The sequence below is a fragment of the Pelecanus crispus genome, chromosome 1, assembly GCF_030463565.1.
Source record: "Pelecanus crispus isolate bPelCri1 chromosome 1, bPelCri1.pri, whole genome shotgun sequence".
NCBI classification, from domain to species: domain Eukaryota; kingdom Metazoa; phylum Chordata; class Aves; order Pelecaniformes; family Pelecanidae; genus Pelecanus; species Pelecanus crispus.
Genome location: NC_134643.1, coordinates 174,851,788 through 174,923,876, shown reverse-complemented (window position 1 = coordinate 174,923,876; position 72,089 = coordinate 174,851,788).

Here is a 72,089-nt window from a genome sequence, read left to right as displayed (position 1 = left end):
TAATAGCAGTGTAGATGTTACATATATGTGACAGGGTCCTGAGGCCGGGCTATCCTTATCCAGCCCCTCCAGGGCTCCCCCAACCCTACCCAAAGCCCAGGACCCCATTTCAGCCCTGTGGGGCTGTCAGCCCCTGCCCTGACGAGCCATGGGCCCCATTGAGCCAGGCCCACCTGTGGGCCCAAGTCCCACTGCAGCCTCAGTCTGTCCCTGTCCTCAGGGAGATGCCCAATGCCTGGGGTTGCCCCGGTGTCCCCTGGCTGCCCTGCTGCTGGCTGGGTTGATGGGATGGGCCGTGGATACCGGGCTCTGCCCTGCCTGTTCCACTGGAACCCCTGCTGTTCCTCACTTCCCTGGGCCCCAGGGCACCTCCAGACTACAACGCGCCCTGACAGTCAGCTCCTGCCATGTTCAGCCCTGAGTGCAGACCACCATGGAGCGTGACCCACAGCTGTTTAGAGCCTTACCTCTCTAACACCTGCTGAGGAACCAGCCTGGTATTGGCCTCTGAGTACCTCCCTGTCCCCGGTGATGACTCCTTGCCCAAGCCCAGTGAACCCACCTGGACTCCTGAACTCATCAGGGGCAACCTGATAGCTCCACCTCTAATTCCTGTACTAAGTGCCCCCTGCCATTTCCCTTTCCCAGTTCATTCTCCCTGCCCCGGCTCCATGTCCCCTGGGAGACTCTTGTGACAACACACAACAATTAAATCTCCCTTCCAAGACAAATCTGTGTGCCCTGACAACATGCTCAGACCCTCACATGTCCCAGCTTTCAAATAGTGTAAGATGGAAATCATCAGACCTCTCTAGGACTCCCTGCATATATGTACACTAATAAATTTAACACTGGTGGTGACTGGCCTCATCCATATCATTACATTCCTTAAACTGCAGATAAGGTTGTTTAACGTACATACCATGTTGTTAGTGATATCTGACTCATGTTAACTCCCAAACCCTGTGTCAGGGACCAGTGAGGTTGGGCAGGGCAGAGTGCCAGAAGCTGAGTTTGAGGGAGGCTGGCAGGGCAACAACTCACTGAGGGGCACAGTCCCCATGGTACGCAACCAGGAGAGCAGGTCCAAGACAGGGATGGAAACAGGTGCCAGCCAGGAGCCTAGCTATGGCCAGACAAGTCCACAATCACCACACAGGCCCAAGTTCAAGCTGGCATCAACAAGGTGGGTGACCTTGCATAGCCCTCTGGCGTGCAGCTCAGGCAGAGACTGGGTAGGAGTGCTTGAGCTCCTGAGCAGAGAAGAAAGACCCTTCTCACCTCACTCTTTCTCAGTAGCCATATCCCAGATGACTCAACTGCACTTCATCAGCTCTGGGCTAGGGCATCAGCAGCTGAACCCCTGGACTGGGGAGATGGTGAGCTCAGGGCCATGGCACACTGCTTAGAAATTGCATTATAACGACTGAACTGCAGAGAGTGCTGTGTTCCAAAGTCAGGGCCGTGCCTTAGCATCATTCAATATGTTAGTACAGACAGACACCTTAACTCTATGGATCCCCTCATCTCAAGCTGTGTCACAGGAGAAAAATATTTAATGCTCCTACACTAGTGAAGAAAAATGAAATTCTCATATTTTCTTCCTATTTGCAGTAAAATCCATGTAGTCACAGTAGGTCTCCTACAATGTGGGTATAGAGGTAACTCCCTGGAAGTAACATAGAAACCACTTACTCAGCCAATAAAGATGGGCAATCAGCTTCATCTTTCTCTATATTTGTAGCTCTATTTGTAGATTTTCCTATATTTGTAGCAGCTTGGTTACATGATAATTCTAATTTTGCTCCAAAGATAGGTTCCTGCTTTTATGTGAAACCTGAATTATAAAATAGGACCATAACTGCGTTGGGTGATCCTGTTCATGGGTGAGTAGCTCCATTAATGGAAGTCAGTTAAGATACTGACTCAGACATAAATTGTCAATTTGTTGCGCCAAATTTTCCCCATAAATAATTTCTTCTAGTTTTCTCTTCCATGTTCTCAATGTTCTTGCCCATGCAAGTGTTCCTCACTCTCATCCATAAAGCTCTGAAAAGAAAGATATCTAAGGCTTTTATTGTGGAGATTATCTTTCAGCACAGTCCATAACATGTATTGTTCAGGAATCTTGTCCTTAAATCCAGGAGTTTTGTAATTCATAGAATCATAGAATCATTTAGGTTAGAAAAGACTTTTAGGATTATCAAGTCCAACTGTTAACCTAGAACTGCTGAGTCCACCACTAAATTATGTCCCTAATCATGTCTACAGGTCTTTTAAAAACCTCCAAGCATGGTGACTCAAACACCTCTCTGGGCAGCCTGTTCCAATGCTTGGCAACCCTTTCTGTGAGGAAATTTTTCCTAATTTCCAATCTAAACCTCCCCTGGCACAACGGCCATTTCTGGTCATCCTATCGCTTGTTACTTGGGAGAAAAGACCAGCACCCACCTCACTGCAACCTCCTTTCAGGGAGTTGTAGAGAGCAATAAGGTCTCCCCTCAGCCTCCTCTTCTTCAGACTAAACAACCCCAGTTCCCTCAGCCACTTCTCATAAGACTTGTTCTCTAGACCCTTCACCAGCTTTGTTGCCCTTTTTTGGACATGCTCCAGCAACTCAATGTCTTTCTTGTAATGAGGAGCCCAAAACAACACAGTATTCAAGGTGCAGCATCACCAGTGCCAAGTACAGGGGGACAATCACTTCCCTAGTCCTGCTGGCCATGCTATTTCCAATACAAGGCAGGATGCTGTTGTCCTTCTTGGCCACCTGGGCACACGGCTGACTCATGTTCAGCCGGCTGCCAGCCAACACCCCCAGGTCCTTTTCAGCCAGACATCTTTCCAGCCACTCTAATAGAATCATAGAATCATAGAATCATTTAGGTTAGAAAAGACCTTTAAGATCATCCAGTCCAACCATTAACCTAACATTACCAAGTCCACCACTAAACCAATTCAGGGGAGAGTAGCAACCCCACACCTCCTGGCTTGGTGGCTGGATCATTTATAATGAAAGTTAAAACTAGGAATCATTAAGATTGGAAAGGACCTCTAAGATCACCAGTCCAATCATCAACCCAACACCACCATGCCCACCAAACCATCTCCCAAAATGTCACATCTACCCGTTTTTTGAACACTTCCAGGGATGGGGACTCCACCACCTCTCTGGGCAGCCGGTTCCAATGCTTGACCACTCTTTCCATGAAGAAATTTTTCCTAATTTCCAACCTAAACCTCCCCTGGTGCAGCTTAAGCCCATTTCCTCTTGTCCTATTGCTTGTTACTTGGGAGAAGAGACCAACACCCACCTCACTACAACCTCCTTTCAGGGAGTTGTAGAGAGCGATAAGGTCTCCCCTCAGCCTCCTCTTCTCCAGGCTAAACAGTCCCAGTTCCCTCAGCCGTTCCTCATAAGGCCTGTGCTCCAGACCCTTCACCAGCCTTGTTGCCCTTCTCTGGACACGCTCCAGCACCTCAATGTCTTTCTTGTATTGAGGGGCCCAAAACTGGACACAGTATTTGAGGTGTGGCCTCACCAGCACCGAGTACAGAGGGACAATCACCTCCCTGCTCCTGCTGGCCACACTATTCCTGATACAAGCCAGGATGCTGTTGGCCTTCTTGGCCACCTGGGCACACTGCTGGCTCATGTCCAGCCGGCTGTCGACCAACACCCCCAGGTCCTTTTTAGCCAGGCGTCATTCCAGCCACTCTTCCCCAAGCCTGTAGCGTTGCATGGGGTTGTTGTGACCCAAGTGCAGGACCCGGCACTTGGCCTTGTTGAACCTCATACAGCTGGCCTCAGCCCATCAGTCCCGCCTGTCCAGGTCCCTCTGCAGGGCCATCCTACCCTCCAGCAGATCAACACTCCCACCCAGTTTGGTGTCATCTGCAAACTTACTGAGGGATCACTTGATCTACTTGTCCAGATCATTGAGAAAGATATTAAACAGAAGTGGCCCCAATATGAAGTCCTGGGGAACACCACTTGTGACTGGCCACCAATTGGATTTAACTCCATTCACCACAACTCTTTGGGCTCAGCCATCCAGCCAGTTTCTTACCCAGTGAAGTATATGCTTGTCCAAGCCATGAGCAGCCAGTTTCTACAGGAGAATGCTGAGGGAAACAGTGACAAATGTTTTACTAAAGTCTATGTTGACAGCATCCACAACCTTTCCCTCATCCACTAAACGGGTCACCTTGTCACAGAAGGAGATCAAGTTAGTCAAGCAGTACTTGCCTTTCATAAACCCATGCTTACTGGGCCTGATCACCTGCTTGTCCTGTATGTGCTGCATGATAGCCCTCAGATGATCTGCTCCATGACCGTCCCTGGTGCTGACGTCAGACTGACAGGTCTGTAGTTCCCTGGATCCTCCTTCTGGTCCTTCTTGTGGATAGGTGTCACATTTGCTAATTTCCAGTCAGCTGGGACCTCGCCGGTTAGCCAGGACTGCTGATAAATGATTGAAAGTGGCTTGGTGAACATTTCCCCCAGCTCCCTCAGTACTTTTTGGTGGATCCCATCTGGCCCCATAGACTTGTGTGTGTCTAAGTGGTGTAGCAGGTTGCTAACCATTTCCCTGTGGATTATGGGGGCTTCATTCTGCTCCCCATCCTTGTCTTCCAGCTCAGGGGGCCGGGTACCCGGAGAACAATTGGTCTTAGTATTAAAGACCAAGGCAAAGAAGGCATTAAGTACCTCAGCCTTTTCCTCATTCTTTGTCACAATGTTTCCCGCCACATTCAATAAAGGATGGAGATTCTCCTTAGCCCTCCTTTTGTTGCTAATGTATTTATAGAGATTATTTAGAACTAATTTCTTTAGGTCTAAAAGTAAAAATAAGTATTGTCATGACTGATCTGTCTTAATAGGGATTCACAAAGAACAAATGTTCACTACAAGATAGGTTTTAGAGTCATTCAAGCCAGGATAATGAATGAAGAGGCAGAATTTGTAGTTGCACATACGTGGAAAAGATGAACAATTGATCTGTGTTTGTATTGAACTCTCCTTAGATTTTATGAATACTTAACTCCAGGAACAAGTCATTTTTTTGCCTATGGTAAAGTCAGCTTTATGGAACAAAAGTACTTATAGTGCTATTTTGTAAATTCTCATATAACTGAGCAACTTGGGTCAGACTCTACATCACATAACATTTTGACTTAATAAAGATTAAAATATTATTATTATGCAATAAGTTTTCATAGCCAGCATTTATACAGTGCAGAGGAAATTATCCTTACCCCTCTTATGCATTGAGTATGAAGGCAAGATGTGCCAACAGGTTAGCATTCAGTGAAAGACAGGGACTGCTCTCTCTGAAATAGCTTTCACTCCAGCTAAAGGCTAGGGAGTTCAGTGTGACACTGTGAGGCCCATGCTTTATTATACTTGTCTGTATTTGAAAGAAGAAAAGCTTAGACTATATGGGTTTGTCTAGAAAAAAGAAAACTGAGGCATAGACAGGACAAAAAAACTTTTTTGAGAAAAAAAGATTGCCACAAAAGGGTAAGCTTTCCTCTTCACTCAGGACAGAAAAATAAGTAATTGAACTGAGGCATGGAACTGTTAGTGTAGATAGTAGTTGAGAAAAAAAACCAAAATTTTTAATGGACATATGATTAAATCACTAAACAAAATTTGTGATAGTTCTGGATGTTATGAATATAAATATTTTAAGAAATGGATAGAAAAATATCTGCAAGAAGTAGTTTTTTTACTTAAAAATACTTGATTCTGCCTTCAGCAAGAGATGGACTAGATGATATGTTAAGGTCCCTTCAAATTTTGTGTGTGTTTGTTTGGTTTTTAAAGCTGTCTTTACTCCTTGTTCTAGTTTAGTTAAGATTCTTTCTCCCCATCTCAGTATCAGAAATTTGACTCTATTGATCTAAGCATAATCTCTTCCAACTATTTCCATAGGATTGCATGAATAACAATTGGAGTCATAAAATGTTTGATGCGCCTGTGCACTTGGTTTCTTGGCGGAGACGCGTGTGGGATCAGCATTTTCAAGATCTTAAGTCAGTGTTCATCGTTTTCATTGCATAGAACGGTTTTAACTCTACAAAGTGCCTCTAAGCTAACATCTGCATCAATCCCCTGTCACATGTTTAACATCTTCTGCATGTTTAAATAGAAAAATCAATGGGAACATAAATTCTACCCTGTATGACTTAATAAGGACTCAGCTAAGGACAAAGTACTTCTTGTTCCTCTAGTCAGTGAGCGCGAAGGCAGACAGAGTCTCTACTCCTTATACTGTTTATGCATTTCTGCATTTGACAGTGCCTGGAAAAAAATAAAACTAATTCTGAAGTTGGGCACAGAAACATTGTACTTTTTTGCCTATGTAAGTAAAAGAATTTTTCTCCCCATAACTAGTTTTCTTCCTTCCAAGGAAAGACTGCTCACAGAGTTGCTGCTCAGTAGTGTCAAATAACACCATATTTATCAAAAGCAGTAATTTACTGTACACTTGGAGTTTATTCCTGACAGAGGGTGAACTGAGTATTGCCATTCCCATGGGCAAGGCCTAAATGCAGTATCCTACTCATCATCATTAATTTTTGCCCACTAACAAAATTCTGTAGTTATATTAACTTGAGTGTAAATTTCCATCCAAGGTTTTAACCTCACAAAAAGCTAATGTCAAAAACACACATTTCTTTATGTCTTTTTTACTACAGACATTTTCATTTTCCTTAATAGATAGAGCATAGGCCACAACCAGAGGCATTGAATCAGCTAAGAGTAGCTATAGCTCTATTCCAGCACAGCAACTCTCCTATTGGTGTGTCATCTATGTAAAAAAATTATAACCTCAACTGAAAATAAAATTCCCTGTTCCATGTAGAGGAAAATTAAATTAGTAGGAAAAGACAGTGCTAAAGGTAGAATGTTAGTTTTTCCTACCTTTTTTAGTCCAAAAGTGATATATCAGAATGTGACAGTATGATTTTGCTGAAGAAATAGATGATAAAGAGTTCTAATTTAAATGTCTGTGAGAGTTTCACCAGTGCAATTAGAAAAAAAAATGCAACCATAGCATTGGCAAGCTTATAATTTACTTTAAAAAACTTAAAATGGAACAGCTATTGCATTAAGTTTAACCTCAAATCTCTTGTGCACTAATTTAAAATCCTAAAGGAAAGCATATAGTCTGTAGAACCAAAAAACGTGCATTGTAGCTCGAATCTGCATTTTAAAGTAGATTTTTTTTTTTTTTGGTAACACAATCAAAGCTGTTTCACTTCACTGAAATAATTCAATATGCACCCAACAATAGAAATAGTATTTCCTAATACAAATAACCTTCCCAATGCAAATCTAGACAATCTCATAAAATATTAAATTGTATTCTGCAAAGCTGTGCAAGATAAGTGATATTGTTCAAATCTGAGTCTTGTTCTATACCATATTTCTTTATTAAAGCAAATTTGTCTAACTTTCTGAATCTGAAAGAGTTTTCTTGCATGATGCACTTGTTGATTTTTTGCTGGAGGCAGTCCACTTCATAACTTGCCTGTATCTCCTAAAAAAATCCAATGGTAGCTATACCAAAAAAAGCATGGTACCAAATGTCTGCTTTTTTCCCTGTTATACTGCTGTTATTGGTCTATATGGAACTGACTGAGAGGGTAACAATATTAGCAGGCCCTTATAAAAAAGAGTCTCTAGGATGATGTGGTAAAGAGTATGTATATGATCAGACAGACATACTGCAATCTCTTAAAAGTTTTGAAAGAAATCACTAGAGAGCACTTAGCAGGAGCTACAAACATCCTTAGTATTGAACAGATAAGGCTATCCAAACCCTTTAATGCCACCTCCGGAGACAAGCCTGAGAAAGCTTGATTTGAGTTCAGAATATTTTAACTTTTATGTTGACAAACTGATGCTACCAGAACTGTAAAAATGAAGCTTAGCTGACAGAGTTGGCAACAACAGTATTTTTCACAGCAAAGGAAACATTACCTGCTTGCTATAACTAAAAGAATAAGGAACAAATGGGATATAAAGTAAATCTCAAGCTGCCAAAAATTTAAAAGAACATTTAAATCACACAGTCTGTTCATTCTGAGCTGTTTTCAACAAGACTTTTTATATTAGTTGCACCTGACTTTCTGAGGTTTTTGTTTTGTTTGCATCAACCCCGGATGAAAACATGACAATACCAATACTGGAACAGAAAACAACATATGGAAATTGGCTTAAGACTCTCAAGCATTAGTTTTTATTTTATATTACCATAAGCTCTGCTAGGATGTATAAGGTTGTTTTTCATTTTTCTGCTGCCTGAGTCAATAACTAACTGTTCTCCCAAAGAGCACCCACCAGTGGCATAAAACCAAAACATTATTTTTGGTATACTATACAGCTCTCTCCTCCATAGTTGACATTTCAGTGTCTAAATCATTGCATCAATGAGCTGAAGGGAAAGTTTTTTAACACACAAACTCTCTCTAAGTCAGATACATGAAATATTTTATCATATATATAGTCTTTCTGGGGTAGAAAAATAATTTATTTTTTCCAGTAGTCCACTGCATCATGACAGGAAAATTTGATAACTGTTTTACAAAACTGGAGAAAATATCTTTCATAATTTTTTTCTATCAGTATATTTCTATATATATGTGCACAATATGCCTCAGGAATTTATTCTATGACTAGGCCATGAAGACATTTGGGAATCCAGTAAACATGTGAAAGAACATCTGCCTTCATATCTGCCTTGTTACCTTAAGGTAAAAATTTCAAAAAATTTATCCATTTGTGATGAATTTCAAGAACAATTATAATGAAGTGACAGAGAATTTCTAGTTTCTTCCCAAGAGAGAAAGATTACAAACAGCACCTTGTAGCTGTGCAGCTATTTATAGAAATTATATGTCAAGTACCATTATTTTAAATACATCTCTGCCATCTGCTCCAGTCCCAGAATTCAAAATGGAAAGATTCTGCAGTTATGATACACGAGTCTAAGATAAAATGTGTCTATAATCACAACAATCCAGTCCAGCTTAGTCTAAAAAAATTATGCTCTTATTAGTCATATGCCTTAGATTTACATCACAAACAGGAAGATTATTGTACCTTTCAAACATCAACAGTAGCTTTATTAAAATTAAAATTTAATGCACAACTCTCTTAGAGAATGGGCAAACAACTTTTATGCAAGGTTACTGCAAGTTTCCTAGTAAGAATGAACCTCCAGTGTTATGGAGTCTGGAAAATACACAGGCAGATTATTTCTTGCAAGAGGTTACATTCTAATTCGAGAAAGCTTTCATCAATTGCAGCTCATATTAAAAAAAAACCAAAAAACCAAAACCCAAAACAGTTTATGCAAGAAATTAATTAACTTGAACATGATATTTTATCTTGGAACTAGTTACCTCATAGAGCTAATTACATGCATGTGTTCTGAGCTAGAGATGCAATGTCCACTCCTACAATGGCATCATGAGCCACCAGAAATTTGCTGCTTTCCTTGAAGCCTCAATGCTTACATCCACATTGAATACATAAGACCCATTTTTAATTACAAAAGAAAAATGTTTCTTGCTCCTTCACTTACAGAGCAAAGGTTCAGAAAGTGACTTGTTTAGATCTGTAAGTTCTCTCCCAAAAGAGGAACGGCATATGAAAAGCATTTAAAGTTTGTACTACAAGTGCCTTATTGTTGAACTGTGAATAGGTTCATGTTTATGACATAGAAATAGTAGCACAACACTTTAAATAAGATACAGTGAAAACAAGATAACTGCTAAAAACCAACCACAAAAACAGAAGGAACTTTATACTCCAGAGTCTGAACAAGATAGAGTAGGTTGTTCCTTTTGATAAAATCTGAGGTTTATTTGGTGAAGTTACATAATTTGACAGTTACAGTGATGTCTGTAAGAAGAAAAATACTGGAAGAAAAGTAGAAATAAATTGTGATATATAGTTTACATATATATAGTTTTAACTTTTGTTTTAACTTACGGTATTAGGCTACAAAGTCTCTTCCTAAAACTTCATATTATTTATTCTCATAAGACTAATCCTTTTTACTTATGCTATAATTTCCATAGTGTGTACTGGGTTTGTTTTGTTTTGTTTTGTTTTATTTTAATTATTCCCATATCGCTTTAACATGAGAAAGACTGATCTCCACAGATCTGAACAGAAAAACAGTGTAGTTCCCACAGATAAATATACCTGTACATGTATATGTGTACATGATTAAAACACAACTTCACTGTAATTGCCTAGAAACAAAGTTGTGATTCTGAAAACTTTTGCTTATAAGTCACTTATTCTGCTAACTCCTAAATTCCATTGTACTTTCTACATACACATATATTACTGACAAGCATCACCAGATATTATAATTGCATGACTTTTTTTACCCAAAATTTCCTTCTTCTTAGTGTTGAAGAACCACTCAGCATCTAATTCATATCTCAGTCTGTTTATAACATCTGAAAGCTGTAATTCTTAGAGTATGCCTCACAGTATAGTGGCATGTTGGGCGTTCTTGGTAGTGGGCTTATTCTTTCATACAGTAATAGCTTATGAACAGTGCTTACTTTTCTGTGTCAAAATGAAGAAGGGTTTATGCAATACCAGTATTTATTATTGTATCTACTACACCTACTGTGTTCCCTTCCCCCTTCTTTATCCACTGTGTAAGATCTCAAACCCCTATTTCAATGCTCCTCTCAGTGTGAAGAACTCACCTCCATTATCCCCATGAAAGGGCTCCAGCTGTGTTTTCAAAGAAAATGGCTGCAACTGCATTTCACTAGGAAGTCAATCTTCTGTGTTTTAAATATTTCAGCTGTGAGAACACCTACAGGCCCTCTAGTTATATTTTCAGAAAAACACCAGTCACTGATTACTGAGAAGGTAATCCTTATAACATAGATTTGGGCAGTTCTTAATATGCAAGTACTGAGAAACTTTGAAGCTGAACATGAAAGCAACTGCCAAGTTACTGAGAGCGTTAAGCAACAGTACAGCAGGTTTTCCTCCTCCTGTGATTTTGAATCTGCACACTAAAATACCCAGGAGGTTAATTTTAAGTTCTTAAATCCCTTGGTAGGTCTAGTACATAAAAATCACAGAATAGAGCAAACCTAATGTTGCAGCAGCACCTTTACTGTTGTTATTACTGTCATACTTCACTTGACTAGCGTATTCAGTTAGGAAAGAATCTGGTGTTTTCCATATTACATTCTCTTCCTATGTAAGGATTCTGTAGCAAATAACAAAAATCTCTTTTGTTCATCAGCTGGTTTATTTTACAAGGCTTTGCAGGGGCATGTAGTAAACTGTGTATGAGCATGGCTCCCTCTAGTGACTGCCTTTAGAGGCTCCAAAAGCTTCTTCTCCACAGGCTTATTGGGGAAAGAGCAAGTGTGTGTTGTGCCTCTGAGTTTCAACACATTTGTATACAGGAAACCTTTGTATTTCATGCAATAAGTATAAAATGTACACAGCAAGTAGGCTTTCGGAAGTTTCTTCTATTCTGCAAAACAAGAATTTTCTTTTCAAATTTTCTACTTTTATTTATTTATTTATTTAAAATATTACATGCTGCTTGGCCCAACCCTTTATTTCTCTAAGTCCAAAATTTCAATCTGCTATTAGGGCACTCCTGCCAGTTCGCAACAAGCTTTAAAGAGCCTCAGAAGGGTATATAACAAGCTCATTGGTAGGGCACTTACTTTTGCTACACAGTGTCTGCAGTCCCATTAATTTAAAAGGGTAGAAATACAAAAAATGTCAAAGGTCAAAAACTAATAAACAAAGAGATGGCTGAGGAAAGTCAGTAGCTAATAGAGTTCTCCTGGAATAGGTCATTAGTTAATACAAGCTCACAAAAAAAACCCCACAAACAAACATTCAGCAAGCTAGAGAGAATACCACCTTTCATTTCATGCTTAAAATATCACACATAGTTAGCAACAGTCACTTGAGGAGAGGCTTGTCTCATTCATAAGTATCTTTGCTGTAGACACACACATTTGGGGGATAGCCTAAGTTTTCTTTATAGTCATTCCAGGGCAACAGGGTAGCAAGAATGGGCCTCACATATTTTAGATATCTTTTCAACAGAAGGAATCACTCATGGTTTCATATAGCTTTTCATTGACTAACTCACAGGTTAGCTACTTCACATGTAAACCCTTATTTTATAGAAATGTAAAATTAGATGAGATTAAGTTCACCTTAAATCTGTGATTTAAAAAAAAATAATAATTCTGCACCCAAGGAGCTGAACATGTGCTGTGGGTATATTATATTGTTATCTGATACAACATAGAAAGTGTCTAGGCAGTTTGCATTAGAAAACCCCAATGTCTTTTAATCTTAGCTGTTCGTCAACCCCATACTAGAAGGTGTAGTGTAGTGCAGTTTTTCATGCAGAAAACATATCACCTATACATTAGTTTGCAAATAGAATACCATCTGTTTAGCTAAATATTGTTTTAGTTTTAAATGAAGATGGAAGTGGAAGAATACTGAAAACAATATTTTCAGAATGTTATATTTTCCAGAGAGCAAAGAAAAACAATATGAACTTTTAATTTGTAATAGAAGAGAAGGCCTCTTAGGTCATTACCTCCATTTCATTTAGACTTGTGTATAAATCACAGAATCATAGAATCATAGAATCATTTAGGTTAGAAAAGACCTTTAAGATCATCCAGTCCAACCATTAACCTAACATTACCAAGTCCACCACTAAACCAATTAAGGGTAGAGTAGCAATTTCATGTTTCTTGGCTTGGTGGCTGGATCATTTATAATGAAAGTAAAAACTAAGAACCATTAAGGTTGGAAAGGACTGCTAAGATCATCAGTTCAACCATCAACCCAACACCACCATGCCTATTAAACCATGTCCCAGAGTGCCATGTCTACCTGTTTTTTGAACAATTCCAGGGATGGTGACTCCACCAGAGAGTAAAGGTACAAGCTCTGTTTTTAAACTGTCAAGAGATTACCTGTTCTCATGGCTCTTGGTAGAAGATTGTTTCAAAAACCTCACTCATCTGAGGAACAGAAAATTTAAGAAATTAGAAAGAATTTGTGTTTTATATTAGCTATTGCTTATTCTCATAATTTTTTTTTTAAAAAAGAGATCAGTCAGCCAGTTCTTTCCAAACTTCTGTTACACATCAGCTTTCCTTTTCCTGTATTTATTGCATATCTGGGAAATTTTGTGTGTGTGTGGGTGTTTGTATATGAGAGTGTAATCTTAGAACATGGATGTAATGATTTGAAAATTAGAATCCCTTCACAGTGCAAACTACTCAAAATTAAAGTTATTAATTTAGATGTAAATATGATTCTTTTGGCTTAACGTTGTTGTAATGTTGAAGAGAAATGGGAAGAGGGAAGGAAATATGAAAAAGAAGTAAATGTGGGTTTTTTTATATTTTGATATTATATTAACAAAATTATTATATTGGCATTATAAGTTTCATCAATTTAACAATAGTCTGACAGTTCCATTCAGTTTCTTCTTTGGCATTACACTAAGACGAAAGGCTGTATTTTCCTTTGTAGCCCTTGTTTCAGAAAGGTCTTGGTACCTGCTATGGACATTTCTTATTATGACTCTTGTTTAAAATGCTACTATACATAATATATTTTTAAAATTCATTGACTGCCTTGTGTGACCCACAAAATTATGAAACAACACTATGGCCCCAAAACATCACAGATATTTTCCAATCTCTGTATTCAGCTATGCAAGCCCAAAACTATGTCAATTTTTCATCTTGGTTTTGGGGTTTTTACATTACCAATGAAATTGTCCATGAACTTGTATAAAATTTGCCTATACTTCTGTAATTATTTTATCTTTTTTTGCACGTGCATTTCAGGTAGCTGTTATGCAACCCAATACTACAATAATGGGTCTTTCTAATCAATAATATCCCTTATTTTTTTTAATTTTCCAAATCGTTCCAAATCTTTTCCAAAATCTTTGGTGTAAAAGGAGTAATTCAGCAGCTGCATATCTTAAATTACATGATGAAGCTACATTCTCTCTCCATGCAAAATAGAGAATTTGCTGTGGCTGCTCTATACAATAGTATTACCTGTATACTGTTCATTGTATTTTGTTCTTGTGTCCTTCAATGCCTCTAAATCTATTACTATTATACTGTTTTAGGGTGTCTGTTACCATAGTGATATGCAATGTGTACCTAGCTGTCTCTTTTTCTATCAGTTAGTACTAATTTAGTAATATAGATATTGAAAAACTCTCTGCTTAAAGTGCTTTCAAATTTTCTCTGCGTTACATAAAAGCCTTGGTTCAGGTGATAGCTTAAAATTGCTGATCTTTGGCTTCCCCGTTCCTTGGGTAATTTGCCTGAGTTTTCTCTAGGCAGTTGGATTACATGAAGCACTAGCCTCTATACCGAAGATGGTAGCAAGTACTCCTTGCAGTGCTGACACTTCCAGATGTTCTTTATACCTGCAGCTCTTTGTGCAGAAGGGAAATCTTAATACCCATCAGATTCTTTTGCATCCATGACAGACACAGAATATACAGGAAAACTCAGCTGTTACAATGTTAATACATAGCACTATTCAATGGGCCAAATTCAGCTCTACCAAAAGTAATACAGACTCTACCCAAGACTAGATTTTCACGAAGGCTCCATTCTTCTTTAAAGTTACAGCTAGATAAATCCTTACATGAAGATGCAAGTACCCCACCAAGAGAAGGAGATTTTCTGTAAGTTTGAGTAATGAAGAACCTAGTTCATTTTAGACTAATAAGACAACACTTTTGAAAAGTAAAAGCAACATGTATTAAGGATAAGAAATATCTAGGAGGAAAAGCTCTAGTATATGGGTTTTTTTCAAACAAAAAATTTGCAAAATAATAAAAATGAAAACCTGATTCACCTTCTGTGTATCCTACTATTATCATAGAACCTGTTTTCCTTAAGTATAATATACATTTTTTGTGACATGCAAGTATTTTATAGATTCAGAGATTATTAATTGTTATTAGCAGACTAATTAAAAATAAGTAACTTGGAAAATAGGATGGAAACTACAGAATTGTGCTTATCTGAGATTCATAACTAAACCCAAGCAAAAAAAGAATGCAGTATGAACTCAGTCCACAACTGATAGAGGATAATCGCATTTTCTTTGTAGAAATATAGTTCTCAACAAACTAAAATATTCTTGCAAATTGTGAAAGCTTGGGTCTGATAAAGGTGTTAGTATCTGAAATTACGCATATGCAGAGGAGGCATAGCACTTCATTTGGCAAGCTGGGTCTAGATTTTTTACCAGATGTTAGTAAATTCTTTTCTACTTTTAATCTTAGAGAAAAAAAGGGAAAGTTAAATTTATCTAAAAACTGAAATTGTAACTATACATGCAGGTTTACCCAAAATAGAACAAATGTAGATGCCTTGATTAGAAACAACAGTGAAAATACAGGAACATGTTCAACAGGGAGAAGACAGGGAGAATAAGCTGAGAAAATGTAATTATAAAAACAATATAAGAATTACCTAAATAAACTTCTCAGTCTCAGGAATGACAATTGAACTAAGGTTGCTTGCTTCTTGGTTCTTGTCAAGTGGTGAAGTACACACTACAAGACTAAATATACTTAAGAATAGAATAGCATATAAGCACACTTCTAAAATAACATACTACTCTTAAATTATCTTTCAAAAAAAGCAGTCAGTTTTACAGGGCTTAGTTAGGTAACTGCAAAACTGAAAACAAAAATAAAGTCATTCAGGTCATATGTTATAAAAGAGTAATGGAAGAGAAGAAATTTTCATAAGGGTTCTTCAAATGGAAGGAAGAGTTAGGATGCAGAAATATTACAACATTCACTTAAAAATGACATATAGCCTGGACAGCAAACCTATTTACTTTGCACAGATTCACAAGGTAAAGCTGAACTTAAGCATCTGAATTGGAACTAAAAGTAGACATTGCTAAAATCCAAAAGTGTGTTTCAAAATGCTTGTTTCACCTTGTACCCACATAAACTTATAGTCTGATGACTTAATTTTTTTAACCTGTTATACCAAGTAAGGTTTTTAACACTACCTGTCTCATAGACAAACTGATGAAGTTCAGCCTAAATACCTGGATGCTGAGGTGGACTGAAAACTGACTGAACTGTTGGGCTCAAAGGATTATGATGCCTGATACAAAGTCCAGCTGGTCATCAGTCACCTTGTGTCAGAGGTTGATACTAGGGACAATACTGTTAAACATCTTCATTAATGACCTGGATGACTGTACAGGGTGCAGACCCTCAGCAAGTTTGCAGATTATGTAAAAATTGGAGGAGTGGCTAATAAGCCACATGGATGTGGGGGCATGCAGAGGAATCTGTACAAGCTGGAATACTGGTCCAACAGGAATCTCATGAAGGAATAATTCCATGCAGCATTGCACATTGTGGGACAACTGGCTAGAAAGTAGCTTGGCAGAAGAGGACCTGAGGGTCCTGGTGGATACCAAGTTGACTATGAGTCAGCAATGTACACTTGCAGCAAAGAAGGCCAACAGCCACTTGGGCTGTATTAGGAAAAACATAGCCAGCCAGTCAAGGGGTGGAAACCTTCCTCTCTGCTCAGCCCTGGTGAGGCCACTTTTAGAGTGCTGTGTCCAGGTCTGGGCTCCTAGTACAGGAGAGATATGCATATACTGGAGCAAGTCCAGTGAAGGACCATGTGAAGGGCTAGGAAGATGGTTAAGGACTTGGGGAATCTGTCATATGAGGAGAGGCTGAGATGGGACTGTTCAGCCTAGAGAAGAAAAGGCTCAGGGGGAACCTATCAATGTGTATAAATACCTGATAGGAGGGAGTAAGGAAGACAGAGTTAGACTCTTCTCAGTGGCTTCCAGTGACAGGACAAGAAACATTGAGTACAAATTAAAATACAGAAAATTCTATTTAAATACAAAAAAAGCCCTTTTTTACTGTGAGGGTGGTCAAGTATTTGGACAGGTTGTTCAGAGAGGCTTTTTGGTCTCCATCCTTGGAGAAATTCAAAACTTGACTAGACACGTCCTTGAGCAACCTGCTCTAGTTAACCCTGCTGTGAGCAGGAAGGCTGGACTAGATGATCTCCAGAGGTCACTTCCTACATCAATGAATCTGCTATTCTGTTTGCATGTATTAACAGAATCAGAGAATTGTTTAGAGTGGAAGGGACCTCTTGAGAGAGACAGTTGGCGTCTAAACTGTGGCTTGCACTCTGCTGACAAAGAGTTTGGGAAAAACTCATTAGCAATATCAGTTGTGGCATACCACTTGGTTGCCTTTGACTCCTGTTCATATTGAAATTCTAGCATGTCCTGCATGGCAGTACTCAGCAGCGGTGTAACTTCATTCAAGCCACGATAGTTTACTGAAACTCCACTCCCCATCAGACTTTTGCACTGGCCATATGGGACTGTTAAAGGGTGAGCAAGTGTTACTGATCACTCCTTGGCTTCCAGCTGATGAATCAGGTTATGGATGGGAATAAGGAATCATGGTTAGTGTGATATTGCTGCCAGTGCACTGCTGTGGTAGCAATCGGCACCTGTTGTTCGACCCTCAGCAACCCCACAATAGAAGGGTCCTCTGAGAGACCGGGCAAGGTAGACAGCTATTTAATTTCCTCCGTCTCCAAGGCAGCTATACCAAAAGCCCACCAAGACCCCTTTGGGTCCTTGAAATACCTTCTCCTGAGGCAGTCTATGCCAAGGATGCACAGAGTCTCTGGGTCAGTCACAATGGGGGGCTTCTGCCACTCATTCCCAGTTAGGCTCACTTTCCCTCCAATGCAGTGAGCTGTTGGGATCCCCCTGTCACTCCACAAATACAGATGAGTTCTGCCCCTCTATAGCTTGATGGCATCAGGGTGCACTGTGCACCCGTGTCCACTAGAGCCTTATGCTCCTGTGGGTCTGATGTTCCAGGCCATTGAATCCACACAGTCTGGTAAACCCACTTGTCCCTGCCATGAGGCAGGGCCCCTCTAGTCCTGGTCATAGTATTTGTTACTCACTTCTTGTACATATGAGTCAGAAGTTCCTTTATTAATGCTGGAAGTGAAATCAGCCCCTCTACTCTGTCTGGGGAACTGCCCACTGGAAAATGGAGCAGCAGTTTTCCTGGAAGAACTCCCTTTTGTGACTGTTTTCGCTTATAACTCATGTACCTGTGCCTCTAGGGTCAAGGTAGATTTTCCATCCCACTTCCTCATATCCTCTCCGTGGTCACGGAGGTAAAACCACAGGGTGTCCCGTGGTGTGTATCCACTGTATCCTCTCTCTTACGCAGAGGGATGCTTACTCCTAATGGCTCAGATACTCGTCCATGCAGGTGGGGAGTAGGACATATCGTCTTTGAGTTGCTGGAACTCCTGGGACAGTTTCTCCACAGATGAGATAAGGGAGAAAGAGACACTTTTTTCATATTGCTGGAGTTGGCCAGCCAGTTCATTCACCATTCATTCCTTTCCATCTTTCCAGGTCATCACTGCCAGTGAGCTGGCATACGATGCCGGTGTCCTCCGTACAAACTTCCGGCACATGAGTCATGTGCACTGAACTTCATCTGGATCTTTGGATACCTGCTCATTTTTCAGGCCAATATAGATCACCTCCAGCATGGCTAGTTCCCTCAGGTACTGGATACCTCTCTCCATGGTGGGTCACTTGCCTGGGTGACATCAAACATCTTCCTTGAAGGAATACCTTTCCTTCACACCTGGTAGGTGTTGCCTCCAGAGGCTGAGGGCTTGTGCCCCTTTTCCAACCACTTTGTCAATGCCCCTTTCCCTAGAAAAGGATTCCATTTGCTTGGTTTCCCTACCCTTTAATTCCAAGTTACTGGTCCTGTTATTCCAGCATCAGAATAGCCAGGTGACAATATTCTCACCTGGAGGAGGGCTGAGATCCCTTTGCATATCTCACAGCTCACACGGGGACAGAGATCAGGTCGTTACAGTCTTGTTTATGAATTCTTCCTCTTTCTCTTCCTCTTCTCATGATGGCCTGGCTTTTTCATCATGCATTGCTAAATGAGCTGACTTTCACTTCCAGGATTTCTTCTTGTGTATAGAGGTGACAGATACCAGCATGGTTTGGTTCTCCGGTTCAGCTGCAGTACCTGTTGAAGGGGTTGGAATAGTTACAGTGCCTGTGACCAGGGTTGGAATAGCTGCAGGGCCTGTCGCAGGGGTTGGAGTAGCTGCAAGGCCTCTTGTTTTGTTGTCAGATCCAAAGACCTTCTCTCCCCTTGAGGGCTCTGAATAGTGTTGAGCAGGGCTCAGTGGGCATGGGCCAGGCCCCCGCACATTGCAGTGATTTGCGTCTCCCTAGAGTTGCCAGGGTGACAGCATACTTTTTCCAAATACTTTACTAGTTTTTCAGGATTCTGCACTTGTTTCAGGGGTGAAGTTCCAAAACACTGGAGGTGCCCACTGCCCTAGGTACTTACCCATACTATCTCACACACCCTGCCACTCATAACTATCCAGCCTTGGTGCAGATCTCTGGATGGTATTCTTAAATAGTTGTTTGATTTTAAACAAGGCCCGAAACATATTCAGGACTAGGAGCAACAGGAACATGCCAGTTTGAACATTCCAAGGGTATTCAAAATTCTCAAGAGCTATTGTTACTAGCCTGGAGGATAAGGGGAAGGGAAAGGGAAGTGTCTCCCCTGTAAATTGTCTCTCTGAGGAGAAAAAATAAATGTGTAATTATTAATACTTTCTAAGAGATGGCTCCCAAAGTACAGAGATAATGGCAATGCTGAGTACAAATCCCAGATTAGTCTCACGACCAGCCATTTTAACATATAAGCCAGTGCTACAAAGTACAGCAAAACAATAACCTTGACCCAGCTCCCAGTGGTGATAAACAGCACAACAGGGGACATGTACTGCAAGTTAGGTGTTACATAACACTACCCTAATAACAAGCATGCTCTGTCAACTTTGAGAGCAAGTTAATTAACATTGTGACCAGTGACTATCAAACTACTATAATTAATGTTTATAACAAATTTGTTGTAATGCATTCTGGTCAAATTTTTCATTATCTCAACCCGTCAAGCCTCATGTTGGGTGCCAAAAATGACTGTTGTGGTTTAACCCCAGCCAGCAACTGATCACCACACAGCCACTGGCTCATGCTCACTCCTCCCGTAATTGGATGGGTGAGAGAATCAGAAGAGTAAAAGTGAGAAATCTCATTAATTGATATAATAACAGATTAATAATTGAAATAAAATACCACTAATACTACTACTACTACTAAAGAACATACAAAGCAAGAAATGCATGATGCAATTGCTCACCATCTGGTGACCAATGCCTAGCCATTCCCCAAGCAACGGTCCCCAAGCCAGCTTTCCCTTAGTTTATGTACTTAAGCATGCAATACGATATGGAATATGCCTTTGGTCAGTTTGTGTCAGCTGTCCTGGCTGTGCCCCCTCCCACCTTCTTGTGCTTCTCCAGACTTCTCAGTCAGTAGAGCATGGGAAGCTGAAAAGTCCTTGACTAGTGTAAGCACTTCTTAACAACAACTAAAACATCAGTGTGTTATCAACATTATTCTCCTACTAAATCCAAAACACAGCACCATACCAGCTACTAGGAAGAAAATTAACTCTATCCCAGCCAAAACCAGGACACACACACATGGATGTATTATTCGCTTTCCATTGTGTTTTAAAAGAAAGGGATGATATGGTCTATTTTCCAAAGAGAAAATGAGACTGACTGTAGAGGCTTGTGCTTGTCTATTAATTATGATTGTGCATAAGTGTCCCCGTGCAGGCTGAGAGATAATTCCTCCATCCCAGAAAAACTTTATATTAGGCCCACATTCATAAGGGAATTGTCTGAAGTGGAACTTAGAAAAAACATCAATGTCTAATTCCAAGGGCATGATTTGCATAGTATTGGTCTATGTGAATCCAGCTAAAAGCAACCAAAACTCAAAGTCACTTTTGCTTCAATAGGTTGCTTTCTATTCAGGGAGCTGACTGTTTTGAGCCAGGACTGATATATCTTTTATTATACCTTGTAGGTGATGGCGAAAGATGTAGATTCTGCTCTGGTGACCAGGAATGAGATTAATGAGGTTTAACTTTATGTCATTATGGTATTAAACATCCACATCTGGGCTGTTTCCTTCAGCTTTCTTTTGCAGTAATTGAAAGACAAATTTTCTTTGGAAATCAGACATTGTAGGTGCCTATTTTTATCCATGGATTAAGGGAGACTTGGGTAACTATCTCAGATGATATCTACATTGTAGATGGCTAGAAAGAGGTGAGAAGAATGTTTAAAAATTAATGGGTTTGATGCTTATAATAACAAGATATGTAGATATGCTCTTTGTTTTTATTCCATGTAAGGGAAATTTCTAAATGTTTCTCATTTCAAAATTTTTAGATGAAGGTTTAGTACAGAGACAAACACAGCTGACAGAAAGACATGTTACTATGTAAAGTGGTTATTTTTCATGCCAGGTGTACTACATTTAAAAAAGTGGAAAACCAAAATTAATTTCTGAATATTTCTGAAGTCCGCATTATGTCCCGGTTTACATTCAACCTTTACAAAAAGCAAAAGAGATAGGCTATTTGTAATTAACTTGTCACTAAGTCAGAATAATATTTTGTCAGACTCTTATCCAGTTCTCTTTTCAGTATCCCTGTATTGTCCTACAAAACATAAAAAAAAAAAAAAGGAAGAAAGAGAGTCACCTTGCTTCATGAAGTGTCATCTCTGATGCTATCAGTCACTATACTGTGTTAAGCAAGTTGATTTTATGAGCTGGAGAAAACCCATGGCTCATAAACTCAGCAGAGGTGAGTGAGTTATGACAGTCTTTCAAATACATTAATGAAATTCCTAAAACATCAGTACGGTACATTAGTCTTCTTAACATTTAACTTTATTAAGCACACAGATCAATGAAAAGCTGTCTTCTATGCCAATTGTTTAGCTTCCTTAAAATGGCATCAATTTTTAAACTGCTTTTTCCCCTGTAGATGAGAAGAAACTTTAATGGTCAATTTTCAAATTTTGGATGAATCTGAGAATTTTGTAGGTGTATATTGGACCTTAGCCTAATCTGTCGATTTTAAGAAGTTGTGAATGTGACAACATTTGTTCATTAATGCTGGTCCTAACATTATCTCCGCATATTGTTTATTTACAGCTCTTAACTTCCATTAAATATGGAAGTGCTGATGCATTCCAGAATTAGTTCTGGAACTGTCTACACATACTTTTCATTTCTACCCTTGTGAAAACAGAATGTGATGTCATGATACCTATTGCCAAGGTACTGATACTTCTGTGATCAAAAAGTAACAAAAAGTTTTAAAAGATAGAAGAATGTTGATTTTTTGAGTGAGATTTTAATTAATCGGCAGTAAAACCCTCAAGAAATTCACCACATTGTAAATAAAATAAACCACATTTCTATTCTGAAAGTATCAAATGACAGTCTGAAATATGAATAATCTTTTTCATGGAAATATATTTATGTGGAATACTTATTGACCGCATCAATAATTAATGATTAGGAAACAGTATAATGCTTTGCATTTGACTTTGGAGAAGCTGGTTAAAGAAAAAAAAAAAAAAAAGAGTAATTTTGCCCATGAGGTAGCAAATCAGTTACTCAATACTCATTTTCTTCATAGAAAATGCTCTCTCTTTATACTAGCTCTAAACAATAGAACACACTCTTCTGCACTTTGCAACACAAAAAATACTTCTCAGTTTGATTTTTATGTGCCTTTCTTCTCTTCCTTGCTTTGTTTTCTTTGGTTATTTATTCTGAGTAGAATAAACCCACCAACAACAGCAACACCAACAAGAACCCATGGAAGAAAGAGAGAAAACTGCTGTTTCTTGTAGGTATAAACAAAGGGCATGTAAAAATTCTCCACTTCAGATACCTACATCTTCTGACTTCAGTTTGTGTCAGTTGTTTTTAAATGATGAATATTAAATACTTCAGTAAAATTCTGGAATTATACAAGATCACTAGATTAAAAAATGACCAAGTGACAAATTTGGAACAGTAACCAGTGGTGGGAAATCATTGCTTAATGATGCTTTTTCCAAAACATTTGTGAAACATCCAATGTTGGACATTTCATAGTAATTAATGAAGTCAACCAACTCTAACAATGGATAAAACAAAGACTGATGAATCATAAATAGAAATAGTAATAGTAATAATAGTAATAATAAATAATAGAGAAACAGTTGAGTCAGAAAAAATAGTCTGGATCACTTGGTAATTTCAAAGTAAGGGATCACACTCGAAGTGTTTAAATTCAAAGAATACATACAATACAAATAAATAGACAAATTTGGAAAACAATGATTCTGAAAAAGATTTAAAGATTACTGCAATTTGCCATGTGTACCTATTGCAACATTGACAGAAAAGAATACTGAAATGTGTAAACAGGACAGTAGTAAGAGAAAAAGAGGTGATATTACCTCTGCTCAGCACAGCGAGACCAATATAGGTTAGTGACCGTATTTTTAAAAGATGAAAAATTGTAGAAGGTACAGAAAAGAGAGATATCCAAGAGCTGAACAAAATGGCTTATGGTGGAAGATTTAGAGCACGGTCTGTTTGGTTGATCAAAAAGATTAAGTGATTTGATTACAGCCATAAGTACTTTTACGGGGCAAAACACCCATTGTTACAGGGCTTCAATCTGGCAGAAAAAGGCCTATCAAGGACCTGTGCTTGGAAGCTGAAGCCAGATAAATTCCAATTACAATTTAGGCACATCATTTTAACAGCAAGGGCAATTAATCACTGGAACAATCTACCTAGGGATGAAGTAGATTTTTCTTTCTGTGGGAACCCTTAAATAAAGAATGGTTGCCTTTCTGGGAGATATGCTTCAGCCAAACACAAGTTATTGAATACTCAAATAAAAGTTATTGAGCTCAGAAGAGGTATAACTGGGCAAAGTTTAGAGGTTTGTAATTGAAAAAAGGCCAAGATTAAAGATTTAATGGTGCTGTTTGACCTTAATCTGGAAGATTTTGTGGTGGATATTCTTAGCCATTTCTGTGCCTCTTGTAATTTGTTTACATATAAAAATACTGGACCAGCAAACACCACCTAATACCTGGAAAATCACTATTTATTTTTCTTCTTTTGTTTTTGCAGAATAGGTGTACTATTTACTGCTATGCAACTTTGTTGTTTTTAGTGGAGTCATGAAGAGGCAACAGAGTAGTGTTTTGCAATTGTTTTCAAATATATATGTGTTTCAAATAACCTAATTCTGTATTCATTTTAGCAGATTCAAATATAGTTCAAGTATAAAAAAAATAAAATAGAAGATGACTGTTGTGGTGGTGCATCCTCCCCCCCTTCCTCTTTCTCTTCAATTGCTTTACGATCTCAGGAATTCCAGGCCGCCACTTTTGAGTAGTGAGTTAGTCACTTAAGGGCCCCTTAATTGTACCAGAAACTCCTACATGGCTGAAGCGAGAGCAGCCCTGTCCTTATCAAAATCTTCGTATTATGGCTAACGAGGGGAGCAAGAACAAACAGCTACCCCGACAGCCTTGAAACAGAGTGGTATCATTGTTACTGGAATTTCAGCAATTACCGACCCGAACTGTGGCTCGGGAGAAAATTTACTGGTGATTAAAGTCAATCATCTCACAATCCTATAAACAGCAGTCCTAAGTGAGGCCCTTTGAGCTCTCCTGGGCTGCCGCGGGCTGCACCAGCATCTCCCTCTGAGTGAGACGCCTCTCAGAGCCAGAAAACTCTGAAAGTTTGCTACAACCAGAAATCCATTGGCAAAGACTGACAGTGGAGCCTGGGCTGAAACCCTTCACTCCTCCAGGCTCAACCTTCACCCACTGAGAAATGGCAAGACATTAGATGTATTTCACTGAACTCGAGGGGAATTTTTAACAGGTATACCATTTTTATATATACATTCATGTTTGTGTGTATGCATGTGTGAATCAGTTTAAGTAGTTTGTAGATGTACGATTTAATTTCAAAGTGAGTCTTATACTGCTGCCTTATCTTTATTCCTATTAAACCACTGGCCAAGTCTGAGACTAAGAGTGGGCCTAGCCACACCTAGACTTCTCTCTGAGAAGGAGTTTAGAAAGCAAGGGGGTCCATTTTGAACCTCATGACTCAATGGAAGGGTCCTCCTTATCCCCTACATACGCGATCCCTTTGTGAATCATTCCAACTCAGTATAATTTAATTTTCCTTTATGCCCTTCCATGTAGTAACAGAGTGAACCTTGCCATCTTCAAATCTGTAACTAAGTCACTGTTTTGATCTATTTTGTCTAATCAATTTATTAATCATTGATGATTGAGTGCTATTAAAAATATTATAATCAAATTCTGCAATTTGCTACAAGTAAATTCTAACTGTTACTAAATCAAGCTGTGTAAAGTCACTCATTCATAGTAAATTGACATAATCAGCAGGATTCACAAACCTGCATTCATGACAACTGTAGAGTTGAAGGCATCACGGAGATACACATGATTAACTTTGCCAAAAGTGGATAGCCCCACTTTGAAGTCAGCCAGTGAAGTCAATGGAACTAATCACAGTTAGGTATATGCGTAAATCTTTGAAGAATGAAAGTTTTAGTTTTATCTCTGTAATGATTTGACATGACTTTGAATAGACCGGGGAAATGGGCACATAGAGTAAAGCAATGTAATGTTTAAACCGCCACTAACAAATGTGAGATATCTCTAAAGAGGTGGAGGTTAGGTGGAACACAGGTCCGGGCGTCAGGCACCTCCCTGGGGACAGGGACAGCTGAGACCAGGCTGGGATGTGGGGGACAGACAGGGCAGGGTTGTGGGGGAGCTGGAGTCTGGCCCTGCTGCAGTGTTGCTGGGGCAAGGACTGATGACCCAAGGGGGGCTGAAACAGGTTGCTGGGCCATGGGCAGGGTGGGGGGAGACTCAGGGTGGCTGGGCAGGGATGGTCAAGGCTGACGGTGCCTGCAGGGTCCTAACACATCACTGTTATACACACGTCTTCTGGCCCCACAGACCCCTCTGAAACCAGGGCAAAAAAAAGCTCTAGTACACCATCCTTTTCCACATCTTTTGTTACTGGGTCCCGTACCCCACTGAACAACAGGCTCAGGTTTTTATTAACCTTTTTTTCATTGACAATGTACTTAGAGAAACCCTAGTTGTTGCCCTTTGCATTACTTGCTAATTTCAGCTCCATCTGAGTTTTGGCTTTCCTAACTCCACACCCACACACTCAGGCAATGACTCTTTATTCCAGCCATCCCTGCTTCTACCTTCTGTGTAGTTCACTTCTGCATTTCAGCTCAGTTAGGCAATCACTGTCCAGACCTTGCTGGCTTTCTGCCATGCTTTCTTGAACTTCTGCAAGGAACAGATTGCTTTTACACTCTGAGGATGTTCTTCCTGAAGATCAACCACCTCTCCTGGACCCCTTTGCCCTTCAGGACAGTTTTCCATGGAATCTTGTCAAGCAGATCCTTTAAGCCAAAATGTGCTCTCTTGAAGCATGTTCCAATTCTGCTACTCTGCTATTGCTCAATTCTCTCAGGATCTTAAACTCCATCTCCAATTCTCCAGCATCCATTACAGTGAAGTCTGCCATTAACCTACACAGCTCTGGTCAGCTTTGGGAACAGTAAATCTAGCAGTACACATCATCCCATTGCTTTGTTGATCATGTAAGTCAAGAAATTGTCTTTTACATTCTTCAGAAATCACCTGCGTTGCTTGCACCTAGACTTGTTGCCTTTGCAGGATGTACTGAAGTGTTTTTTTTTTCCCCATGAATACCAGAGCCTGCAGCTGTAAGACTGACTTTGCCATCTAAATAAGGCTTTATAAACAGACAGTATCCCACTGTTAAATATGAAATCCTGACATTTAATTCATGTCAACAAAAACATTCAATTTAATGTTGGGTAAACACTAGCTTTTTCTAGAAGTGATGTATCAGACCAAATAGTAAAAGTTGCTGAAAATTGTAGACTAATGAGATGATTTATACACTGGAGAATTGGTTTTCAAGAAATTGTTACAGTCTAATTGACAATTATTATTTATCTAAAAGAATCTGAGGTTTTGTTCTAAATGCAAATTATAACACACACCCTTGAAAACAGTCAATTAAGAAATGTTCTTTAAGGAACATACAAATTAGGAAAATAATACTGAGAGGAAAATAATGAGGAACTGTGTGAAGACTTGCCATAACATGAAAATGTATTTGACACCCCTGCTTTGAGATATATATTTTTTGAGAAAAGTAAACAAACAGTAAAGCCCTTTACACACACCGTCCAATAATAATAAAAAAAATCCTTGAAACATCTTTACTTAGTTCTGTATTCTGATAATTATGACATTGATTTTTATTCCTATTGTGAATGTTGCACAGTGATGATGGTGCTTACAACACTTACCTCATTTATGTTCATTTATTCTGGACTTACTTTGTGTTATTTATTCACTTTATTCATTTACTAAGCTAATATTTATGACAATGGGAGAGCTACATTTTAAAAAGAAACTAAGATTTGGAAGTCTTTCACATATAAGGACCAGTCTTGTCATAAAAATATCTTATGAAATCCATGGAGATTTTACTTGTGATCCACATGGCAGGGATTATCTTTCCAGCACTATACAAAGGTACAAGGGAAGGCAGAGCTAATAGGACAGACAAAATTACCCTTGAAGGGGAGGGAAAGAATAGACATAGCATCCTCCTTCACAGTAGTCTCAGGGTTGGTTTAAAGATAGAGAACTTATCCTGTACCCTTCAAATGTCATTTGGTAGATGTCACTGAAATGGTTTAAGAAAGAAAATATTTCATTATTATATTGGCAAAGAAATATGACTAACTTCTTAGATATTCAATTTTTTATAAGACATTTCTAAAAACAGAAGTATGACACAAAGTGTGTCAACTGTATTTTGAGGTCATTCTTATTAAATATATTTTTAAATACTGAAAAATACATACTGAAGTCTTCAGGGATTTCTAGACCAGTCTGTCCAGTTTCTAATTTAAATACATGAACACTTAATGCACATCAATAATCCTTGAAGTAAAATTGTAGCTTAAATGCTGAACATGATGGTAATTCTCTCCATTGGAAAATGTATTCCAAATAGCTAATCTGCTTAAATAGATGCTTTGTAGAAACATCTTTGTAAAAACATGTTTCCAAAACTGATAAGACTGTTTTGAATAATGCATTCCACCTCTAGTTCTAAAAAGAATAAGGCATCAGAAGGCACACGTATTGACAGTCCTCACATCAGGTTTCTAACCATCTCTCTATTCATTTTGCAGAAAAGTAGTTTATGTTTTAGAAGATGATACACATGCATTTGCGTGCATACACACAGATACAGCTTTTTTCTTAGCTGGAACGAAGGCTGCTTTATAATTATTTTTTACATAGCTTACAAAACACAATGCATAGCTTTATTTCTAGAAGAATTCTGCATATACCTTTTAAAATTAAGATTAATTCAGGGTTTTTGTTCAATATTCTATTGGTTTGCATAGCAAATGATGACAGTTGTGTTGATGCTGACAATTGTTTCCACAGCTATTAACACATTCTCTTGAATATTGGAGTTAGAGGTAAAATGTTCGAACACAGAAATAACTTAAAAACTATGGAGGCTGGATGAAAAGGTAATTGGTATTATTTGTACTACAAGATTTATACAGTTTTAATACTACTTCACCATTAGAGTAGTTTAAGTAGAGTACAACATTATTTCTATATAAAATATTTTAAAGTGTATGAGAGAAGACTGTCAGAAGAAGGCATGAAAAGAATATAAGACTTAAATGAAACATATTCACAAGAAATTTGAAGAATATAGATTTTACATACCTGGTTCACCTATGATTATTTTTGCTGGTTTTGGCTAATGCATGAATGATGAATAGATTGATTCTTACACTTTCCTTGTTTACTCAGAAGGCAAGGATATGATGATAATATTTAAAACAGTAAAAAATCAAAATAAGACATTTTACAAAAATTAAAAAAAAAAGTTATTCAGGTTCTTTGAAATATGAAATGAAAAAAATTAGCTAGAAGTATCTAACTGAAACAATTAAATTTCTGAACCAACTTTTCAAAACTTTCTGTTTCAATCTTTTTTCTTTTTTTTTTTTTTTTTCTGGTCTTGAATGCATAGCTATTCCAGTCCTTAACAGATCTATTTGTAAGTGAGTATTTTTTCTTGATAGGACAATATAAGTTACTGCCAATTAAATCCCTTTGCAAATGTTAATAGTTAAATCCTAGGAGACGTTTGTAAAAAAAGAGTAGGACACAAGACAGTTGACTAATTATCAATTCTTAAGAAAAGCAATCTCAAATCATAGAATCATAAAATCATAGAATCATAGAATCATAGAATGCTTTGGGTTGGAAGGGACCTTTAGAGGTCATCTAGCCCAACCCCCCTGCAGTGAGCAGGGACAGCTTTAACCAGATCAGGTTGCTCAGAGCCCCAGCCAACCTCACCTTGAAGGTTGCCACGGATGGGGCCTCTACCACCTCTCTGGGCAACCTGTTCCAGTGCTTCACCACCCTCATTGTAAAACATTTCTTCCTTATATACAGGCTAAATCTATTCTTCTTTAGTTTAAATCCATTATTCCTTGTTCTGTCACAATAGGCCTTGCTAAAAAGATTGTCCCCATCCTTCCTATAGGCCCCCTTTAAGTACTGGAAGGCTGCAATAAGGTCTCCCTGCAGCCTTCTCTCCTGCAGGCTGAACAACCCCAACTCTCTCAGCCTGGCCTCATAGGAGAGGTGTTCCAGCCCTCGGATCATTTTTGTGGCCCTCCTCTGGACCCGCTCCAACAGGTCTATGTCCTTCTTGTGCTGAGGGCCCCAGATCTGGACGCAGTACTCCAGGTGGGGTCTCACCAGAGCAGAGTAGAGGGGCAGAATCACCTCCCTCCACCTGCTGGCCACGCTTCTTTTGATGCAGCCCAGGATATGGTTGGCTTTCTCTGGGCTGCAAGCGCACATTGCTGGCTCATGTCCAGCTTTTCATCTACCAGTACCCCCAAGTCCTTCTCCGCAGGGCTGCTCCCAATCTCTTCACCCCCCAGCCTGTATTGATATTGGGGGTTGCCCCATCCCAGGTGCAGGACCTTGCACTTGGCCTTGTTGAACCTCATGACGTTCACACAGGCCCACCTCTCCAGCTTGTCCAGGTCCCTCTGGATGACATCTCATCCTTCTGGCATATCAACGGCACCACTCAGTTTGGCATCATCTGCAAACTTGCTGAGGGTTCACTGATCCCCACTGCCTATGTCATTGATGAAGATATTAAATAGCACCGGTCCCAGTACAGACCCCTGAGGGACTTCACTTGTCACTGGTCTCCATTTGGATGTTGAGCCATTGAGCACTAGCCTCTGGATGTGACCATCCAGCCAATTCGTTATCCACCGAACAGTCCACCCATCAAATCTGCATCTCCCCAGTTTAGAGAGAAGGATGTTGTGGGGGACTGTGTCGAATGCTTTACAGAAATCCAAGTAGATGACATCCATTGCTTTTCCCTTGGCCACTGATGCAGTCACACCTTCATAGAAAGCCACTAGGCTGGTCAGGCAGGACTTGCCCTTTGTGAATCCTTGCTGGCTGTCTCGAGTCACCTCCCTGTCTTCCATGTGCTTGAGTGGTTAGAAAGAAATATGTTTGTAACAGATTATATGTTTATCCAGATTCTCTGAACAGTAGTCATTATTTCTTAATTGGAGTTTTTGCTTTTACAGTGATACTATTCAGGGAAAACTGAGAACAAACTTATTGTATTTCTGAAGCAATAAAGCTCTTAGCCAATATAGCACGATGACTGAAATAAAGTACAAAGTAGCTAGTAATTGTTGACTCTTAGCAACCACTGTGAGAAACAGTAGCTCTAAATGACTGAAAAACATTTGAGAAATACTCATATGTGTATTGTCAAGAGCTGTCTGAGGTATCTGGTCATAGAAAGTTAAGTTCTTCTGAAAGTTACTGCAAAAGAATTAAGCTTTTCATACAGAAAGGCAGTGTAAAAGAAAAAATAAAGTGAACGGCCATGGTCAGTTAAATGTTTGGTGTTTTCCATGTATGAAAAATTTGTTTGTCAGGCTGTGGCCAGAGGTATAAAAAGTATTTATATCTTCTAGGCCCAGCCAAGAAATTATGCAACCTGTACATAGGTACTTTTAAATTTTAGTTTCAGAAAACTGGGGTTTAGTGTAAAGAGATAAATCATTCACTGATTCAATGATAACCAAATTTTGCTAAAGAAAATATTTTATAAGGTATCAAAATTATTCAAAACAAAAATGAATCTAATATTTACATTAGAATGTCATCAAATCTGTATATATATATTCAAAAGATGTGACCCCCTTTTTTCAGTAAATTGTCTTCTGACAAGGCAGAAAAGCAAAGACCTCCAAATAATTTTATATTCATTTTGTTTGTCCAATGAATCATATATTACTTCAGACAGTCTGAAATGTCTTCTTTTGCAGTCGATAAAAAAACACTGACTATTTTTTTCACATTTTGTCTGACTGATGATTAACTGAAAAGAAATTCATTTTGACATGTTTTGGGTTCATAGTTCTAGAGATTGTAAATGACAAATGTTGCCCTGTTACTTGAGAACATCTGCACATGTAGTATTTGAAAAACTATTATTTTTATGTAACATATCCTATTTATTATAAAATATTACAAAAGCTTTTACAGTTGCTGATAAATTTCTGTGAATTAGATCATTTGATTGGGTTGTGTTACCCCAAATGCTGGTAACTCTCTTAGCTGTAGAAGGAGTTAAAGGCAACAAAAGGTCAATAAGGTTAAAATTTCTGGTTGTCCTGGAATCCAATTTCATGCACAGATCAGTGGTACACTGCACAGCAGGACTGCCGCAGGGCAGCCTTTCTGTAGCCCAGGAAATATGATGTTTTGTCATTGCTTGTAAAAAGCCTCAGGCTTTGAATTGACCTGGTAGTGTTGTCTCTGAGGACTTGCTTGCACTTGCCTTGTCCTGAGCTGATGTTAGCTTGCTTTCCCTATGATAGCAATTGTCTAACAATCAGGTAGCTGTTGCCTAAATTTGTTTCAAATTTATGTAGCACTAACAGATATCCGTTCTGCATGAAGGGAACTGCTGGTGACACCAGATTTAAATGTGGTGTGGGAGAGCGTGGATACAGGATGACACTGGAGGTTCCAGTCTGTGTAAACAAATCACAGTAGTCAAAAGCTGATCAATGCAGGAGTGCACCTTTGTAAGCCAGGTAAAACTAACTTCAGAGAAAAAGTAGAGATCAGAAAAACTGAAGACCAAGGCAAAATAACACCCCACCATTAACAACATACTTCCTGCAAAAACCTCAGGACACTGATGTGTTGTTTTATCCCCCCACTTCTTACTAAGACAGACTGATGCTCTTGAGCTCAGTACCCAGTGGGACAATAGAAAGGTAAACAGAACTTCAGATGAAAGGGATGCATGGTAGGAAGTTAATAAATGTTAACTGCTTTTATTGAGTCAGTGTTCTCTCTCTTAATTTTGACTTCTACTGAGTGAGTTTTACTGTTATTGGAATTGTAACTGTTTGTAACTATTTCTTGTTATTTTGTTTAGATTGATGAAATATTATTTAGACATAAATTCTTAAGGCCGTATATAACGTTGTTGTGGTTTAGCCCCAGTCAGTGACCAAACACCATACAGCCAATCCCTCACTCTCGCCCTTACAGTGGAATAAGGGAGAGAAAAAGTAAAAAAAGTCATGGGCTGAGATAAGAACAGTTTAAAAATTGAAATAAAATAATAATAATAATAATAATAGTAGTAGTAATAAAAATTGTAATGAAAAGAACAACAAGAGACAGAAACAAAAGCCGGGGAGGGGGGGAGGAGGAAATAGTGGTGCAACTACTCACCACCTGCTAACTGACACCCAGCCAATTCCCGAGCAGTGATTGCTGCCCTCTGGCCAACTACCCCTAGTTTGTATACTGAGCATGACATCATATGGTATGGAATAGCCTTTTTGGTCAGTTTGGATCAACTATCTTGGCTGCGCCCCCTCCCAGTTTCTTGTGTACCTGGCAGAGCATGGGAAGCTGAAAAGTCCTTGACTAGCATAAGCAGTACTCAGCAACAACTAAAACATCAGCGTGTTATCAGCATTATTCTCATCCTAAATCCAAACCACAGCACTATGCCAGCTCCTAGGAAGAAAATTAACTCTATCCCAGCCAAAACCAGGACAAATGTGTATTACCTTTTGTCCTGAATAAGAGTTTCATGTGTGTTTCTCATCTCCATCCTATGAATGTCTTTCAGACATCTCCTTCCTAGGTCGATGCTGTGATTCTTATGGCTTGCAGACACTGATATTTGAATACTCCTGAAGCCTGGCTATCTTAATCTTGTTAACTTAAGTTGTTGTGTAACAGGTGCTATTAAAAAAACCTGTATTAAGTTGAGCAATAGCCAAATAGGCATAAGGAAGCTATTACTGCTCTGCACAGGAGGCCAGCTTTAATTTTGTAAAAAAGACAGTCCATTTGGAAAGGAAGTGGAACCCAAATTAAAAGTTAATTAAAGACTTTTTGTTGAATGATTAAATAAAAGAGCAATGCAGTTTTGTTTTTTCTTCAGGAACTGCATTCTAGTGATAACCAAGATACACTTAGCTATAAAATTGGTTTAGTAAAGAATATCTTGCTTTTTATCTGGTATGATTACAGTCCAGTAGTGGCTCTTTCTGTATGGAAGAGAAGAGATTATTGTGTCCTTTTTTATTGACTGATAAAAAAAGACAAACAAGTCTTAATATTAATGTCACAGAGTGAGAGGTTTTCTACTTGGTCATATTCCTAGCTGCTGTAAATCAAGTTAGAGTCAATCAGCTATATCACCAGACTATAATCTAGCTCTTAAATCATTTTGTAAAGTTGAATATCTGTAAAATAACAGAAACTTTTTCAAACTATGTGTGAGGAATTGTGAAATTTAATAAAATACTACAAAATTATGTGGTTTAAGCATAAGTTAAACAGACAGTCCAATTCATCAAACAGTTGTTAGTCACTTCTTTCTATAATTGTGTAAACCAAAACAGATTTTTAAATAAAGATTTTATTTATTTACTATTTTACAAATAAAGGCTTTAAAGGCTGTTTATTTTAGTTATACTGTCATAAAGTTTAAATAAGAACAAATTAATTTCTATAGTCTCAGTCATTTTAATTCTGTGGTTTTAAGAGTAATATTAGCTTGCTTATATTGTCAAGTAATGTGCCAGTTTGTGTGCCATAAAAGTACATGTCCTTATTGGGTACACATGGTAATGCAGTTATTCTGCTCCTAATGGACTGCCCATTGTGCTGCAGATTCAACATTGGTCCAGTTTCCTTCTGGAAAAAAGTAGATTTTTTCATTCAAGGACAATAAAAAGACAACATAAATAACTCCTTGTCCCAGCTAACTGCAACTTTCAGAATTATACAATGGTGATGGAGTACAAAAACTCCATCAATTCAATTCAACTATTAAAATCCCAAAATCTTTCAATTCTTTAAGGCTCTATTTACTTGCTCTCTGTTTTTACCACCTCAACTTGATTTATGAGAAGTCGTCACACAGTCAGGATAGACTCTTTACATTTTTAAAGAAATGAAATGCAGAAACCTATATGTAATCATCAGCATATAGAATTGAGTTGGCATTCATGTCACCTAACTGTAACTATCTGGAAGTTCAAAGTGTAATCTAAATAATTTTAATGTACCTTATTAATCAGTGAGAATAAAGAATATTCCAATGTACATGAGCTGTCTGCAGATACTGTGGGGGTGCCTCTCCCTTTCTATTGTCCATAGGGGGAAGGTAAGGACAGAGCTTTTAGCTTTTTTATTAGTAGAACTAGATGAGATAAGTCCCATGCCTTTTATTTTCACACACTATGAAATCATGAGATTTGGAGACATTGTAGGCTGAGTAGAAAACAGTCCTCTCAAAAATTACATTTTCTCCAAGACAAAGTAAAACAAAAATCACCCAGAGTTTCTTTCATTAGATGGAGATAAACCTTATGTCCAAGGGAGATGTTGCAGTAATCCTCACTGGAAGACAATTGTACATTGAAAAGTTAGTGATCCACATAACAACTACCTGGCCTAGGCCTGTGCTGTCCCTTGCTGTGCTGGATGTACAGCTTGGCCTTCAGAACTTTGCTGTGCTGAGCATATCCCTTGTCTGCAGAATAAAATTAGCCAGCTCATTGTGACAGGGGAGCTGCAGGCAGGTCCTACTTGGTAGTGGCAATTACGCCACCTGTGGGGCCTCTGCCTTTACCTAAAAGTGCAGCAAGAAGTTCTCATGAGAACATCCTTTCTGTTTGATAATAGAAATGATGAATAGAATTGTTTTCTTGGAAGACAATCCTGTAATAGCTCAAATAACCAAAATGGGGTAACCCTTTCCATAGATGGGGTCTTCATGGTATGCTGCCTGTGGATTGGAGTTCTGTTCAATGCTGCACATCTCAGGGTTTGCACCATCTAAAAAGGTGTATGCTTGTCTATATTATTCTGCCTTTCTTTAAGGTGTTAGCTCTAATAAATAGTATTTTAGATAATACTTTACAAAGTCTGAGTGTCTGTCTTCCTGGTATCATAAGGCCCCAGAACCTCTTGGTGCAAAACAGATGGTCAAAAGTTTATTGTATAAGCACAGAGAATAAAGTATTGTCTAATAACTTAGAATTGTTCAAGACAGTATTCAAGACATTTTCTTTTCCTAGAAATGGAAAGTTCTTATAATCTGTCTTATCACTGCCTTGTCTGAACACTTTCCAAGTTGTGCATTAGGTAGCATATATATAAAAAAACTGTGACATGTACTTTTTTATTCTGTGAAAGAAATTGTGTGGGTCTGCAGTTTAATTTTTTCAATATATACAATTTTCTATCCATGTAAAATGGTTATCTTTATTAAAGGATGCCAAAAGAGTGTTCTTCATATTTGCTGAGGTTTCTGGCAGCTTTTTCACTCCCTACAGGGGCTCTTGCCATCAATGTCTGCACAGGGAAGAATTACCCTTCTGGACAAAAGTTCCTCAAGAAGTGGAGGAACTTTTGACTCAAGGAGCAACACTGACTCAACTGATCATCTCTTGAGAGGCTTAGGTTGCTATTTTAGATATTATTTGATCTGTTAATTGAACATAGAACACTATATTTGATGTATTTGCAGGACTCTTCACTGCTGAGAAGTGCATTGCATGGGTTTTCAAAGATCTGATGACTTCAATCTCAAATGCGGTTAATGGGTTTTACTCACACTGCACAAAAAAAAATACACACGCAATCAAACAAATACACATACAACCAAAGCAAGGACATTGGCCTCTCAAATATTCTCAGTGAACTGGTGACAGTAGAGAATATATATATGTGTATGGGGGTACTCCGTGAGAGACAGAAGGTGGTATTTTCTGATCTACATACCTCGTCATTTCTGTGCCTCAGCTATGGAACATTTGGGGCAAGTAGGAGGTATAGTAATAAGTGAAATGAAGTATAAAATTGCTTAATACATTGGCTATAAAGGCTTTAATGCTAATGCTATTATTTCTCTGCTCCAGTTGTTAGAAATTTGAGATTTATTTAGAGTTTAGTGTTGCTTTTGCTAAAATTGAAGACATTAGAGTTTTACTAGCACAAATACTGAGTTTTCTCAGGGCTTTCTGTCTATTCAATAGGCAGAGAATTTCAGTTGATAATTAGATAACCTCTGTTGAATTTTCAATCTTATTTGCTGAACTAGTCTTGTTTTAGCCTGTTTTATAAGTAGATATTTAGGCACTGATTGTCCCTCAATCTGAAAACATAATTTTCTGACCATTTACATCTTTGTTTTCAGGAGGTCCTGAGGCTATTAGTGGAGAGAAGCAAAACATAAAGGAACTTACATCCTCTCTTCTTAAACTGCACAATATTCTCAACCTTCTGTGAAAGTCCACTTTTTTTCCTCAGATTTAGAATGAAAGAGCAGCTGATATAAAAGTATGTACAGTTGCTATCTCTAAAGGTTTTACCAAGGGCAGGTGGATTTTCATATTTTGAAATTGGTCTGGGTTAATGCATAGAAGGAACTCAAAGAGGCTTTATCAACTAAAGAAACCAGATAAACCAGATCTTAGATACTTGCTGAGTCCACAAGACAGAGATCTCTGATGAGAATGGTAACAAGCTAAAGAGTAGCACAGAGAATCTGACTTCAGTGGAATAGTGGTAACTTCAAAAAAAGGAAAATTATCGAAGCTAAGCCAGAGTGCTCTTCTTCATTATACCTCAGCTCATTCCACCTGAAAACAAGAGATGCTTGAGATTTTTCAGTTACAGCATGCTTGAACATATTTCTACAGTAAAAATGTCACTAATTTAATTATAAATCAACAAGACCTTCCCCCTTAGAGTTGTAATGATAGTTAAACTTATGACCAATCAAAACCTAAAATGAAACCAAACTGAAGTTATTTTAATGTTTAATTGTAATAAAAAATAAATTTTAATGTTAAATTGTTCAACTGTAACTATGCTATTAAATTCACAACTGTAAATTAAAATATTTAGCTGTTAAATTCCACTAGATGATGATGGTTATTATTATTATTTCTATTTTATGTTTTATGTTCCCTGGTCACAATCAGTCTTCTCTTTCTAAAGAGGCAAAGACTTCATAGTTTTATTCACCCCCACCATAACATTCTGAGTTTAAAGCTTTTCAGAATTTGTGGGATTGTTCATTAGAGGATAAAATCCAGGCAGATTCACCTCAAACCTGAGGCAGACTTAGGGTCCTGTCACAAGTGTATACATATCAAATATGAGTCAGCTATACTTTTATACAAATGCACACAGAAAATAATGCACAGTAGCGATCAATTTTATGAATTGGGTTTATAGTCAATAGCCCATGCTAATTTCTCATAATCATAATATTACTGAGTATCACATGTTATCACATTTTAGTCAAAAATTATGCAGGACAGATTCTTGTAATGTATATTTAATGTAATTATCGAAAGAAGAAGATGCTGCCTTGAAACAGTGAAATAATGAGATTAGCTTTGAGGAGCCAGTTAGAATTTTTTCTAGTATAACTTTTGAAGAGTTAATAGCAACTAGTAAAAAGGCAGAATACTATTTTCTTATTGCAATTATCTCTAAATTGGTTAAATTGCTGCTGAATAGAGTGAAAGATGTAAGCTCTGAAGCTGAATGTTTTGAAGTAGACTTTTATGCAGTGGTGAAACTAGGACACTAAAATTAACAAGGCAACTGTTCCTATCCGTAAACTTTATGTGAAGATTTGATACTTTGTTTATTTGTAGTTGATAAAAGTTGATAAAGTTTTGAATAGCTTTCTTCAGGGCGATTATTAGCAGTGGAAAACAGTGTCTATATATATGTAGAGAGAGATATGCAATTTTCTTTCAATTGGTATTTAAGTTTCCTGATGTTTTGTTTTGAATATCTAGAAATGCTGTAGCAGGTTGACCCTAGCCAGGAATTAAGCACCCACCACCTGCTCACTCAGTGTCCCATCTCCCCCCCCCCCCCCCCCGACAGATGCTGGAGAGAATTGGAAGAACAAAGAGAGAAAAACTCATAGGTCAAGATAAATTCAGTTTAATAAGTGAAGGGGAGGAAAAAAGAGATAACCAAAACCCAAGTAATTAAAAAACAGTCACTCACTATCTCCTGTGAGCAGACCAATAGCTGATCAGTCTCTGAGCAAACGCTAACTTGGAAAGGCTCCTGATCCCCCCCACCCTTCCCCAATTTTTATTGCTGAGCATTATGTTATATGGCATGGAATATCCCTTTGGCCAATTGGGGTCAGCTGTCCCAGCTGTGTCCCCTTCCAGCAACTTGCCCACGCCAAGGCTACTTGCTGCACGGTAGAGAGAAATAGAGAAGGCCTTGATGTTGTGCAATGCTCAGCAATAGCTAAAACACTGGTCTTTTATCAGCACTGTTCTAGTCACAAATCCAAAACACAGACCCATATTGACTGCTTATGAAGAAAATTTACTCTCTCTCAGCTGGACCCAGTGCAAATACTCATGTTAAATAGTTCTGTGGGAGCAGCTTGACATCACATGAGTGGAATAAAATGGAAGAATACTAGTGAGATGGGTAGATAAAGGGCAGTTAATAGAAGGTGTGTTACAGAATTTTCCAAAAACTGAGGCAAAACATTGAAGGAAAAATTATTGCACAGAGGACTTTTAAAAATTGTAAATATCATAGAATTGAATTGATTCATGAAATTAATAGAATTATGTTTATTCAGAGCACAGGAAATACAGTAAAGTCTGTTAGTCCCATCAGACAAAGTGCCCATAGAAAAACAAAAAAAAATATAAGCCACAATGCTTAGCTGGTGTGTATCAAGAAGAAAAGGCTGTAGCTGACTTCCTGCACAGTTTAGTGCAGACTGGATCTTATGAGGCGTTTCTGTTTAATTACTTTTTTCAAGCCATCTGTTTGCTTTCCTAAATAAATATGTATCTGTGTATCACATTTATTGTTGGCAAAGCTACATTTAGAAGGACCCACAAGACATTACTGTCCTTGCACCACTGTTTTCTTACACAAGTAACTATAGAATCGGTAGGTGATATCACTTTAACACAGCTTTAAAGTTAGATATCAAAATCTAGTATAATTACCTTGTAGTCCTTTTACAGTGAGAAATGGACACTTCTTGAAGGCAACTCATCTCATCTTAGTCGCATACTTCAGGACATCAAATGAACCGCTCCCTGGAGGCACAGACATTAACTCTTCTTCACTCTTCCCCTGGGTGGAGTGACTCAGGCTAAGACTCCAAACTGTTACGTGTTTGGTGTTTACACAAGTTATAGCCCATCCTACTTCATATATATATCCATATGTCAATCCTATAGTTACCTTGAAAACCAAAATTGAACAAAGATAATTAGATTGTTGGAAATCAGCATAGCTCTGTTGCCTCTAAAGGGAGCTATGTTGTCTAAATTAAACATAGACATCTAAAGCTTGCAGATACAAAGTTATGTGGAATAATTTGCATCCCATGCTTTTATAATCAGAAGGATTAGTGTGGTGTTTGTCATTTGGGGACTTCACTGAACAGCTATTACAGCTACTACACAACCTGTTTTCAGGTGTGTGACTCACATAAAAGAATAATTGAAAAAAATTGGATTCAAGTGTATCCTCACTTGTTGCATATCCTGTGTATTTTTTAGCTTATTCATGTAGCAGTTAATTTGCCATTGAAGACTGACAGTCATGCCAAGCTGAGCAAAATTATCATTTACTTCCCCACTATGAAGTTCTCTGCAAGGCCAAACAAGTGACTTTTTTAAGGTTTGTGTGGGGAATAATAATGATTTGCCTATTTCCTCAAGAACAGTTACAGAGAACCATTTTCCAGGATCTAGTCAGCAGTTTTTATTAACAACTACAAGAATATTTTTTGTTTCTTTACTTTTGAAGTTTCAGCTTAAACATGAAAAATAATACATTCAAAACACCAAAAAATTGTTGACCTTAAAAAATACAAAGTACTGTTGTAAAAAAGAGTAGGTTTTACTTCAGCTCAGTAGCCTGGTACTCTGTGCACTATTTGTACCAACACATCCACAAGTATTTCGGGACCAAGAAATGAATGTGTGTCCCATATGAACTTCTCAAGTAGTTCCATGTGCTTTACTTCAACAAAACGTCACAGAAAACCCACAATGATTCTAAAATGGAAGATCATGCTGCATTTGAGTATTCTGATCCCACAAGAGAGAGGGGAAGTTACAAAGAGTTGCTGGTTTTATAAGTTCTTAACTGACTTACCATTTAAGTTCGAAATTGAGTTATGTAAACATGAATTAAAACACTGTGCAATTTATTTTTCTGTCTTTTGCAGGCTTAAAAATTAAAGCTGTACAAGGATGGGCTTCATTAAAATTATAAAAGATCCCATAAGCTAGAAGGTAATCTCAGTATGCAGTTATCTTGGTTTTGTGTATTTCAGTTCATTGTAGTATAGTATTATTATGTTATATTCATATACAGAATCTTTATTTTATTATGCAGCAAAATTAATATATAAATATAGATACTTTCTGTGAGTGCTACAAATGTTTGTAAATATATGTTAGTTAATATAAAATTGTTGAATGTTTTTAATGGGGAAAAAATTATTTCAGAAATAATAGTTATATGTCAATTTTGCCCATAATGTTCATTAGGTGTTGAATTCTAACAAAATTATTTATCTATTCATGAAAAAAAAATTGAAGATTTGATCACAGACATTAAAATGCAAACAAGAACACTTTAAAGTCACTTTTGAAGGTGAAAGTTTGATTTTTCATCTTTCTTTCTCCTTCTCTCTCTTCCTTTTTTCTTTCACTCCTAGTAGAATTGAAGAGAGAAATTATTTCTTTTTTTCATGGTGACATCCTTGGAAAGCATTATTACTCACGGGTGTACACCTACACTACATGACTGTCTAAGTGAAGGGCTTTCCATTAAAATGTTCTTTCCTTCAACAGTGAATACCATAGAGTATTATGGATTTGCTTGATGTATGATGATTCAGAGGTTAGACAGCTCAGAGTACAGCTGTTTTAGAACCTTTATGTCAAATAAACTCAAACATGATTCTGTAGATGACAAACCTCAGGCATTTTCTGCCCTCTGGTGAAATTATACTTTTTAGGTTTTGTATTTCATTTGTACATAAATTATTTCTTTTTGACCCCAAACCAAAGAAATATAAATCAAGAAAAAAGAAGTAATTTTAAAATTGTTACATGTAATTTAAAAGGCTCTTTCCAAAAGATATTTGTCAAACATAATGTTAACACATATACAGTCGTCTTGTTTTCCAGGTTTTAAGTAAATTTAAAAGTATATCATCAAAAAAATACAGCCTCAAGCCTTAATTTTTTTATATAGCTCAGTGTTCATAACAGAAGCCAAATGTTTACATGATTTCAGCATGAACTGTCATTTCCCTTTCGCATTTTTGTAGAAGTGTCCTAGACAGAACTAGTACTTGAAATGGAGAGTGGTTTATTCATCAATATACTCACCTTGGATAGGAGGGAATCCAAAAGTCAATGTAAACATTTCTGATTCAGAGATAAGGTTTGTTTCACACCAGCTGGGTAAATTTTGTGTAGGCTGTCACCCAGACTTTGCAGGAGTGGCACTGAATCAAACATAGCTGCCATCCATATGGTCATGCTTCCCTGCTTTGAGTTATACCACACAACAAGAACAAGACCAACACAGGAGTTTGCACCTGCAGCTAGATACAGGCACTACAGTTGCTATGTGCCGTCTCAGTGTGTCTTTTGCTTTAGGAGGCCATCTACCAGATTTACTTTCTTGGTAGGCTGGCCAGAAGTATCTGGGGTAGAAGCACCTTGAGAAAGTAGAGAAGTTGCAAAGCTGGGATTAAAGAAGTTGCATACATTCAGTTGATAAATGTTGGGGTTAAGGTTAAAGAAGTCAAAAGGCTCCTTAAATGCCTACTAATCCCTCATCTGGTCTCAAATCCCTCTTCCAAATCATGCAAAATAGAGACATCGGTCAGTGTCTTCCATAAGCTAGCTGAGTGCTCTAACCTTTGTGATATTAACTATTCATGATATTGTTTTTTGAAGTGCCTTTTTCGTTTTGATGTAGTGCAAAACCAAAATTTTTAAGATAATTTTTTTTTTTTTTAAATGGTATTCTTGTTTTCAAGCCAATCTATACTAAAATGGCAATGTAGACATTAAAATGAAGTGAAAGCAAAATATTCAAGACTTTGGGTTTGGAATGCTTGTTCCTATCTTTCAAAAACTGCTTAACACCAAGATTATTGAAGCCTTTGTCTTTGCAATAGCATTTTCTGCAACTAGGTCACAATTAAAATTATCCTGAAAGAGAGAGGGAAATACATAAAGCTGATAAGTCTCTGTAAGACTTTACAGAGCAAACAGCTGAGGTCCATAAAACTTCAATTCAAAAAGGTCAGAGAGACAGACAGAGCAATTCAGAGCCACACAAATCATCAGTCCTTCCCATCATGCTCCATGTCCTAGGACCAAGTGATTAATTTAAATCTGAGTTTTTCTCTTACAGTGATAAACAATAATAAACTATTCACTCCTTTCATTAATACTGTAGCGGTGCCAATTTTGATCCCAGGGGAAGCTATAAAAGTCTAGTGAGGACAGATGAGAGTACCCTCCTCATACCACTGCAGGAGCACTCATAACAGATAGACAGATGTCTGATGACTGTAAAAGGGAGCAGAAGGGAAAGCAGCTCTAACAAGAGGTCACAGGTGGGAGATCCAGGCTTCAGAAGAGAAAGACAAACCCTAGCTGACTGTGGAGGGAAAGTCTATTGCACAATTCAGAAAGTTAAAGCGTGGCATGTTCATAGAATCAGAATCATAGAATGCTTTGGGTTGGAAGGGACCTTTAGAGGTCATCTAGCCCAGCCCCCCTGCAGGGAGCAGGGACAGCTTTAACCAGATCAGGTTGCTCAGAGCCCCAGCCAACCTCACCTTGAAGGTTGCCACGGATGGGGCCTCCACTACTTCCTGGGAAACCTCTTCCAGTGCTTCACCACCCTCACTGTAAAAAACTTCTTCCTTATATCCAGTCTAAATCTATTCTTCTTTAGTTTAAATCCATTATTCCTTGTCCTGTCACAATAGGCCTTGCTAAAAAGATTGTCCCCATCTTTCCTGTAGGCCCCCTTTAAGTACTGGAAGGTCACAATAAGGTCTCCTCGCAGCCTTCTCTCCTGCAGGCTGAACAACCCCAACTCTCTCAGCCTGGCCTCACAGGAGAGGTACTCCAGCCCTCGGATCATTTTTGTGGCCCTCCTCTGGACCCACTCCAACAGGTCCATGTCCTTCTTGTGCTGAGGGCCCCAGAGCTGGACTCAGTACTCCAGGTGGGGTCTCACCAGAGCAGAGTAGAGAGGCAGAATCACCTCCCTTGACCTGCTGGCCACGCTGCTTTTGATGCAGCCCAGGATATGGTTGGCCTTCTGGGCTGCAAGCGCACATTGCTGGCTCATGTCCAGCTTTTCATCTACCAGTACCCCCAAGTCCTTCTCTGCAGGGCTGCTCCCAATCTCTTCTTCCCCCAGCCTGTATTGATATTGGGGGTTGCCCCATCCCAGGTGCAGTACCTTGCACTTGGCCTTGTTGAACTTCATGAGCTTCACACAGGCCCACCTCTCCAGCTTGTCCAGGTCCCTCTGGATAACATCTCATCCTTCTGGTGTGTCAACCGCACCACTCAGCTTGGTGTTGTCTGCAAACTTGCTGAGGGTGCACTCGATCCCACTGCCTATGTCATTGATGAAGATGTTAAATAGCACCAGTCCCAGTACGGATCCCTGAGGGACCCCACTTGTCACCGATCTCCATGTGGACATCGAGCCGTTGACCACGACCCTCTGGATGCGACCATCCAGCCAATTCCCTATCCGCCAAACAGTCCACCCATCAAACCCATATCTCTCCAGTTTAGAGAGAAGGATGTTGTGGGGGACTGTGTCGAACGCTTTACAGAAATCCAAGTAGATGACATCCATTGCTTTTCCCTTGTCCACTGATGCAGTCACTCCTTCATAGAAAGCCACTAGGTTGGTCAGGCAGGATTTGCCCTTGCCGAATCCTTGCTGGCTGTCTCGAATCACCTCCCTGTCCTCCATGTGCTTGAGCATAGCTTCTAGGAGGATCTGTTCCATGATCTTCCCAGGCACAGAGGTCAGGCTGACAGGTTGGTAGTTCTCAGGGTCCTCCTTTCTTCCCTTTTTAAAAATAGGCACAACATTCCCCTTCTTCCAGTCACCGGGGACTTCACCTGACTGCCATGCCTTTTAAAATATCATGGAGAGTGGCTTGGCAACTACATCAGCAAATTCCTTCAGGACTCTGGGATGCATCTTATCAGGTCCCATAGACTTATGTACATTCGGGTTCTTCAGGTGGTCTCAAACCTGATCGTCCCTTACAGTGGGAGGGTCTTTACCCCCCTAGTCCCCATCTTTTAGTCCATCGATTCGGGAGGGGTGAGGAGAGAAGTTGCCGGTGAAGACTGAGACAAAGAAATTGTTGAGCACCTCAGCCTTCTCCTCGTCCGTTGATATAAGTTCGCTTTTCTTGTTCATCAAGGGGGGTACACTTTCTTTAACCTTCCTTTTCTGGTTGATATACCTGTAGAAGGCCTTCTTGTTATTCTTTATGTCCCTTGCCAAATTCAGCTCCATCCTCGCCTTGGCCTTCCTGACCTCCTCCCTACACAACTGGGCCGTTTCCCTGTATTCCCCCCAGGACACCTGTCCCTGCTTCCACTGCCTGTGCAGTTCCCTCTTACTCTTTAGTTTGACCAGCAGGTCTTGACTCAGCCATGCTGGTCTCTTCCCTTCCTTGCCTGATTTCTTACACTTGGGGACTGATAGCTCTTGTGCACTATGGAAGGTGTCCTTAAAGATCTTCCAGATCTGTTCTGTTCCCCTGTCCCTGAGGACCGCCTCCCAGGGGCCCCTCTGACTAACTCCTTGAAGAGCTGGAAGTTTGCTTTCCTAAAATGTAGGGTCCTGACTGCACTCCTCACTTTTCCCTAGTCCCTCAGGAGCATGAACTCCACTAATGCGTAATCACTGCAGCCCAAGCTGCCTCCAGTCTTGACATCACCGATGAGCTCACTTGCATTGGTGACCATCAGGTCCAGTATCGCGTCCCCTCGGGTAGGGGTGTCTATTACCTGGCTTAGGAAGTTGTCGTCTATGCATTCCAGGAATGCCCTGGATTGCCTACAGCTCGCCGTGTTGCTTTTCCAGCAAATGTCGGGGTGGTTGAAGTTCCTCAGCAGGACAAGAGTCTGCAAGCGCGAAGCCTCCCAGTGCTGGAGGAAGAAGGCTTTGTCAGCGGGCTCCCTTTGATCAGGCGGCCTGTAGTAGACACCAACCACAAGGTTCCCCTTGTTGCTTCTGTCTCTGACTCTTACCCATAAGCTTTTGACCTGCTCGTGGCTATTCTTCAGGGACAGCTCTTCACACTGTATTGATTTCTTTAGAGAAAAGAAAGGATAGAGGGCAATGCCTCCACCCCTCCTTCCTCACCTGTCCCTTCTGAACAGCCTGTAGCCATCAATAGCCACATTCCAGTCTTGGGATTCGTTCCACCAGGTTTCGGTTATGGCAATCAGGTCGTAGTTTTCTAGTAGCACAGCAGCTTCCAACTCCTCCTGTTTGTTCCCCATGCTGTGTGCATTCGTGTAGAGGCATTTCATCTGGGCTGTTGGCTGTGTCACCTTCTTAGTGGAACATCCCTTATTTCGCTCGGGGTGTTTCACGAAGGTTTTCTTGTGAGCTCTAACTGTCTCAGGAACCCCCAGCTCATCTCTGCCAGACTTCGACTGTGCTGCAGTGTCCCCATCGTGCCTCTGCGCAATAGGTTGAGGGCTCACAGTAGCACCCCGTCCCTCTAATCATTGCGTACCATCCCACAGCTTGTCACAGGCAAGCCTGGTACGTTCCCCCTCCCCCTTCACACCTAGTTTAAAGCCCTGTCAATGAGCCCCGCAAGCTCCTGTGCAAAGACCTTCTTTCCCCTTTGAGGAAGGTGGCTCCCATTTGATGCCAGCAAGCCTGGTGCCATGTAGACCGTCCCATTGTCGAAGAACCCAAAGTTGTGACAGTAACACCAGCCTCAGAGCCATGTGTTAAGAGATTGGATCTGCCTGTTCCTACCAATGTCACCTCCCACAACTGGAAGGAGGGAGGAAAAGATGTTTTCTCTACCTTGTCAGTAATCCTGAGACGAGCTTTCTCCTGTGTGTCATATACTACAGAATCTGTCTCACAATATTTCTGACTTTCAGTCATCACAGATATCAAACACAAATAAAAGTAAACAGAAAAATCAGTACCACATAAAACCCAACAGATCTTCCAAATCTAATAAATACCCCCTCAGAAATGTAACTCTCATTGCCATTATTATGGTGTCAGTGAAGGGCCATTGGATCACACCAGTCCCTTATACGGGGAATCAGAAATCTCTGTCAGGTTACAATAAAATGCCTGGTCCTTTGTGCCATCCTCATTGAATAATACAAATGCAGTGAGTAAAATACTTTTTCTGTAAATATTTTCAAATCGTTATCACAGTATTAAACTCTTAAAAGTATTTAGTAAAATTCCCGTGAGCATACATCTCAGTGAAAAACAGTAAAGACCTCAAAATGGTAACATAATGTGTTTATGGATTGTGGAACTGACTTCAGGTTATTAGAAACCAGAACAGCTAATGTATGTTTACCAGCTATGTTCTTACATTTCTTTGCAAAATGTACTAAGGGTTTTTTTTCTTCTTCTGCTTCTTCTTGAAGAAGTATTTTATTAAAGAGAAAAGCAAAAGAAAGCCAACTGTAAAGCAGCAGATAATTCTTGTCAATTCTGTTAAGATTATATCAGCATGCTTGGTTTATAGTACATAGTTTTCTTTTGCAGTTGCATTTGCCCTTAGTGTATACATTCTCAGAAGAGCAAGTTCCCTCAATTATTAACTTTCTGACTGTGAGCCCTCTGAATAAAATGCATCTTTCCCTAAGCAGTGCCTCAGCAATGAGGATTTATTTGTGCCACAGAAGCCTTGGTGACTTCTAAGTACTTAGGTCAACAAATGCTTTGAAATTGTATGGTTTTGTTCACTCCAGATTTTGTCTTTATTCACAGGAAAAAAGTCCAAACAGAATAAAAACTTAAGGGGGAGGAGGAGAGAAGAGATAAGGAGATGGAATAATGAAGAAGTCAAGTCTTTTTTTTTTTTTTCTTTACTTTGGAATGGACTTTTCTGATCCCCCTTTGCATTTTTTCTTGTGAGACATTACAGCAGGGACTCATGTCCTCACTGTGTACTACCAATGAAATATGGTTATCTGTTAGCTTTGGACAACATAGAGAATAATATCTAAATACAAATAAAATGATACTGGAAGAAAGAACACAATATGGACCTAAGATGCAAGACCCATTGGTTATTCAAAGAGCATATTACTCCTGATATTACTACTGGTTTCAAATGTATTATTTTACTTCACAGTTCCTGTTCAATATCTGCAGTGTGTCTGGCAGCCTTCAGTCCATTAATGGAATATTTTCATTTCTTTTTCAGCAAGACTAAATTCCTCTCATGTGCAATACTGTCTTAAATGCAGGGTGAATACTGCTAACCATTGGGGATGTATCAATTTTGTATTTAATCTGTAACTGAAGATTAATGAAACAGTGTCCATTCATTTCAAATAACAAACTAAAAATACTACATTCTGATAAAGAACCAGTGCAGATGGGAACATCTCTCAGTCCCCTGTGGAATGGACTCTTAACTTCACTGCACAGCTAAGTGCATAAATTTGAGGTGGGAACCGGAGGGAGTGGAACTGAGCCTTAGTGTCTCCTCTCCAGAGACTCTGCTTTCATCTCCTTCCTAGTCCTTTGCTTCCTAACCTAAAGACTTCATCTTTACCTCCCCATCTCAGTCTTTCCCTTCATAGTCTGTAATAGAATATGTTTCCCGACACCTGATCACTGAAGAAATACTTCAAAGAAATTAAAATCTCCATTGTCATTTTGAGTACAGTCTACTGTCCTGACTCTGAAACCTTCAGGCCAAAGTGAATTGAGATTGGATTAACCCTTACTTACACTCTCAGCAAGACAGTAATAAACAAACAACAAGAAAGATATATTTTTTCAAGGGAATTAAGATCCCGAGTTCTGAAAATTATATTGATAAGTTTTCATTTTATGTTGAGGGGCTTTTACATGTTTAATATGTAGACATAAATTATCTGCTATTTATACGTTTGAAAAATGTAAGGCACGAGGATTTAGAGCTATTAGGAAGTATGTATATACAGATATTTTTCTGAGCTTTGAAGTATTCTCTTGAGTTGACTGTGCTTGTAAATGATCTTATATTATCCTATTGCATCGTTAAATCCTGCCAGTCTATAACTGCAAAACCAGACAATACTTTTCTCTTTTTCTTTAATACAGGATACATAGAAATAAGCAAAGATAGGACTTTTTCATGTATACAAATTGGGATATTTGATTTCAGGTTGCCTTTTCCTTCAGTACCTGTCAAAGTTTTGTAAACTATTATTACAGATTCATATTCAAAATTAAAATTCACTTATTCTATCTAGTTGTAGTGTCTATGTGACAGACACTCATTGCAGGATACTTTCTGATAGGGTAGATTTCTATTAATGAAAAATGTAAAAATGTCCATACAAAGACAAAGCAAAATTGCAATGGCCATTCCATCTCTGCTTGAACAAAATGGAGATACAGTAATAGCCCTGCAGATGCCCAAAGGATGGCTCCCTGTGGCATTGTAGTCTCTTCCTTTAAAAGAGAAAGTGTTTTAGAAGGGCAGGGTATTGGGATGTGCGGCTTGCATACAGGGCAGCAGCCAAGGTGAGAAGCCAGGGTCACAAAATGTGCTTTCAGCCCCTGCAGCACTTCCAACTGAATTACCACCTTAGATGATAAATTCAAAATGGCAGACTTCATATAGCGAAGCTTTATGTCACTTATGATACAGATTACTCAGATTTAAAGTGACAATACAAGATTCAGGAGATAATAAAACTGACAAAATGCATTACTGAAACACATTGAAAGCACCTACTTTAGCGACTTATTTCTTTTCTATGAAATCAATGTGCAAACTCCCACTGAATTAAAGAACAGAAAGAGCCCTTAATGCTTTGAGTTAAATGTTACTTAGTATGGGGAAATAGAGTGATAAAGTGCCTTTCACACTTCTCCTTCCCCCACAACCAAATTCTGTATCACCCTATTCATCATGCCAGAAAAACAGCTTAGAGAAATAACTCTTTTCATCAAAGCTGAAAAAAAGCAATGTTTTAAGTAGCTTGCTAAATCAATACTTTTTTTTGGACGGAAAAAAAAACCAAAAAAAAAAAAAGAAAAGATACAGTTGTTATGCATGACTCAAATGATTCTTGAAATTGGAGAAGGGATTCAAAATATTTCTGGGCCATTACTGTTAAAAGACTGCCTGGCTTTTTAAATGAGCTTTTGCTCTTATTTTTATTCTTATGGAGCAAGTCAAACAATTAAATTCATAATTAAATTCATATTTCCATCAAAGAATAACCATTCTCAGCACTGACATTTCTTCTGGCTGTTTTAGAGACAATTACAAAAAAACCCCTCCCCCTTTCTGCTCTATACTTAACCTTGTTATTTCACAACTGAGGTATCATGCTGATGTAACATTGGCAAAACAAGTTCAATGTAAGTGGTTGCAAGATATGACATTTTTCCCAACTCTGATCATCCAGAAACTTCAGCAATCTATCATCAATTTCTATTTAAATTAAAAAGAAATTAAAACAAAGTTCATTTCAATTCTATTTGCCTTTTTTTTTCCTCCAAAGGAAGATTAAAGAAGCCAAAATTAGTGAATGTAATCATTTAAATTTTGAAGATTATCTTAAATGTATTTGATGTTCAAGACCAGAAACTAGCATTTGTTATGAAGTTCAGAGAAAGGGCATGAACATCTACAGACTTAATCTAAATCTTTACACATCACTGACATTTGCAGATGCTTTTTCTTAAACTTCAGTGACAGTTTTGTCACATTTTTGCATACCAAACTCCTCTTGGATTATCATTCTACAGAGAGTTATTTATTTTGTAGCTGAATAGCAAAAGAGATAAATACAGCTGGAAAATAAAGATGGGAAATGTTATTACATAAGAGATTGAGTAAGTATGTAGTTATCTGCCTAGATGTGTTTGTCAGCTTTGAACTAACAAAATATTTAGGAACAGTAAGTTACTTGGCCTTCCAGTGCCTTTAAACAAATAAAAAAAGCAATTAGAATGGCAGGAAAAAAAAGAAGATTGCTGGTTGTTTTTTCCAAAGAAGTTTCAGGTACTAAATGTTTTCGCACTGCAGCCCTGAGAAAGTAGGAATGGTAAACGTTTGAATGAGATGTGAAAGCTGGCTTAAAGGAGTGTCAGGAAAATAATTTCTAAGTGGGAAGGATAACATGATGAGGAAACCACAGATGAACTAGATGAATTAGCACCAGGTATGTGCACCGGAATGTTTTTAATTTTTAACTGAAACATGTAAAAGTACCTTCATCTGATTGTTTAGATATTAAAAAAAAAAGAAAAGGTAGATCATTGTAATAGTTTTCCCTAGTTTCTACATTCATCAGTGTAGTCAACATGAGAGAACTCTTCACTAAATACCACATTTGTCAGAAATAGACTGATGAATTAGCCAGAGCCTTAATACCCATTTGTAAATTTATGTAATTTATGAGACTATAACATATTAACTCTTAAAAAACAGATTCTCAGGCCTGCAGGATGACACAGGCTTGATATCAAAAGGTGTCTGACTGCTGCATCATTGTCCCTGCTCACCTTTTCTGTTCAGCAATTTTAATGGCTTCTTGTATTGTAATAAATTCCACATGGGCTCCTTTTTCTTCCTGGGAAAGTCTCTTCATTACTTCTGAAGGTGACTCAGGATCCTCTTCCTGGTATGAAGATATTATTTTTTCCTCCCAGAGGCCTACAAGTCTCTAACAAATTCCCTGTTCTACCGTTTAATGCAAAACTTCTCCCACTTGAGCATGTTGTTTTGATCTTAAAGAAGTGTAATTTCTCCCAACCCTGACTCAGTAAAAGGCAGTGAAGGCAAAGCAACCAGGGAGCTTTCTTCCCTAACCATCTTCTTCCTTCTAACAAAGTTCTCAAGGCACAGTTAAACCTTAGAGGAAGAGCAGGAAGACTGACACGTGAAAGGTCTGAATCTGAGTCCAATTGTTATCCAAAGCTGATGCTGCTATAGAATGTCCACTGTAAAGCCCTACCCTAATTGTGCTTTTATTTGGTTAATAGATTGCTAATGAAAAATTGTCCAGGAACAGGACACAAGGTGATGTATTATTGTCTTGACTACTAAACCATGAAGAGCTACTAATGATCTGCCAAGAAGGAAAGTAGGGGAAAGGTAATTTCAGCAGGGGGAGATTGCAACCACTGACTCAATTAAAAACTAGAGAGACTACCCCCCTACTCTCCTTGAGCATGCGTAGTAAATTAAAATTATATTGTACCTTTAAATTTAAGCAAAGAAGATATGAAACAGTAAGAGACAAGTATGTTTAGCTAATTTAATGATTATGTAGTAGATAAGTGTGGTACGTTAACTGTAATGTATAAAAGTTAGAGAAAACTTTGGTAAGCGTGCTAGCTTTGTGGAATTACCACCTAGCACCCAAACTTGTGCAACTTTGAGAATAAAACAATATCTCGTCTCCATGTGTGAAGATTGGCTTATTGCACACCGGGTAAACGAGCCCTATTTGGGACAACACAATCAATGACCTCACATTTATCAATGTTGCCCATGATGCCAATGTAGATAGGGCATGCCAGTGAGAAATGCCATGTTTCAAGGGGTGTTTTACATCTTATGAAATGATGGAAGAGGACTGTAAAATGCCTAGAGCACATGCTGGGTGAGCATGAGGCAGGAAATGCAGAAATCTGCTGCCAAGGCTCATGTATCAGGATGTGGAGGGAGAGGTGGAAAACCTGAGGCATTCCCTCACAGCAGCTCAGACAAAATGGCCTATGGGACTATTCATGTAAGTAAATGCTCCATAAACGTGCACAATGATTCTAAAATCTGCTAAATTAAACACAGCAGAAGGAAATATCTCTGCAAATATTTTTATCTGTTGTATCTGAGTTTGATTTCCTATGAATAGTAGCATAACTTGGACAAAAAACTCTTAAGGTGTTTTTCCTCCTATGACCAACAACTTTTTTACAAACTAAGCCAAAACTCACTAACTATTGCCACACAGAAGCATGTAAATTCAGGTTCCCCAAAGGTACATTCTGTCTTCCCAAAATGTGACAACTACTATAAAAACAGTACAAGTTATTACAAGATGCATGAGCGTTGCTGTTTAATGAACTTGAGATTTGTTTCTACTTAAATACAGAGCTTTTATTTATGTCATAATATTTTCTTCATCTTATCCTTAGCTTTTTGTGTCTCTCAAATTCTGTCATTGCTCTATTTTGTTTCCTCTCCAGGGGATTTTTACTCTCATCAGAGCATCATTAATTAGAGTGTATCTGTGGCATCAGCTGTCACTCATTATGATGTTCTAAGCTGCTGATAAAAGCATTTTTCCTTACTCCCTTCACAGCCTTTCTTTTTAAATCCTTAATATGCCATCCATCCTTGTTTCTTCCTAAGGAAATAAGGCAGTTTTAAAAATAAGGTTGTTCTTTTTTTTCCCTAATACGTGGCTTTTTAAGAATATATTGTTAGTTCCCCCGTTACTTAATGAAGCCTATTGTTGCCAAGGTACTGTTTCTTACAGATGCAGATATTTCTGATGAAGAAGAAATATGTTATTTTGTAGTTGTGAAGCAGGAGAGAGTATCAAGGGCACTTATGACACAAAAGTCAGTATAAACCAATATAAAAGCAGCAGCACACTTTTTTCCATAGATAATACAGGGTGAGACAGACCATGGGTAAGCTGAAAGGCCTCTTACAAACAAAATATAGGCATTCTTTTGTATTTATATTTTCTGTGTGCCTAAAAGAAATCAAATCCCTTTAAAAATAAAAAATAAAGAAGTTTGGGCAACAGTCCTATTTAAATCACAACTTGTCATTTACAAACTGCAAGAGAAATCATTGCAAATGATGCAAATCTTACCAGATGTGGTAAGATTATACATTCTATGGCCTGAATTACAATGATCCTAGCATGAGTACTCTTCATTCTCTAAAAAAATTTCACTAGGGTAGGTGTAACATAAGAAATAACTGGTGGGAGCATAAGTATAAGTACTAAGAACATTAATACTTCTCTTTTTTTCTTTTTCTTTTTTTTTTTTTTAAATCCAGACTTTTTTGTGTCAATTGTTAGATATAATGAACTCAAGCTCTGATCTTTGGCATTAACTGTGAGCTTGAATTGAAGACATAATTTGAAAAACAGCTTTTGCAAAATATGTAATGGATATGCAACATGTTGCCAGAGGACATAGGAAAGGAAGGGCAGAGCACAGCTGTCAGCCTGGAGTATTTCCTAATGAGCTGAGACTGGCATGTATTTTAGCACCTGATCTTTTGGCCACAAAGACATGCCTTTTTTTTTTTTTTAAAGTTTGTTTTAGATCATAGATGACTCCGATTTCACATTTTTCCTATGCTGTAGAACTGCATTTCAAGATAATAATGTACCAAAGAGGATCAGCTGCTGTACAGAATGTTATGATTACTTTGGAGGAAAATACATTTAATGGTGACATCTGTTCTCATATCAGATCTGAAATGCTATATTGATTATTCTGAACCAAAGAAAATAGATTATTCATGATTATCCCAAGTGTGCCATACAGTGTACGGGGGTTTTGTTGTTCTTTGTTTGGTTTTTAATCTGGATTACCTATTAATTTACTGACCTTTTGAGTCAACAGTGTATGAAAATGCAAAAAAGGGGAAAAATTTTAGTATAAGTTTGAAAGTTTTTAGACTTTTCAAACGTCTTGTTTCAGGATTTCATAACTGGTAAAAGGGAAAACCACAAGAATTTGTATAAGGCTACTATAAGGCAACAAAAACCATTTATTACAAATCATATTTTAGAGACAAAGGAAGAGAAAACTGTATTTTTAACTTGCAGAATGATCAGGATCTTGTGGGGGTTTTTTATGTTTCCTTGGACTGTTAGTTCAGGAAATACAGTGGCTAGACTGATGGATTTGATTTTTGTTTTGAAAACTGGAATAGGGTTCAGAAGCTGATAATTATTATAATCATATAAAATAAAATACGGAAATTCACAGACTCAGAGAATCATAGAATCCTTTGGGTTGGAAGGGACCTTTAGAGGTCATCTAGCCCAACCCCCCTGCAGTGAGCAGGGACAGCTTTAACCAGATCAGGTTGCTCAGAGCCCCAGCCAACCTCACCTTGAAGGTTGCCAGGGATGGGGCCTCCACTACTTCTCTGGGCAACCTCTTCCAGTGCCTCACCACCCTCATTGCAAAAAATGTCTTCCTTATATCCAGTCTAAATGTATTCTTCCTTAGTTTAAATCCATTATTCCTTGTCCTGTCACAACAGGCCTTGCTAAAACGATTACCCCCATCTTTCCTATAGGCCCCCTTTAAGTACTGAAAGGCTGCAATAAGGTCTCCCTGCAGCCTTCTCTCCTGCAGGCTGAACAACCCAAACTCCCTCAGCCTGGTCTCATAGGAGAGGTGTTCAAGCCCTCAGATCATTTTTGTGGCCCTCTTGTTTGTTGATGAAATACTTGAGAAACCTAATCTAATAAATTACATATGTAATTACTGCACACAAGTTGATTTTATAAACAATCTTTATACTACGACTGGACATCACAGACTGTATATTAACATTACAGTAAAAAATAAAATACAGCATAATTGTAGACTGAGTGTCAGATTGTTTAAAATTCACAACACTGCTTTTAGTCTTCACAGTCTGATATATGGGCAGCACCTCAATACCATTCCCATCCAGCCAGATTTCTTCTCAGGCAGCTGCCTCGAAAGAAACAGAGAGATCACTTTAAGCATGTTTTGTGGTTTAACCCTCGTAGGCTGCTAAACATCACAGAGCCGATCACTCACTCTCCCACAGTGGGATGGGGAAGTTGGAAGGGTAAAAGTGAGAAGATTCATAGCTTGAGATATAAACAATATAATATGTAAAGGAAAAGATGTGTGTGCAAACAAAGCAAAATAAGGAATTAATTCACTGCTACCTATTGGCAGGCAGGTGTTCAGCCATCTCCAGGGAAGCAGGGCTCCATCATGTGTAATGGTTAATTGGGAAAACAATTGCCATCACTCCAAAAGTGCCCCCCTCCTTTCTTCTTCTTCCCCCAGCTTTATATGCTGAGCATGACATCACATGTCATGGGATATCCCTTTGGTCAGTTGCGGTCAGCTGTCCCAGCTGTGTCCCCTCCCTATTTCTTGTGCACTTCCAGCCTACTCACTGGTGGGGCAGTGTGAGGATCAAAAAGTCCTCGATGCTGTGTAAGCACTGCTCAGCAATAGTTAAAACTGGTGTGATATCAACACTGTTTTGGTCACAAATCCAAAACAACACCATACAAGCTGCTATGAAGAAAATTAACTCTAATCCAGTCAAAACCAGAACAGCATTTGAACCATCTGTGCTTGTATCATCGTTGTTGCAGCTGAATTGGATCCCACACTCCTTGCAGTGTATTTAAGCCACATTCCTACTAATTTATTCCTACTGGTCCTACATGATGACGTCTCAAGGCATCCAGACCTATTTCCCATCCTCAGTCCCACAGGATGCTTTTCTTTATGCGTGGTGTCACTGGTGTCCTTCTCTAGCCCCAGCATAGCAATGTCGCTCTGCACTGCTCTAATTCTGTGTATCTGTTGAGAAAGTGCTATATGACACTGCCACCCAGGGGAAAGGAGGCAGGCGTGCATTGGTCAGTGTGTGCTTGTGTTCAACCATAGGCAAAGCCTGGCAACAGAAAGCACATTCCTCTCACCAGAGGTGGCAGGGGAATGACTGAGTGACAACCCCTTTGAAGGATTTAGGAGCTGCCTAAAAATACAACTGTACCTGTTGAGAAAGACATGTGTAAACTTCAGATAAACAGTGTTACTTGGGTAAACGGTGTTGAAATGATGTTGGCTTGTCACAATGTTTTTCTAAACTGTAGTGGGATTGATTTTTTTTTTTTTGAGAATTATTATATTTCATTGGGGGGGTGTTGTGTTTTGGTTTCTTTCTTTTTTTGAGAATGAAAATTCATACTTAGAATCCTGTCCTTAATTGTTTCTTAGAAACATTTGAAAAACTTAAGATGCGCTTACCTTGCTACCTCTTCTCATTTCATGTAAATGTCTCTGACATAACTGCCTCTCTTTTCAGCCCTCGAAGCCTCTGTTTGAAATAGCCAAAATACAATTACGTGTACAGATAAAAAACTTTGTTAGAGAGAGCTGGGGAAAAAAACAAAAAACAAATCAAAACAAAACAATATTTTCAAGCATATAAGCCTTCTTCAGCAATTTTTCTTTCCCTGAGAATTAATCAACCAAATTTTTAAGTGCTGTTAGTTCGTGATTAGGTTTGGTACTCTTCCACAAGTCCTTCTCCAGAAATGTATGGTAGCAGCCTAGTTCTTGCTTATAAACTTGGTGCTTTTTCATGGTACTAAGGACCTGAATTTGCACAGGCATATTGTGAAGGGAAATATGTTGTTGCCTATATTGTAAAGCAAGTGGGCTAGCTTCTGTTCTTGGGCTCACTCACAGCATGGCCTGGCTCCTGTTCCGTGGAGCTTGTCTGTTCTACTTTTCTTTTGCTCATTTTTCTAATCTGTTCAATGGAAATAGTTCCTGGACTGGACTTTTCGTACCTCACTGGTGTCTAGGAGACTGCCAGTGTACACCCTGTCAACAAGAAGTTCAAGAGTGTCAACAACTGCATCTGGGCATGTGACCAGTGACCCCCTGTTAAGTGTCTCATATGGCAACATCTGACAGCCTGACCAACCTGATTGCCTTATACAACAAAGTAGCATTTTGTGTGGACATGGGAAAGCAATGGATATTTTTTGCCTGGACTCAAGCAATGTGTTGGACACTGTTTCCCATAGCCTTCTCCTACACAAAACAGCAAGAGTGGATCGGCGGTCTGTGAGATGGGTAGGATATTGTCTAACAGGATGGAACTAGAGGGTGGTGATCAATGGTTTTTACTCAGGCTGGCAGCCCGTCACAGGTGAGGTTCACCAGAGAGTGGTGCTGGGCCCAACAGTGTTCATCATCTTCATAAATTATCTGGAGGATGGGATTGAAAGCACCCTCACTAAGTTTGCTGATGAAACTAAACTGAGTACTGAAGTAGACACATCAGAAGGGAGAGAATTCTTACAGAGAGACCTGGACAGGCTGGAAAAGTGGGCTAACAAGAACAGTACGAAATTTAACAAAGACAAGTGTGAACTCCTGAATCTGGGAGCAGCCTTGTTGAAAGGTACCTGGGGGCCCTGGTGGACAAGTTGAACATGAGTCTGCAGTGCACTGCTGCAGCAACAAAGGCAAATTAGATCCTGGGTTGCATCCATGGAGACATTACTAGTGGAGATAGAGACATGAAGATCCCACTCTACTCAGCACTTGTCAGGCCATACCTGGAATATTGTGTCCAGTTCTGGTCCCCACAATTCAACCAAGATGCAACAGACTGGAGAGGTTCCAAAGTAGGGCCACAAACATGATCAAAGGGCTGGAGAACCTGCCCTATGAGGAAAGACTGAAGGAGTTAGGTCTTTTGACCCTGTAGAAAAGAAGGCTCAGGGGGACCTCATCACAGTTTTCCAGTAGTTAAAAGGTGGCTACAAAGAGAACAGAGGCTTTATCTTCACAAGGTTCCATATGGAGAGGAAAAGGGGCAAAGGGTGCAAATTTCATTGGGAGAGATCTCACCCTGATATAAGAAAACAAAATTGCACAGTGAGAACAATCAATCACTGGAACAACCTCCCCAGGGACGTGGTTGAGTCTCTATCACTGGAGGTTTTAAAGAAGCAACTGGACAGGGTGCTAGATAATCTCATCTAGGCTCCTTTTCCCACAAAACGTTGGACCAGATGATCTTTCAAGGCCCCTTCCAACCTGAGCTTTCTATGATTCTATGATTCTGTGATCTGGAGAAGGATTATGCCTTGCCTTGGAAAGCAAGTGAGGATGCTCCAGAGCAGAAGATGATAAGACTTCAGGGTATAAAAAGGGGAAAACTAGAGGAGTTACTGTGAGGGGATAGAGTCTGCACCTCAAGAGGAGACTGTGAGATCACTGGGGGACAGAGAGGAGACAGCAAATTACCTGGCCATAAGGACTGCAAAGAGGAATGTCCCAAATACTGAAGGCAACCATGCTCAGATTGCTGCAACTACAAGAGAAACAAAGCCAAAACCAAACGAAACCAAACAAAACCTAAGAGACCATGTTGACAGAAATCCAGACTAGATATATAGAGGTCATAGAGGACAGAGAGAGAATTGATTGTTAGTTCCTTAACTTAATCATAAGTAATCCCATTAAACTTTCTCTACATACAATCAAAGGAAAAAAAAAAAAAGTGTATTGGTGAATTTTAGTAAAACTTATTATCTGGTACTTCAGAACTCTGTGTGTCTGGTGGTCCTTTCTGAGGCACATACATGCACTCACTCACAGACTGAATTAGATGACGGCTACTGGGCTTTCCAGATTGCCAGTTATGTCCGTTCTGCCTCTTATCTGGCCAAAGACAATGGCACAGTGGGAAAGACTGTGAAGCAAAGAGCAGGGTCCTGTGGGTGGATTTGGTTTGTAACGTTCCATTTGGCTCTGTTCAGAGAAAAATGCACCATTTTGCAATTTGACAGGTATGACATTGTTTGTAAATAAAATAACAAATAGATAAGAACATGTGTGTCTAACAACATGTGAGACATGCACTAATCTAATATCCGGGGGTGGGGGGGGGACTCAAAAGTCCAAGGGGAAGTAGAAGAAGCTCAAGACACACTATCAAAGGCATTATCTCCTTGTAACCACTAAAAGTTGGTTCAAAATCTCTTAAGTGACAGCTGAGATAAAATATGTATCCATATGGGTTTTTTGCCTCTGGAAAATGAGAGGTTATCTTGGTTTGGTCCAGAAATAAAAATTGTAAGCCAAGTTGCATTATAATGACTTAGAAACAGAAAAACAGTAAATAAACAGCTATGAAACATCAGCTATTCTATATTAACCTCTACAGTTAATAATTTATATTTCTGATTTCTATGTTCCAGTGCCTGCGTATGTGAAAAATACTTCTTTTTCCACTGCTGAATTAATTTCCTTTGTAATTTCAGTGAGTATTGCTTCACAATTTTTCTATGCCATGAAATAAAACAAGTATTCTATATATAATTTATGATTTTGTACATATCTTTCCTCTCTTGTTTTCACATGAAGTAAAACACAATATAATTTAAATCTCTGGTGAAATTTATTCAATTCATTAATTTATTTACATTCTAATTATTAGGATTCTCCTTGAACTCCCTGTAATTCTGGGGTATTTTTTGCTTATTCTGACATGGAACAATTGGTATTAACCAGAAACTAAGAGATGATAGTGAACAATCAATATGAAAATATTAATAAAAAAGTATAACGGCTATTCTTTAAACACCCATATGCTTGATTTCTTATTTAAACAACACAGTTGTCAGAAATAGTTATGAAAATGGCTATAGTGATAACAATTTTTCTGTTTTGTTAATAAATGTAAGAATAATCATAGTATTCTTCAGTGAAAACAGTGACATTGTAGATTAGCATTTTGCTCCACAGAAAATTAATCATTTCTCCTCTCCTCTTTCCCATATTTCAGCTAGATCCTAATCTCTATTATTTGCCTTTTACTATATGATTTAGCTTTAAGGGATCCTTTTTCCCTGAGTTACTCTATCAATAGCTTTTTGAGTCTTATGCCATTCATTTCTCTTTTATTTGCTGCCTTATTGTGAACTGAAGATAAAAGACACAGTCAAAAAATTCTTAAATATTAGCAAACCACAATCTCCTTTTGAAATACTGTTGGTGCATATATGAAGATAATCCTACTGCTTTACTAGTTTGTACTTTCAATGATTTTTCTAATTCACATATAAACACTGGTGATCTTTTATTCCTGAGCTGATATCTAAGATGTAACCTTTTATTGTTTTACCTTTTAATTCTATAGTGTAATAGCTGTGTTCAGAGAAGAGGGCAAATCTTTGCTAATATCTCACTTCAAAAGTTTTCAGAATTATATAGTGCTCAGACAAGAATGATGAAAACGGTATTTTAGTTGGAGGTCAGTTGGAGGTGGTTAAGCTCCATCGTAATTCTGGGCCAAAAAGTTCCATAAAAAATCTCAAGTAAAACCCAGTCTCTTCAGATTTGTATTGACTTTTTGGATGTATCATACAAGTTGAGTTCATCAGGTTGGTTCATACATGACTGAGCCTCATTTACCAAAGGAAATTTGGCACTCAGAAGTTCTGTGTTATGGTATCAGAAGTAGCAGTTCTGGGCATAAGGTGGTGGAGCTGCATGAAAAGTATCTGAGTTGAAAGTAGGAACTAATAACTACATCTATTTCAGTAAATGAAGCAGTGCCATGATACTTTCCCAGGCACAAACACTTAATCATCACTACTGTTAAATTATTTCACAGTCCCTGACACGGTTTCATTCTAAGGCAACTCACCCTTTTCCAAAGACTATCTGAGCATATTTCAGGGGTGACTATGGGCAAAACACTGTTCCCAAAGGATTTTTTGTAGATGACTACTTTCTTTCTGTTATTCAGCCTTGAGGCCAGAGAACAGTCATAGGCACACTGAATTGAGTAGTCTAGATGGAGATGTAGGCTCTCATTCAGAGACAAATAGGTGCCTCCCCAGGAAAATTCACCTTTTTCTTAGGTAGATGCACAGCACTGTTTTATCCAGCCTATTTCAAAAGCAATCTATTTTTCCCCATTGACGATAGGACAATCATAGGAAGGCTAGGTCAGACATATCTAACTTCTAGGTGACTAAAGTGAGGTGTAAGGAATTTTATCTGATCTCTGATTCTTCAGATTTGTGTAAAAAATGCACTTTCACAAATCTCATTTTTAATGATATCTGCAACTGGTTCAGACTCTGTTCCCTTTTTTGAACTCTGAGGAAAAAAAAATGAAATTTAGGGTTAAGCATAATTAACTCTATTTTTGTAAACTACCTCTGTATTTAATGCAAAGCATTCTAACCTTGTAAACCACTGTCTGAAAAGTTTATTATTCAGAATTTTTAGCCTGGTTTTTAAGGTTTTTAATCATCACACTAAAGTGTTGTGTTGTGAAAATTATTAAAATAATACAGAATTTACAATGTGTTAAATAAGTGTTAAAGAGGTATAAAGTTTTGGATGTTTTTCAGAACCAAGTTAAACACCTAATATGTGAATGTTTCTCTACCACTTTTGTACAGGCAGAACTTGTGGCTTTTTTTACTTATGTTGGTGCATTTCTTCTTCAAAGGTTAGATTTAAGAGACAGGTCTATACAGAATGAATTCATATGCATTACTAAGTGAAAGCAATATTGAAAAAAAACCCCAACCTTAGAAAAAAATATAGTTCTTTATGCATGCATTTAATAACTCATGTTTTCTTCTAAATAGCAGTGCATCTTATCACAGGTCTTATCACAGACTTATAAATAATATCTATCGAAACTATAGGATTTTCAGTAAATTATTCCAAAATGTCATAGTTATCCTACAGGATGGAAATTGAAAAGTTTTGTTTGTTTTCCCCTGAGTTATCCATTTTGAAATCTTCTATAAGCTTATATAAAAACTCTTTGCAGCCTTGGGTCAGGACATTTTTCTTTTAATCTTGTCTAGAATAAGAATGCTTGAGAGAATTTATAGAAAAAGATTTTCATCTGATTTTTCCAAACTCTGGTTTTCTAAAAGCTGCACTGAACAGCTCATAGAATAAACAGTAAGTTTCCAAAAGAAAGAAAAGTTAATCAGCTATTGTAACAGTCAAATGTTGCCTGATCATGAAAAATATTATGAAGAAAAAGTAAAAACACCTGTAGAAGTAACAAGAATTCATAGGGATTTTTACAATTTATGATATCTTTTATCCTCAGAAATCCAAGTTTTCAGAGATTCTCCTGTAAGCAAAATCACAGAATCACAGTTGGGACTGACCTTTAGAGGTCGTCTGGTCCAACCTTCCTGCACAAGTAGGGTTGCTTATGGCTGGGTTACCAAGATTGTGTCCAGACAACTTTTGAAAATCTCCAAGGCTGGAGACTCCACAACCTCTCTGGGCAACCTGTGTCAGTGCTCAGTCACCCCACCAGTGAAAAAGTGTTTCCTCCTGTGTTTCAGTTTGTGCCCATTGCTTATTTATAAATAGTGAATAACACACCATGAACATGATTTGACTATATGTCCTTTTCATTTAGAAGTTATTCATACATGGAGGTTACTGAAGAGTGACAGCAGGCATGCTATTAAGAATGTAATTATGCTGTCTTTCCTAGAAATTCTGAAATCAAGCTAGCAGACATAATTTGGGCTTTCTGTTGAGATTTTGTTACAAAGTCACTAAATTAGGGCAGGATTTCTGTAAACTGGAAGTTGGTCAAAGAGCTTACAGCAAGTAGTAGCTGGACTGCTAGCTATCGATTATTAATTCTACATTTCTTCCAATAGCTTAAGAATGAGTGTGGGAGAAAGATTGGGAACCTGATTGATGTTTCTTGTCCAGTGTCTCTGTCTCTCTGTCAGGTGTTAGATTGCTCATCTGTTTTCTGCCAATTCCAAGTTGCTGTCATGAAAGTTTATCATTAAATGAAAGGAGTTAATTGATAGCAAAACCAGTGAAATAAAAAAAAAAAAAAAAGAAGAAAATTTTCCCAGTGATGATTATTCAGCGAGCACCATTTTGTTTGTAACATGGATAAGCAAATATTACCTTATTGTTTTAGGATTATAAATCTCAGTATCTGAAAATACTGGCTAATGTAGATTTCAATAGATAAGAACTCTTGATATACTATTTAGCTATCTGATGCAAAATACATAGAGTTTAACAAATTAACTACACATGTAATTTTAAATCCAAGTATTTATCCTTCTTTTTCTTTCCCATTAGTCTATTTGTAATTCTTCTTTATAGTGGTTTATGACAAAGTTGCATGTTGTCCAATTAACCACCAAGTGGAGCTCTAACCTAGGAAAAGGAAAAGAATGAATTGTTTTATAACCAGTGCAGATGCCAAGAGCCGTTTTTCATAAAGCAAGCTAAAGTAAAAAAAAAAAAAAAAAAGCGCAAAAAAAGCCAGCTGCACCCTGTGCCAATTACACCTGCTTTATGTCTTCAGAATCTGTTTTATCTGTAACTCACAGTTACAGTCAAATGTTGTAAAAATAAAGCTCATTGCAGGCAAAGCAGAACAGCAATTCAAATTAACATGGAATTATACTGCAATAGACTGAAGATTTTACTTCAAAGCAATTATAGTTAATGAAAATGATGCTCAATCCCTCAAGTGCTCTGTGTTCATGGATTCAAGTTACAGATAAAAGAAACTGACTTATAAATTGTACAATGATCTAAAGAACTGAATAAACCCTTAATAATACACATTTAATTGCTCTGATTAGATTGAGAGAGACTTCTACTTACATTTGAAAGTTGAATGACCTATTTAGGGGACCATCTAATGTTTAAATAAACTGGACCAAGTTCTAGTGATTGACATTCACAAAAAAAAGAACATTGAACAAAACAAACCTACTCTGCAGGGTGTGTGCATATTACACAGGTACATATGGACAAACATATGTGTGATTATTAGTGATTATCAACCCGGGCTAATCTGCAAATAGGGTAAGCAGTGGGGGAGGCAGGCATCAAAGAGGCTGTCAAGGGCATCAAAGGGTCTGCAAATTGCCTACTGAAGGGACCAGAAGGTCCAAGTCAAGTATTGTGGGGCTTGGGTGTTGACTGAGAGACCCATCTGCATGTGCTGTCTGTGTGTGAGGCAGCTGGAGCTGAGAGGACCCAAGGGCCAGCTGCCGGGTAGATTGTGTAAGGGCAGTTATTGGAGGGATCCAGGATCCAGAGTGAGTGTGTGTGTGTGTGTGTGTGTGTGTGCAAGGAGGTCCGAACACCTGCAGCAGGAGTGGGGCTGTGGACCTCAAATGCTCATGTCCTGGGTGCCAGCAATGGGGGAAACCAAGCATCCAGGGCAAGTTAGTGGATACAGGCAAGCATACCTACAATATTTTGTGTAATTCTTTTTATATTCTGAACCAGTTATGCTTACAATAAAGAGGAAAAAAGCTGTTTCTGGTTTAACTTAGCTGATATCAGTGGCTTCATACATTTGATCCATTAATCATAGCTTATATATATTTTGCAACATATTCCTCCCAAGTAAATGTAAGTAATTAATGTTCACCATGACAAATTGGTTAAATAAATTCAATAACAACAAACTTGCATTAGGAATTATGTAGGAAGAAACATAACTAAGACACCTCTTTCTCTATAGTCTGAATATCAGCCTGAGCAAGGTCTGTGTATTTTAACAGCAATTAAACAGAGAAATTACATTTTAACATTAATTTTAAAATTAATGTTTAAGTGTGATTTTCTTTAAAACTTCTATCTAAATTGAACTCATAGAACTGACAACTGAATATCTGAGCTTCCACTTCCATTCACTGTCAGGTGGAGAAAAACCCTGAACATCCAAATATGAGTGCATGCATTAGTTCACAGCTTTGAAAACTGACAGTAGATGGTGTGAGATACTGAGACAAAACGAATGGAAGAAATCTTAATAATGAAAGTTTTACCTCAGACCACACCTTATTCTAGGAAGATAATATCTTCTAAAGCATTTTGATGATTAGGCTAAAAACCTTTACTTAATTACATATTCCCTTGAACTAGTACGTCATAACAACCTTCTCTAGACCTTTATGCTTCCAGACTGACAGTAACGACTCTGTAGCAAGTAATCTAGTATCACAGTAAGAACCTGGTTCCTGAGGTCTCGCTATGAAGAAGCCGCAAGACCCACCATAGAATCATAGAATTGTTTAGGTTGGAAAAGACCTTTAAGATCATCCAGTCCAACCATTAACCTACACTACCAAGTCTACTCTAAGCCAATCAAGGGTAGACTAGACTAAACCATGTCCCGAACTGCCACATCTACCCGTTTTTTGAACACTTCCAGGGATAGGGACTCCACCACCGCTCTGGGCAGCCTGTTCCAATTCTTGACCACCCTTTCCATAAAGAAATTTTTCCTAATTTCCAACCTAAACCTCCCCTGGCGCAGCTTAAGCCCAGCTGTGCAGCTTGTACTTTTCCGTGGTAGGCAGCCCGGGACCTGTGGCATTGTTTGCTGCCTTGAATCTGTGTATTGCAGATGCATTAGGATGCACAGCAGCACGCTGCATCCAGTCAGAGATTTTTTGAACGCTGCTTTCAATTTCCTAATGATTTCTGGGAAAATGCTTCAAGCAAAATACTGTAGTCTTAGTGAAGAAATGTTTTTTATTAAAATTCTCTTTCATCATATTTCCCCAAATAGCTGCAGTTGGCAGATCTCCACTTTCTCTCTGCCCTCCATCAGGGTATTCTTTCCAATCCCTTTTTGGTGGTAGATCACAATCAGATTTTTTATTTAAAATCTCTTGGTTAGCTTTTTTAGTCATGGGTGGACTCATATGTACTCATAAGTGTCATAGCTAAAGGCAGTTTAAATTAACAGATGCCATCACCAACAGAGACAATTTCAACGGTACAAGGTCCTAGTGCTTTCTTATTGTCTTTACCCTGAATGACTGAGTCTGGTGTTTTTGAAGGTCTGTTACAGATCCCAGGTATATGTAAAGGTAGGAGACGACACTTCAAAGAGATTTCAAGAAAGTGAGGAAACGTTTGAAGGACCCCCTGAACCAACATATATACAGCAGATGCTGGAAACATCATATTATATTATAATACTACAGGCCAGATTGTGCCACATATTTGATATCATCACATCAAGCAATGCTCCCTAACATCTTTGCCTTTAAACAAATTGTTGTGTAATCATGCATTTTTCAGTGTAAAGAAGATTATCAGCACAAGTTCTAAATGGTTCAGTATAAATACTAAACTAATTGTATTCTATGGCTGTGTGAAAATGATGTTGTTGTATATTGCTACCAACATTCGTGAAATAGTACTCCATGGACTAAGAAAGAATAGACAGAAGTTCTGTATGACACAGACTCTCACATACTTGCATTCTTCCAATGATACTGAATTTCAAAGTGATTTTCAAGTTCTTGTCCTCCGGTGGTGCAGCAGCTTAATGGTTCCATGACTGTTACTTCTCCTTCTGAAGAATATTACTCCCATGACCTCCCAAAAGCCCTTTCCAACAGAACTTGTTTGTTGCTGATCTAGAATGAAATGAGTACATATAGGTAAAAAAGACTGATTAAAAAAATAAGCTAATTTTTCACATTAAACACTAAGTCATATTAAAAAAAAAAAAAAAGGCAATTACTTTTAAACAAAGACAATGTTCAAATAATTGATGGCATTGGAACACAGAGGAAACAACCTTAGAGTTAACTTTGCTTCTCTGCAGTCTATGTCCCATTATGGATCTTTTTTCATTACCCAAACTTAAAATCAGTGGGGTCTTTTTTATACCTTTTTTCCTTGCAAGTTTTTACCTTGGTGTCTTTTAGCTTGTTTCTGCCAATCTGTGATCCTGCACCAGTGATTCCCCTACTCATACTGTTTCCACTTGAAACCACAAGATCTGCTCAAGGCTTTCCAGCATATGCTAAGGGCTGCAATAGCTCCAATAACTGCATCAGAAAATGGGAAGTGGAAAATCTTTTAAAGTTTTTACTAACAGTGAAAATGGTATGTTATTCAGATTTCAGAAGTCATCCACATCCACATCCATATTCACATCTGGACTTATCGTTTCAGTTCTCAATCAAATCTTCAAGTCTTTCTTTTCTTGGAAAAGTTTTAACCAGAGTTTCAATTTATTTTAGTGTTGTCAAGATGTAGTAGGAAGCTATGATAAAATGCTCCAGTATTAAGTACTCTAAAACATGTCATGTTAATCTTTTCATTAGAGACCAGTCTATCTAATTGCTTAAGCTATACTCTTAGATACTGTGAATGATTCCTAACTATTGTAGTATGTATGGCCCTGAGCAAGGACATGCTTTACAAACTCACTCAGCTGTAGAAATACTATGAGAGATATTTTATCTGACTATACCAGCTTTGACTGCCCTTGAGAGCAGATTCGCTGTTTGTCCAGTCAGCAAGCCTGCAGGTACAGATGAAGGTCATTCCTAAAATATGTGGGATTCTGTATGCCTTGGAGTTTTTATGACGTTCACAAACTGTGTCCACCTTAATATTCTTGCAGGCATGTCCTAGGAGGCTGTCCACAGGCTGCTCACAAGGCCATGTGTCATTACAAACATAATATTGACATAATAATTCTGTCTTTTTCCTCCTTGTGCTTTGCAAGGTTATGTGTTAGCGCCAATGCTTTTCTCTGCTGCCTCTATTCTCTTTCTCTTCATCACCCTCTGTTACTTTACTTTATCTGGCAAGTATAGAAGTGAGTGCAGAAGGCAGATTCATGGGGTCTTTCTATTTCTAGAGATGGAGTTCTTCCAGAGAATAAAATAACTCTGTTTATTACATACCCCGTATTTATACCTGAACTTGAGTTAACTTCATATTGGTGCTTACTGCTTGCCCAAGCTTTCTCAGTGGTGATGGATGCAGCCTTGAACACAGGAAAAGAACCTGCATTCTTGTACAATCTTTGTGTTATACTGTGGGAGTCCTGGCCAATGATGCAAGAAATGAGTAAGTTAAAAAAACTCTGTAGCCTTGTACTACTGTTTTGTACCATCATTTTCAGACTTTAAGCTACTACATTCCTTCCTATTAAAAAAAAAAAAAAAAGAGATGGGAGGAAGTAGAGTTTTAACACTACACCTCCTCCTTTGGTTGGCAAACTACATAGTAGACCAAGCTGATCCAAGAAAAAATTATTTCAGTCTTAAAGAAAAAGGTATTCTGAAGGAAAAAGTGATTGATCGTGCTTCAGTTTTCCTCTCCAGCAGGTCCACTACACTTGGTATTTAACTAATTTGTTTTAATTTTATGTCACAAACTAGTCCTAAGCATCTAGAGCTTTATTTGATTAGTCTTCCTATGTATTTCACACACACATTTATAGTTATCTCACTGTTTTTCCATAAACATGAAGAAGTTCCTGCAGCCATATCTCTGTGTTTACAAACAATATTGGGGCAGAAAACCAATTTATCTTGTTCCTGCTTTTGCAGTATGTACTTTTTTTTAACATTGAGATGAAATGAAAAAAATAGGTATCTTCCATACCATACACTACAAATATAGGGGTAAAGCAAAATAAAATGTGTTAGCAAAATGTATTTCAGAATGTAAATATATTGGTTTTAAATCAGTACTTAGAAATGTAATCAATACCTTTGTTAGTATAAATTCTTTAGGTTCTGAATGGTGGCTTATCACATATGTATTTCCTACTATCTCTCTAAATAAGGAGTGGCTAGGAAGTGTTTATTTGTTCACTTAATGTTGTGTTTAGGTATTTACTAGCCAGATAATTAAAAGGAGCTTTTCCATTTACTTCAGAAAGATTTGAAGCAGGGGTTTCATTCTCTCATTTGTATGGATAATAGATAATTTAGGATACTAGACATTATGACTACCAGATAATTTTGTATTCGTGAAACAATAAGGTGACTCATATTTTCTTTGGTACTTAAAAATAATAAATATGGGTTTATAGTTTAAAACTATCTTTCATAGTCCTAGAAAAGCAGCTGTGCAACTACCTTCAGAAAACCCTCTGGTAGCAAAATTATTCAAAATCATGCATGTTAGGAAAAAAGAAATGAAATCTAGCCAGATGTTCACAAATCACTAATCTATTTTGAGTAAGTAAAAAACTTTTCCTTTCCTTTCCTTAAAAAAACCTTTATCTCAAAAATAGATCAATTTCACCACTATTTATTTGCACAAATTTCCACTCATTATAGGTTTTGATGGCTATAATAATAATTATATACAGCTAAGTTCTCATTCAATGAGGATTCAACACACTGACTACAGTGTAAATGTTTGAACAAATAAAAGATTGAGCTGATCCAATGACATATCTCCTAGTTCACCTGTTAAAAGCTTGAGTTTAACAGTTATTTCCTAAAAAAAAATTAAAAAATAAAGAAAAAAGAAAGAAAAAAGAAAGTAAAAAGGGAGGAAAAAGAAAGGAAAAAAGGAAAAATAAAGAAAAGAAGGAAAGAAAAAATCCAACACTCAGTAGTTAATGCTTTTTTCCATTTACTTTTTCTTTTCCAACTTTCATACAGACTTTTTAGATGGCTTATGTTTCCACTTTGGATACTTAAACCAGTTTCATGATTTAAATAATCTCCCGGTACAGAGACATTTTTGCTTGTGGTCACAAAGGCGTAGTGATTTCTGCTGACATATGTTGGTTGATGTGCTTCTCAGTCCTTTGTAGTGTTTTTTTAGTTGATCCCCCTGATCAGAGTTGCCTTTGACTAGCTAAGGCATATGTCTGAAGTGCACTGAACAGCACCAAGCTGTTGTCACACCAGAAAAACGCAGGAATATCACAAAAGAAAACTTACTCTTATACCTTTTTGTTCCATGGGCATTCTATTTTTTTTAACTGCTATTACTTACAGAGTCCAGAGTTGAATTTTGCATCTTTGAATCCTTGAAATCTGGCAGTTTAACTACTGCTAGTCAAATCTGAAAAAGCTAACTGGTTTTATTTCGGTATACTATAAAACAGAGTTGTGTTTTAATGAATCAGAATTTTACAATGTTTAAGCGAAAATAACAATTATGTATATTTTATTGGTTTTATTTGATTATTGATGAAATTATCCTTTCACAATAAGAAAAGTTAGACTAAACTCAAGTTGAATTTCTGAAGACACCATCTTAGGTTAGAGGCTACAGTCACTTGGACAAAATTTCAGAGGACAAATGGGGGATATGATTGGCCATTTTTGTTTGTGCTATAACAATGAGCAAGGAAAATAAACGTAAATGTTCAGTTAAAAATAAGCTTCTGCTTCACTGATTGTTTATGAGATTTGAATAAGTTTTTGAATGAGACTTGAATGAGAAGAAGGGCTGTACCTAATGCATTCTGATGTGGTGTCCTGAAGTGGGACCATGGAGATAAAGGACATTACAAGTGATTTGCACTTCCTAGAACTTGATTTATAGAGATATTTCAGTTTATTCATAACCAAGAAATGGTTTGCATATGCTGAAGTAGTTCTCAACCAGACTCCAATTCCTTTGACATTCTTTGGAGCCTTCTACAGAATTCTAATTGCAGATAGGGAAGTAACTTACTACTTTGTAGCCTGTTAGTGTCACTACTACTAGTAGGTACTAATACTGTGAGACGATTACACCTACCTCAAAGACATGAAGACAGAGCTATTTCTTACAGCAACAGCAGTAATATTCTTACTGTTTAAAGTCAGATCTCCCCTTCCATATATTCTGAGCACAAATGAAAAGAGGGTGTAGCAGAATGACTTAACAGGTGGGGAGGAGTTTTTGAAAACCGTAGTTATGAACTGGTAGTCAAGGGTTAGTAGATAGAACAAGGCTACGAACAAAAGACAAGTTTCATCATTCATGTTAAAAACTGAATATATTATAGAAGAGAGTAACACCAATATTTCTCCTCTTAGTGCTGACCTCTTTTTTAAAAATATTTTGATGGAGACTGGACAAGTGGTCTAATCTTTCTATGAAAGACAAATGGATGTAGACATGCAAGACTGAAAGAGACTTCCATGGCAGGAAGCTCAATCTTCCTCTGTCAAGAAGAACAACATAGGATAATCTGTCCATCAACTCCATTACATAAACTTTAAGTCCTTGATCCTCCTACTAAAAGGTTATTTTAAGACCCTTACTCCTCTTTTGGTTAGACAATATAATCATATTTTCAGGCAACACTTTTCAGTAGATTACTGTCCTATCTCCCCACTGCTGTT